Source organism: Cyclopterus lumpus, chromosome 5 (genome assembly GCF_009769545.1).
Source record: "Cyclopterus lumpus isolate fCycLum1 chromosome 5, fCycLum1.pri, whole genome shotgun sequence".
Classification (NCBI taxonomy): domain Eukaryota; kingdom Metazoa; phylum Chordata; class Actinopteri; order Perciformes; family Cyclopteridae; genus Cyclopterus; species Cyclopterus lumpus.
This window is the reverse complement of record NC_046970.1, coordinates 18,954,783-19,026,871: the sequence shown is the minus strand read 5'-3', so window position 1 is coordinate 19,026,871 and position 72,089 is coordinate 18,954,783. Positions and strand designations below refer to the sequence as shown.

At 40.4% G+C, this 72,089-nt stretch overlaps 2 protein-coding genes across 3 annotated transcripts in view; both read right to left on the bottom strand.

Annotated features, from left to right (window-relative positions):
- The window catches only part of shmt2 (serine hydroxymethyltransferase 2 (mitochondrial)), a 21,409-nt gene extending 6,362 nt beyond the window's left edge, over window positions 1-15,047 (bottom strand). The window contains exons 1-6 of one of the 2 annotated variants that reach the window (XM_034532432.1): window positions 14,931-15,047; window positions 7,797-7,988; window positions 5,389-5,468; window positions 2,653-2,853; window positions 2,364-2,445; window positions 210-332 (exon numbers count right to left, since the gene is read on the bottom strand). In XM_034532432.1, coding sequence (XP_034388323.1) covers window positions 210-332; window positions 2,364-2,445; window positions 2,653-2,853; window positions 5,389-5,468; window positions 7,797-7,988; window positions 14,931-14,963 — 711 coding nt within the window. In that variant the 5' untranslated portion in view covers window positions 14,964-15,047. Of the gene's footprint in view, window positions 1-209; window positions 333-2,363; window positions 2,446-2,652; window positions 2,854-5,388; window positions 5,469-7,796; window positions 7,989-14,486; window positions 14,605-14,930 lie in introns of those variants that run through there. The other variant, XM_034532433.1, reaches the window with a different exon arrangement.
- A 4,239-nt stretch (window positions 15,048-19,286) lies between these two features.
- On the bottom strand, window positions 19,287-59,791 carry LOC117731155 (neurexophilin-2). The gene is made up of 2 exons (XM_034533320.1): window positions 59,738-59,791; window positions 19,287-20,099 (listed from the first exon to the last, which is right to left on the bottom strand). Exons 1-2 carry the CDS (start codon window positions 59,789-59,791, stop codon window positions 19,287-19,289), a joined length of 867 nt encoding a protein of 288 aa, XP_034389211.1.
- Window positions 59,792-72,089: the final 12,298 nt, after the last annotated feature.

The following is a 72,089-nucleotide window of genomic DNA, read 5'->3' as shown; positions in this document are numbered from 1 at the left end:
GATCCTAGCTATCAGTAAAAGGAGCAGGTCTGTTTGACACTTCAGAGGAAAAGGTTGACTGAGTTTTAGATAAGAGGGATAAGCTGCTCTGACCTTCATATTGAATAATGAAAAAAAACAGGTAGCAAAAGAGGATGAGGTAGAGCAACAACAAAAAACACACACAAAAGCTGGGTGAGTTTGGCATACAGAGAGAGTTCTCCATGCACCTTCTTGATGCGGGCGTAGTCAATGAGGCGGGCATAGGCACTGGTGCCAGCGATGATGAGCTTGGGCCTGAACAGCTTGGCCGTCATTTCCATCTGGTCGTAGTCTATGAGTCCTGTTGCAGTCTGCAGAGAAAGAAAGAGGGAGACAGATTAAGATTGAGAGAAGAAAACAAAAAAAAAGAGGAGGGAGCAAAGAAGTGGAGGATGAATATGAGAATAAGGGTCAGCAGGATAGAAAAAGAAAGGACAAAAGAGGATGAGAAAAAGTTGACAGACGAAGAGCAAACATATCCAGTTTTTTCCCCCCATTTGAAGCAGCTGCATTTGAAGTACTTTGGCTACCTTAAAAAAAAAAGGGAAGGAATTTATCGAAGGGAGACATTTCAACCCATCATATCAACGAAGAAGATTGAGCAATTGCAGTAATGCACCCCTACTTATCGTAATTCAGCCTTTGAGGGACCTACTCAACTGGTATGATGAGGCTGAACAGATCAGAGGTTGGTTTGGAGACTATCTGCTCTTTTCATTAAAATAAGAAATTTGAGATATATTAGACAATCCATTATGCGGGGGATGAACATCTGAGTCACACAAAATGGAGTCGGACTGGAACAGTCAAATGACAAGTGTGCCTTGCTCCTGAACCTCCAGTTTCACACGTTTACTCCTCCTTCAAGCATCAGAGAGGAGAGGGGAGAGAAAGACGGCAGGATGGAGCAGAAAAATCTAAGTGGGAGACAGAAAAGATGGAGAATATGGGAGACACGGACAAGAAACCGAAGAGAAAAAGAGGGGGGAAAGCTTTATTTAGACAACCTGATAATCTCCCATCTCCAGAGCACCTCTATGGATGCCCCCTCACTCCATCAAGCAGCTCATTGTGAAGACAGAGCCAGTGGTGCTGGCCAGCCTGTCGATTTCCCATTATCTCTCTCGCAGAGGGGTCTTGCCTGCCCATACATCAGCAGGTGTGGACATGCAGACTCTCATGGCCATCCATCAGCCGCTACCAACACCATCACACAACTATGACCCCAGGAATAAAATACTAATATACGATGCGCCCAGATCTTTGGGACCCTGGTTGTACAGATTTCAATGCTGGTGGAAAACAGCACTTTGAATGTTGTCCATATACTCAACTAAAAGGCTGAAAGGTTGCATTGTGAGTGAAGGGGCCCTACAGTAAATCCACCAAAACACCTGCGTTTATGCTCTTCTTTTGCCAAGCACCTGCCAGCAAGTGCTTGTTGGGCTGACGTTTAGACACCAAGTCCCTACTCACACTGCCTTGTGTTGTCCCTGTGGGGTCACTAAAGCAAAGAGGACGTGTTCTCTTCTTTTCGGTTTATTTAAATAAATATCCTGTTTTTCTTTATTTTTTTCCAAAGACAGCCCAAGACAAAAGATATTTGACATATATTTAGATACTTGTGCTCATTTTAGATTTGTACATTCTTGTTATTTCTTCTTCAGTCATTTATTTTGTATCCATTTAATAACTTTGGATAAAGCCAACAACAATCTGTGTACTATATTGACAATATAATAAAAAGATGTATGGTTTATTGTAAGCAGCACATATGCTTCATGTGTTGCTGGTACAGCTGCACACTGGTCTTTATTCAGTGTAACCGTTTTCTCCAGGGACAGAGCAAAACAACTGATAAACATATTCACTTGCGAATATTCCGTAAAAAAGTACTAGTGCGGTTTGCCTATAAATACCTGCACAAATTCATACCGACTGTAAAATTAAGGGCAGAAACTGACAAAGACAGACAGATGATCAATAATACAGCTGAAAGATTGGAGTGCTGCAGCAGAACAAGCAATGCTTTGCACCGGCAGGTATCGGACGTCTGAAACGCCTGGAGCTTCCGACACATGGGTAGTTCTGACCAACAGTACTGGGTCATGATGAGGTCGGTTCATAAGTCAGTCAACCGATTCTGAAAACCACGCCTACCTTGATTTCGACATAAAATTAAAATGGAACTATTGGAATGAAGAAACGTCTCATCTGACACTGAAAGAGGTATACATACATTAAAACATTTTTTTATATTATGCAACCTGCCTCTTCCTCTGCCTTGTCCCATTCCCCTCACAACATGTTAGGTGATATCAGTAGAAGGGCTCTCGACTTACATTCAGCTTGTATGGCATGGACTCGAAATAGATTGATGTTGCAGAGATCCTCTTCACGTCGGACATGTAGCCATGTGTCAGACTGGGGAGAGAGAGGAACATGTCAACAGATGGAAAGTAAAACACAAAGTTACATAACCTTGAAACCAACTTTTTCCAGGTGCCAGTGTTGCACTAGTGTCGACCAGCAAAAGAAAAACTAGGGCAGCTTAGAAAATTGTGAGGATAAGAGATTATAAGTGACAGGGTGCAGGTGAAGAATACAAGGAACGCTGTGGGGACTACTCACTGTCCTCCGTCAGGCAGGTCCAGGCCCATGATGCGGTCATGGGGTTTGAGCACGGCCGTGTAGACAGCAAAGTTAGCGGGAGAACCAGAGTACGGCTGGACGTTGACACCCCACAGAGCTGGGTCCAGGTCAAAGGAGTCCAAGGCTCGTTTCTGACACAGCAGCTCAATTTGATCGACCACTTCTGCTCCACCATAGTATCTGAGGGAATGAATGGGGGGGTGGAACAAGAGACACCATCAGCCCATTTGATAGGAGACGCATCACTCATGCAAATTACCTGCTTAATTCATAACATTGACATTCCAGCGCTTTTCTGGCAGAAAAAGAAGCAATATAGACACTGCAATCCACCTTCCACCTCCTCTTCCCCTTTCCGTCTCGCTCTCCTCAAACAGTGAACACTGCGTCGAGTCCTCATCTCTGTAATTGTCTCAGTCGTTCAATTTTCAATTCAGTTTATTTTGTATAGCCCAATATCACAAATTTGCCTCAGAGGGCTTTACAATCTGTACACATACGACATCCCTGTCCCAGGACCTCACATCGGATCAGGAAAACTCACCAAAAATAACCTTTCACGGGAAAAAAAGGGAAGAAACCTATATATGACAATGTATGAATGGACCGCCACAATCCATGAAGTCTTCAGTCCAACAGTTAAAATGTATGGAAAAAAAAAAAATTGATGCAATCTTTTCCAAAATTCCCAACATCTTTTTATCTGATTCAATATTCTACTTCACTATTTGTTGTCAAAAACAACATTTCCACTGCGGCCCAAAAAGAAAACGCAATTTCCCGGCATGCAACGCACTAATAATAATAATAATATTATATCCTTTATTGCTCCCCGTGGGTAAACTCTTCTCTGCATTTGACCCATCCTTAGTTATTAAGGAGCAGAGGACTGCAGTGAAGCGCCCCGGGAGCAACTGGGGGTTCAGTGTCTTGCTCAAGGACACTTCAACATGAACTATGGGGAGAGCGGGGATCGAACCGGCTACCTTGTGGTTACGGGACTCTCCCCACTGAACTACAGCAGACTAATGTATGCACAACATTCAGTGGTGAGAAGTATGCTGATGCCATTGTAAAGCTACAGGTGGAATTTGATCACAGGTTTGCAGACTTCAAGACACACAGAGACACTTTTCAGATGTTTGGACCTGCAGTGCAACTCTGAACTCAAAGCCAAGTTCAGGGAGGTGAGTGGACAAGCCCCCACCTTCCCTGAGCTTTCCAAGATGTTCAAGCGGACCATAAGCCTTTCTGGGAGCACATATCTGTGTGAAAAGCTCTTCTCCACCATGAACTTTAATAAGTCAAAGTACAGGTCCAAACTCACTGATGAACTGTTCATGTTTTGAAGAACTTGTTCAACCGTTCATGTTCTGAAGAACCGTTCATGTTCTGAAGAACGTGTTCATGTTCTGCAGAACTCGTTCAACTGTTCATGTTCTGCAGAACTTGTTCAACTGTTCATGTTCTGAAGAACGTGTTCATGTTCTGCAGAACTCGTTCAACCGTTCATGTTCTGAAGAACCATTCATGTTCGTTCATGTTCTGAAGAACCCGTTCAACTGTTCATGTTCTGAAGAACCATTCATGTTCGTTCATGTTCTGAAGAACCCGTTCAACTGTTCATGTTCTGAAGAACCATTCATGTTCTGAAGAACCTGTTGAACCGTTCATGTTCTGAAGAACCGTTCATGCTTGTTCATGTTCTGAAGAACCATTCATGTTCGTTCATGTTCTGAAGAACCCGTTCAACTGTTCATGTTCTGAAGAACCATTCATGTTCGTTCATGTTCTGAAGAACCCGTTCAACTGTTCATGTTCTGAAGAACCATTAATGTTCTGAAGAACCTGTTGAACCGTTCATGCTTGTTCATGTTCTGTAGAACCCGTTCATGTTCTGAAGAGCCGTTCATGTTCGTTCATGTTCTGAAGAACGCGTTCAACCGTTCATGTTCTGAAGAGCCGTTCATGTTCGTTCATGCTCTGAAGAACCCGTTCATGTTCTGAATTGTTATTTATAAAGATTGAATCAGTTGTACTTTTTTTTTTTTTATACTTGATACACCCAGACTCTACCTCCAGCGGCCCCCAGTTAAATTAAGTTTGAGACCCCTGATCTAGACCAAAACTACCACAGAAAATCTGGGTCATCTCAGGTGATAACGCTCATCAAACCTTTTCAGTTACAGATGAAGGAGCAACAGATGGCTACTTTACAAACCACTCATTCAGTGAGATCATCCTTTGGTTTCATTGCATTTAAGTGCAAACAGCAGATGAGTAGGATGTGGGGGGAAGAGCATTAAAAAAAAAGTCAAAAACACATTCAGTGGAAGGGAGATTTATGGTAGGCTTGTAATTCCAGGAATCAATGGCATCAAATAAGAAATTCAAAACAGGTCAGCTCTCTGTTTGCTCCCAAGAAATGTGAATTATCTGAGGGAAATAATAGAAAATAGAAAACGTTCAACTACCAGCCTGGACACTGAATTCTTCCAATGTATCCCCTCAGGAATCTTATTTGGCGAAGCAGAGGCTGTGGATTATTTGCTGTGTGGTTGGCATGTACTACTATAGGGCAAGCTAGAGAACACAGTATGAACCAGCGGATGTCTAATGTGTGTGTTTATGTGGGAAAAAATGTAACAAATATCCTGAAGCAGACAATATAGTAACAGTGTTAGAAAGCTGGGGTGTGGCTCAATAAACACTCACCTTCTCCCTGGGTAGCCTTCAGAGTATTTGTTGTTCAGACAGGAGCCCTGAGCTTCCAGAGCTGCTCGACTGCAGAAATTCTGTGGTGAGAACACACACACACACACAGATCAATGGCTTGAGTGGACAGAAGGGACAAGGACGGCAAATTAAAGACTGTTAAGTGATAGTGAGAAATCCCCCTCCAGCTAAAGGCAATCATTACAGTATTGAACCTCTGGACTTCCATAGACTAACACTCTGCACATCACAATGCTTATCGTCTCGCTGCTGCAGGATACAAGATAATGTAATAAACTTTTCAGCACATGCTGAGATGGAAGAAAAACATCTTTTTTTAAGCATGTTAATTTTAACCTAAAAGTTCTCTTTATATCTTGTCTGTGTGCTGGAAGATGAAGACATGTTAAATATTTCTGTTTATTATGCAATATCAGTAACTTGTATTGGACTCACTGACACATTTTACTAGCCTGATTTCAACAGAATGATTCATTCGATTTATTTTAACGGAACTCTATTAATCAACATTTTTCGAGCTCGAAAATTTTTAACTTTTTTGCTGGTCAACTTGGGCTATAGGAATGTCAGTTTTCTGACATTTCAAGGATCAAATGATTCGTCAAAACAATAAATGGTCATCTTTATTAATAATAAAATAATCTTTAACTGTTACAACTTCCTGTTCATCTTCTACTTGTCATTACCCATCATGAACCTTTACCTCACTAATGCCTCTAATGATATTTCTTTTTTGAGTAGTAAAGTATTGCTGTTAGTTGAAAGCTATATGTATTTTGTGCATGCTGGAGATGCAGAAATGTCATCCAAAATGTATCAACGTCACTTTTCTTCTCTCCTCAAAGTTATTTTACAAATGTGTATAGTATGGCGCATTATGCAAAATACTAAACTTACTGTAAGCAAATATGTTATGTGAAAAAACACATTCAAATATTATATTAAGAAAATAAATGTGACCAATCTACATTTGATACCTTTAGAGTGACTACCTGTTGCATATACTTCACAAATGCAACCCTGACTCTGTACAGTAACTTTTGGTATGGACCCCTGACAACACTTACTGTACATTATCACACTGGCCAGTTATAAAGTCTGACACAAGAACAAATAGTACAGTCTCATCTCCACACTGAGTGTGTGCGTAGGTGTGTATGCATGTTGTGTGTGGTTATGTAAATGCTTCACCTAGAAGCCAAGAGGAGATCAAGGCAGATAACAGCTCCAGGAAAAGCTCTCTGGTGCGTCCGTCTGTCATGCAGACAACTCTGCATTTAATACAAAAGGAAATACATTTGCGTCTCAGCGCCTTGAAGTGTGTGAGAGTGCATGTGTGAATGTGTGTGTGTGTGTGGTAGTCTTTTCATTCAAGGAATGCCTTCCCGAGCTGTTACTGTGATGTGCCTCGCAGAGTGAGGTGGGGAGGAGGCAGAATGAAGATATCAGCTTTATCTCACACTAGAACAGTCAGGCTTTGTGTAGAGAGGGGCCAGTATACGGCACTGAAAAACTACTGTGGCGAAGAAGAAACAGGAGGAGAGAGCAAGAACAATACAAGATAAAAACCTCTTCTGCTCTTTTGAATAGTAATATTATTTATTTGACACCATCCAGCCTCGGAATGGAAACAAAGAGTAACCCACATGTTTTTGTAACGACTGACGATTCTGGCTTACAAAACGTACTGTATCCTATAAGCGTTTTCACCATTTAGGAAGCTACAATGAAATAATATGAATTTATTCTTTTAAACAACACTAGGCAGAGTTCATGATATCTTTAATATCATTTGTGTTTGAGCCAGAAAGTCAGTTTTACTGTCCTAGCAAGTCCCTTAAATATAAAAAAAAAAAACAGAAAATGTACTGCGATAAAATATATATTTACACAACCTAAAAAAAAAACACAACCGCAAGATAAGGTAGGAATAAAAATCAAGAATTAATACATTTGCAGTGTATTAATTTCAAATGAAATACCCATTTCATCTTGTACTGGATGTGCTGTGCATACTGTATTTATCTACAGAATGAGTCCAGATGAACCACTGACAGGCTTTTTTAAATCAATGCTGCCAGCAGTGATATGGATAAAAGAAGAAAAAGAAACAACCAGAATAGATATCCATGAGGCTAGCAAGACTATTCATTTATCCATTCATTTTGACAAAACATTGAATCAGAGGTGATGAGGCCATCTCCATTCCCAACATACGGTGGAGGTGCTGCCGACTGTCTTTCTTTAAAAATGTGTAAACTCAATCAGTACCAAATGGTATAGGATTAGTCTTTATATTGTACTAAAGGCTGATCTAATGAAATAATATTTTACTTTGTAATTAACTGGTCAAATAAAACATTATTGATAAAAGCAAGACGTCTTACCTCAGACGCAATGAGCTCCAATCCGCGGCACTGCCTGTCCTTCTCCTTTAGCAGCAGATCCCACATCTCGGGGTCGTCCTCAGCCAGGCTTTCCTGGCCTGTCCACGGACGATCTTCATCCACTGCACGGGTGGCGGCGTGGGACTGCTGACCGCGTACACTGAGACGAACCGGGGCTCGCTGGCACAGTGGCTGTGAGCACATGAGAAGTTGCACAATTGGAGGATATGATGAGAGCGATAAGGAAAAGGATCAATTGAAAGCATATTAGTTTTAAACAGATTATTGTGAACACATTTTCTAATTCTGGACCAAAATGGGTCTCATTTTGCCATTCATACGAAACCACTGCACTGAAAATGTCCATTGCTTTAATAAAAGTATGAAGTATTGCAGCTACAAAATGAGAAAAATATCAAAAATGTGGGTGTATAACATGCATTTTTGAGCTTTTCATTGCCATTCTGTTGCTAGGGAAACACCTTTTGTCCAGGTTTACTTCCCATCAGCCACTGCATTAACAAACATTGCAACAGGAAATACAAAAAGGGGCCCACAGAGAATGTTTATTATCATCTATAAAGATTAAACTAGCTGGGGCTCCACCCATAAAGAGCAACCAGAACATAAGAGACGTTACACGGAGCAATATTTCTCTACAGAATGTATTTTGATCATTTTACTTATTTGAAGTAACACCCTGACTTGTCGTATATAAATAAGGAGACATTTGAAGTCCCCCCCCCCGCCCTCTGTTCCTACACTCCAATATGTAGCCCGGTATAATTAGAAACTGGTGTGTTTGCATGATATCAATAATCAGCGTGGTTGTTCAATTATGCCTCTATCAGCACTTCTACAAACTGGGGGACTGACTTTTACAGCCCCAGTGTGCCGAAGGAGACATATAGAGAACAGATTCAGCACTTCCCGCTTATCTAATCTAGACTGGGGCTGGCAAGTTCTGCTGCTGCTGCTGCAATGGCTGATCACGTGAGTGTGCAGAGTCCATACAATTTTCTCTGTTTCTTTTTTTAAAGTTAAACACGAATCATATACTGCCTTCAATCCTGGTTCTTCTATGCACTATGCCTGTGATGGATTATTCAAACACTAAATTTCAGGCTTGGTATTGCATACAGTAGATACTTTCCATAGGTATAAAAGCGTTGACAATACAGACATATTGAACTGCATTACAGCTGTGCTTTATGTGTGCACTTATGTGCTTAAGTTCCCTTATCAACAGAGCGGGCACTGTGACTGTGTGGGAGAAAACACAGAAATGGAAAGAAAGAAAACACTCCATGACAGGTTGATAGCATTGACAACGAAGTGACTCAATCCCGTCATTTAATCAACAATATGATGACTCGGTGTTGAGAACACCTATAGTTATCATCTGTACAGGTGTGCTGGGGTGTGAGGGACAAGCTCCCTTTAATAGCTCCATTAAAAAGCAATTAACACAATGCTCAGCACTGGAAGAGGACACCCATATGAAATAAATGTTAAAAAAAAAATATATATATATCACGCTTTTTCAATGTAGTGCAAAAATGTAATGCACTAAATATTTCAGAGAAACCAACTCTAGTTTATCACACAATTCAAGACATTTTGTATTTAATTTTTTTATGTTGCACAGAATAAAAGCTTTCTGGCCAACCTTGGTCTCATAATTCAACACATTCTTTGTAATGAACAGTTAATAAGATCACGTTATCCTTAGGAACAGCTTGCAGATAGTTTATCTACTCCATCGCTGATAGGCCCATCCTCTCTACTCCACCTCTTCATCTGCTCCCTGGGGTGGCGGTGACACCAGGGGCAGCAACTTGCACATTAATGGCCGATATCTAACAGTTTCTACTCTGGCCTTCTGTCACTAGTAGCGGTGGTGGAAAGGGGAGAAGAAGCCCCCCCCCCCCCTCTCTGGGTTCTGGAAGAGATGAAGGCCTGGGGAGACAGGTCGGGCAGCCTCAGAGGACAAGTTTCTCGCTGAGAAATCACACGGGTCATTAAATCTTGACGGGAACTGTCCTTCGCTGTCTGCACTTCTGCTGGGACACACCAAGGCTTGGGAAAGCAGTGGCAGAAAAACCCAACACAAGCCAGCACTGCCATGGCTATAGCGCTACTGACGACTGCAAAACAGACAAGGGTGACTCTCCCTCCTCCTCCTCCTCTATCCCTGCTTTCCTTTCCCCACCCTGATCCTGTCCCTCAAAGCTGCTAAGCACGCTCAGCCAAGTGGCACTCATGTGGCGTTTTTATTAGTTCGCCTTGTCATCACTATCACTTCCATGGCATCCGAATGAGACAGCACTGAGCTTAAACAAACACGCAGGTCAGTCCCTGTGGTCTGTCGCTCCACTTTCCTGCCTCACTTCCCAGCCCTGATCATTACGGAAGATTAATTAATAAACAAGAAACTGATCCAAGAAAAGTGAAAGTCAAGATACAAGCACCGAATATGTCACAGCTGGACTATTTTTAGGCGACAGATGATGCTGTCGTTTGAAGGTGAACTTGATGAAAACTTTGCTGTGAGAAAAGGGGCGGGACCACATCAACCTGGACGCCGAGCACGAGATAATGGCAGAGCCACAGATGCACTGCATACGAGTGACAATGATAAGGTAATTATTGGCAGTTTGCCTTTCCTGCCAAACATCTGTGCCCAAAGACAAATGGCAGAGGAAGTAAAAGGAAGAAAGAAAACTATTTTATTAATCCTAGTTCTGTATTATTTTGCCCATTTCCTGAAGCAGCTCCTGATGAGTCAATTTTACAGATGACTGCTGTCCATCAGTGGCTGCACCAAACAACAATCAGCCAGGTAACAGAAGCAAAAGAGAAAAGACTAAGCAGGAGACACTAAAGAAAGAAAAAAAAGATGATATGTAAGGGTAGAGAGAAGAAGTGTCAACAGGACAGCAGCATCCGTCAGTCCGACACGTAGTTGCCTCTTTCCCTGTCACTGACTAATAGCAGAGCTGTCCGTTACAAATTGCCTCGCGATTCAGTTTAGATAACACTAGACTGAGAAATCTGGATGGGGTGAAGAGGCGTGAAGGGACGGCGGCTGAGTCCAGGGGCGAATCCACTGTATTCGGGTCAAAGGGTTGTCAAGGAGACAATCAGAGACATAAGCGATGCTGGCAACAAAGCCAATTTTCAGGAGGTGTAGGCAGTGGAACGATACATATATGCTGTAGTTGTTCCACAACACTTTTTGTGGTGATGGCGATGATGGTGAAAAAGCTCTACACTGGGCATCTGGTGCGTGCGGTGGACTGTACTGTTGGTATTGTATTGGCATTGAGTGTGCCTGTGCCCACAACCCTCTCATTGTCCCTGTCAAGTGCATAGTTTGTTAAATCAAAAATAGACATACTTAAGAGTAAAAGTGCGTAGGATCTAGTAGGATTCATTGGCAGAATATTCAATATTATGTTTAGATTAGTGTATTGTCACCTTAAACTTAGAAATGGCCATGTATATCTACATAGGGAACAGGTCTTCTACACAGAGTCCGCCATGTTGTACTTCTATCTTGCTTTGCCATGTTTCTACAGTTGCAGACAGGACAGACCAAAAGGACCCATTTTATGTTACCTAATGGGCAAAGTAGTTCTACGGCTCTCTCTCTCAAAGGGAGGGGTATTCAAATGGGCGCCATTTGCAACCTCACCACTAGATGCCACAAATTACTACTCACTGCTCCTTTAACTGGATTTTATTTATTTTATGCATTGTAAAATCTTGTTTGGGCCAACTAAGGGCAATTTTGAGCCACCTAAATCAGGCATAAACATACTTACTTTATTCTCACATCATCAGTAAATGGAGCGGAAATCAGCTTATGTGGGTTTTCAATTCAAAGTAGCATAAATCTCAAGAAAACATTATGGACAGTATGGCAGGTGAAGCAAATGTGACTAAACTAGGGCTGCAACTAACCATTGTTATTTTATTTATCTGCCAATAATTTAATCAATGAATAATTTTGTCAATAACATATCAGAAACACCTGGTATAATTTTCCATTACCCCATGTGATGTTTTTACAGTTAAATATTCAATGTTATGAGACCAATAGAAGCAGCACATTTGAGAAGCCTGAACCAGCACTTCTATTTGGATGCAGAAAACTTTGTGTACCTTTTGTGACTATCAAGATGTGCGCAAACAGGAGCAAAAAAGATTTCATGAAACCTGAACAATGCATTTGTTCTGCTCCTTCTAAATGAATTCAAATAGCAAAAAATAACTCTGCTGTGATAGCGTTACGTTAGTTGTCAAAATAGTATGGGTATGAAAGCATTAAATTGGAATTTTAGTGGTTTCGGTGTGGGAAGTGAGGAAGCCAGACTGGCTGCATTCAGGGTGACACCGACAACTATTTCTGGGTCAATTTATAGTAGTAGATAAAACATTTAAAGAAAAATGTTTTCCTGGTTGTGAGATTAATAGTTGTCTCGAGTCTTTCAGTTTATAGATGCTGGTTACATTAGAGCACGTTGACTTTATTCTTGTCCAGTTGTAGCCAGACAAGACCAAGGTCAAACCAGTAAATTATTGTCAAGCAGGAGCAGAAAGTTAACAAACTGCTTCAGATGTTGGAACATCTTCTTTTAAAGCGTGTTACTTTTCTGCATGTTTAAAAACTGAAAAAGTAAAAAGGGCATATTTATTACCGAGAATTTACTATTTGTAAGGATTCAGCACAGCAGCCCTTAAAGTTAAAAGATGTTTGAGCAGACCTCTGTGTTGCAGTCCTTACGAACACCACCGGTTAAAAAAGAAAGAAAGTAGAGATAGACTGTCAAACTGAATTTTAGCCCATTTTCTTTCTCCAATGTCTCACAAAGCAAAAATAAAAAATTTAAAAGCTACATTCTGTGATATTCACACTCACTTTTCTGTATTTAAGTTTACAATTTAAATGTCATTTTTAACTCAATGTTTCGGCAAATTGTTAAATGCTGGATTGTCTAGGTGCTTTATCCGCCAGTACATATTGAACATGTCTTTATATGGTGAGAAGGGAGAATTCATGTGGAACAAAATCCATGTAATTCAAGCATCATCTGCACAAGAAGCAAGTTATTTCAACAGCCTAAAATTGTTATAAAATGAATGTAGTAGTTGAAAATATATAAAACAGAATCTATAGAGAAATGTTCTCTTTAACTAAATTAATATAATGTAGGCATGGATAGAAAAGTGACAGCTGAGAGCCTTGTTTCTTTGGCCTCTCGTACTGGGAAAAAAGTTTTTCAAAATTGACAAACTAGAATCCATAACCTGAAGCAACTGGCCTATTTAAGAGCAACCACCCCCATAATGACCAGTATCTGTAGAAAACCATCGTTTTCAACAGATACTATCCACAGGTACAATCTCTTTCTCCCTCTCACACACACACACACACACACACACACACACACAGATCATGTGGGGACACTGCATTCCTTAACCAAAAAAGAAACAAGGGTCTTGTGAGTCCTTCTGGACTTCAATTAAGATGCACACTAAACCAATTACCACCAATAGGAAAAGCATGCATGCATGTGAATCAGTTAGTATATTGGGAAACTTCAAACACACAGTGACTTATAAAAACTAGGTCTGAATACATGCCACACAACTTTGGCACAAACGTCTCATAGCCTAGTTGTTTGAGAAAATACATAACATTTGCATCTCCAAAATAGGTCACTCCATAAAGTTCAAAATTAGGATATTAATAGCCCTCAACCAACTTTTTTTCCCTCCCAACACCTCCATCACCCTGATGCCTCAACTCAACAAGCAAAGTATTTAATTAAAAGGGCTGTCAAATTATAAAATCTAATATCTTTGAAATGAGATCACTGGGCAACTAATTGGTCATTAAAAACATGTTTTTATCAAGGGGCCTACATTTACCCTAACATTTTAAAATAATAATAATAATAATAATAATAATAATAATAATAATAGAAAATGCTAATATTTAACCCATTCTACATTGTAATGTAGTTCTGTACTCAAGAACTACTAATAAAAGTTAAATTGTTAACGCCATTTCAAAAGGTTTTCTTTGAAGTATAAGATAATATTTACAAACCGGCAATAAATACTTGGAGGTTGTAATGTTCAGATTGTGATGGATTGGGTTCAGAAAGGGTGGCTGTGGATTGTTGGTGGTTTTGAATTGTCATGAGCTATGCTGAAAGGTATTTCCAAATACTTTCCACAAGTTGTATCATTAATTTGAGCTACCTTATAAAACAGGTAATTGGGGCATACAAGGTAAGTGGAGCTTTGATTCACCAAATATATCAAGACAACTATATTACAATTATATAAATTAGGAAAAGTAGGCTTACATTATTCTTGCAGCGACCCTAAAGTACTGCTTCAGAAGCAACACTCTTTTGATGCAGCTAAAACAATGACTATTGCTTTGACAAAAACAGCCTTATCTGTTACATAATTATCTCAAAGTATAAAGTTAATATTCCTCGGTACTCCTGCAGCATACTTCATTTTGCCCTTTGAACGTTATTATGAGGCCTTCACTGAATACATACTCTTGCATTATTTGCACAGAGTTACCAATTCCCGAGGCTTCTCACTTAACTCCACACAAACATGCGTGTAATTCTGATTAAATATATAATAATTGCATTGAGTTACCGTCTCTAAATAACCCCAAAGAGGTCGTCACATCGCGCCTGGTTGGTGATACAAAGACGCGTGGCGTGTTTTCTTCTTGCAGTTGAACCGCATGATGAAACCGAGCAGTCGCTGTTGCATCATTACGTGGACACAACTGCAGCTGCATAACATGCACGCAGAGCTAGCCTGCTAGCGCATCGGCTAACAAGCGGGCAATATGTCAAATGTGTAATATGAACAGGGCACAAAAGATAGCACGCGGTTAACTGCCCCAAACATTCTTACATGTGGTGACTTGATGAGGTGCAGGTGGACAGTCGACCCACAACTGTCGTAACCGTATTGACGTTAAGCTAGCTCGCGGTTCAACCGTAAAGAAACCCCGGTTAAGTTAACTTACAGAACTCAAACACACCGTCAAAGAAACATTGACACACAACCAGTACCCATTAATCCACGTACCCGCGTGACTCGTCTCAGGGCGAAGGAGAGCATGTTTCCAGTTCTCAAGAAGCAGCACAGCCAGGCGACACACAGCTGACAGGCTCCGAAAGGTCTGTTTGAAGTTATTGGCAACGTGTGGTTACGTTTTACCGGCCGAAAGGGTTGTCGGGAAATGTAGGTCGTTGTGAGGAAATTACGCAAGACCAGCAGTGCACATGTACTGCTACTGTATCTCTCATTCATTGTTTTCAGTGGTAGGAAACAATGAATTATTTTAATTAGCCTAAGTAAAAGTAAAGTTTTAGCTTTAAAATATAGGCTTCTTAAACTTCTTAGTCGATGTACTTAAAGTACCACAAGTAAAAGTTCTCAATTATAAAGAATGGCCCATTTCAGAATAATTAATTTTGTATTATGCGATTCGCCTTGTTGATGTATTAACGTGTAAATAATAATAATAATCACACATTTGATTTGAATAGCGCTTTTAAAGGTACTCAAAGGCACTTTAAATGGTAAAACCCGAAACAATAACATCATACTAATACATAACATAACAGGTTACATAACCTCAATGTTGTAACTGGTGATTCAATTACTTTATATAATGGCATATAATGGCTTGTGACTTTACCCCTGAGTATCATTTAGATCTTATCAATAATACATCATTTATTTGTTGAATGTTTTTGTATGATTAATCTGAATCTGCAATGTAGGCGTAGCTAAAGTTATCAAATACATGTAGTGCAGAAAAATGTACATTTGCTTCTGTGTAGTGGATTAGAAGTACCCTATAAAGTAGCAGAAATAGAACTATTGAAGTAACCTCAAGAACAAGTACCTTGAAATTGTACTTCAGAATGTGAATAAATGTAATAATAATAATGTACACTTTTATTAATCGCACAGTGGGGAAAATATTTTCTGCATTTGAGCCATCCTTAGTTATTAAGGAGCAGTGGGCTGCAGTGAAGCGCCCGGGGAGCAACTGGGGGTTCAGTGTGTTGCTCGAGGACACTTCGACATGCAACTATGTATGTATGTATGTATGTAATGTAGCCTATACTTTATTTAATTTCCACCACTGATTTTACATATTAATCTTCTTTATCATTTAATTTTCATGCTCACAAGGGGACTCACTTATTCATTATTTTTTACTATTTGATACAAATCTACATTTTTATGCAAGCCTCCCTCTGTGACATGTGAATGCACACCACACCTCTGAATGTTGTCAAAGCAAAACGATTTCAAGCTAAACATGTGTCTTGCATGCTGTAAACAATGTTGGTATGGATGCAGCATGCTTAGATAAACATGTTCAACATTTAGATGTTAAATGATTTGTCCGAGGACATAAAGAACTGTACTTGAATAGCCTTGCAGGCTACTGATTAAATAGTTTAGTAGTGATTTTTAACTAGTTTAGACACCTTTGCTGCCGAGCAAGGAAGCTCACGGCTTGAATCTCAGCCCCTAGAGGGGGAGTTTGGATGCTTTCTGTGTTCCTCTGGTGCCCTGTTTGCCTCCCAAAACATCACGAGACAAGTCAGGTTGAGTGTGGTTTTAAATTAAAAAATTAAAAAAAACATCACAAGTCTGAGTCTCTCTCTTCAAACTGTAATGCATGTTGAGAAAGGCACCACGTTCTCGTGCACCACGGTAGATTTAAGTGGAGTACCTTGGTGGCCTCCAGATTAAAGTGCCCACCATGAACGGGGGTTTGAGTCCAGCTGCATGTTCTTCCCCATCTCTCTCCTCCCCTCATTTCCTGTCAGCTATAATCTGTCAATTTAATTAAAAAAGGCATTAAAGCAAACTAAATAAAAATGAATAAATCAAAGCTGCTGTGCAGCAGCGAGTAGACACCGGACATGTTGAGGAAGAGCAAGAAGGAGGAGGAGGCGGAGGAGAAGAGAGAGATGAAATAAGGAAGAGGTTAAAGACAAATATCTTTGAAATCATGGGGCTCTAATCGACACAGGACAACGCCCAAATTGGTATTTTGTGGTCATCGCCAATGTCTTGAAATCATAAACTTTGGCATGAAGAGCAGGTCATGATACTATTGAGTTCTTTCCAAGCAAGGAACAAGAGGTGGTTTCACTCAATGACTTAGGCAATCACTTTATGGGAGATTTAAAACTAGTGTAAACAATTCTGTTATGAAGACCAAGTTCTGAGAATTTGTGATCATCACCAAGACAACATACAGTGTAAACCCTTTCTGTTCTCCTGATGATACATGTTGGTGAAAGTTGCAAAGTGCTGGAACGTACGGCTGATTTGTAATGATTTTCTTTTCACTTTAGACGGTTGCTGTAGCACCACCATCAGGACGACAGGCCCACAAAGCAAGTCGAGGAGCTTCTGGCCAGCCCTTAATAATCTTTCATGGAGAAAAATGGCTGAATTAAAGATAAGAACATTTTGGGAAAACATGAAACATTTGGCAACATAGAAAAAGATGTTCTGAATGCAATATTTTATTTCTGATTGGTGTTGCCTATGTGATTAGACATTTTCCCATAATAGAGGTTAAAAGATGTTACACGTTTTACATGTATCTGTAATCTCAGTGGATTAAAATGTCGGTGTCAAACACACACACACACATACGGCCACACACACACACACACACACACACACACACACACACACACACACACACACACACACACACACACACACACACACAGCTACACACAAAGGAGTATACAGATCTGTCCACAACAACCAGTGCAGTGATTCTTCACAAACCCACTGCAGAGAATCTGTGTCACAAAGAGGGGAACTCTGGAGAATCTGGGTTGCGGCGACTCCATCAATCTGTGTCCCAACTATCTAGAGCAACTTGTGTAATATACATGGACTTCCCTGGACCTCCATTTTAATGTAATTGATCAAAAGCATAAAAGGCTATCGAGTCTGAGTGAGATAAAGATTAAATTATCATCGACTGTATGTCTTCTAATGAAATTTTGAGCACCATTATAGTCGGATCAAAAGTGTGGAGAGCAAAGACCCAACGAGTCTGTGTTAAGAGAGAAAAAAGGGAGTTGGTGAACAACGAAAAGGAGAGACAGTCTGAGAGAGTTGCAAGGTGGAGGTGCTAAATCCTCTAATCTCGATGTATGTATTTATATATATATATATATATATATATATATATATATATATAAATGATGAGACGATCCTGATTTCTTTTTCCATAAATTCATATTTTTGTAATAAGGAACAATGATAAAGTAAATATTTCTAAGTATAGCTGAGATTATAACAGTGGCACCAGTAATACAGCAGTCAATACATTGTGACAAAGCCACCTGGAGGTTTTGGTGTAACTGAAAAATGCTTTCTCAAATGTGCAATATTTCCTTAAGCTTGCACAATCAAACAAACACAATATGTCAGTCATATTGCCTACAATACAATAGATATTTCTCTTTTCAGTTTCAGGGTGAATGTAATTAAAATCATATCAGTTACCTCCCTAGGATTCAATTACTGTACACACCAACTCCCTCAAAAGGAGCTATCGTCATTTTAAGAATGTTTCACGGTTGGTTTTCAAGTTATAATTCAATCCTACCCTTTAATATGTTTCAGAAAATTAAAATGACATATCTTCACAGAAAGCTTTGGCAGGAGCTCCCAATCAGAGTGAAATGTGACTTCATTTATAATAGTGTCCTTGCTGAGTTAGATAACATGAATATGCTGCACAGCTTGTATCCTTTTATTGTGCTTGTAGCTCTGAACAAAAACATTCACCCAGTAAAAGAAAGACAGTTTAAGAGATTTTAATGTGCTTTTTCATACAGTATATTGTATGCATATCCAGCATAGCATTTCTCATACATATAACTCTCTTATAATCCAGGGAAACGTAGAGCTGAGAGGATGATTAACAGTCAGTCTACCATAACATTATGTCTGCCATACAGTGATGGCGCAGCACAGCCGCCTCAGAGGCTCCCTTTGTACTCGGAGGGCATAATACTGATTCCAGCTGTTTTCAACTGAATTCTCCAACTGCAAAAAAAGTAATAACACTGAGAAACAAATATCTAAAAACAATAAGTGTGCTGAGGTTGAGTACATTATTTACAGAAAAAAGCAGACGAAAACAGAAGTTAACAAATACAAAGTTGGAAAATAAGTTAGAGAAATCTGCCATATCCTAACCATCCATTACTCGATTATACTTGATTTAAATCCACAATTCACTGCAGTTTAGAGGCAAAAAAATGTCCCCTGCTTCTTCATCGTAATCAATATGACTATGATTTCCATCATTATCATTATAATCATCATCGTCATTAACATTGTCTCTTTTTTCTCTCTTTGCAGTTCAGTCTCACTTACTTATCCCAAGTAAGGGTATTCACTTTGGAAGTTGTAGTCCGGACACACTTTTTGAACCAGCTTGTAATCGATGCTGAAGAAAGAGATGAAGATGCAGATCACCTTGAAGGGTTTGGCACAGAGCCAGGCAGCGTGGGACTGGGTGTGCTCCGTGAAGCAGGTCTGAGAAGGGTCGTACAGGCAGGGTTTGGGCTTCTTGGATCTATTGGTTTTCTCATACTCCACCCGACAGTTAAAGGTCTTTGTCTCTTTTGGGTCAATGGTGGTCTGTCGGCTTTCCTGGATCTGGACGTTCTGCTGAGTGTGGGGGTGCAGATGCTGGAGGACTTCAAACTCCACCACTTTGGTGGGTGGCACGATACTGACCGACACGTTCCCCAGGCTAGACGAGTTGTGGCGGAAGTAAACAGTGAACGTCCCATTGATGTGGTCCACAATCTTCCCTGTCACCAACAAGCTGAACTTCATGGTCTTGACGTTGAAGTAGAAGTCTCCCCAGCCGAAGATCTTCTTGGTCTTATGGGATGTCTTTAGTGAAGGCTTGCGCTTAGAGCGGTATCCTGTCTGGTCAAGGAGCAGGGACTGGTTCCGGGCCGAGTCGTATGGGTTAAAGAAACTGTAGGTTGGTGGCTTGGATTTCATGGGTGTCTGGTCAATTGAAGTGGAGAAGATACGGGTTTGGTACGGAGGCTTAACCACTCCACCTGTGGTTCCTCCCACTGTGCCTCCACCCATGCCATACGGAAGAGTCTTCATCACAGACCCCACTGGGCCCAGTTCTGAGAATTCCACCTGCTTCTCCAACCCTTGGACCTGGAGAAAAGAAAGACACGCAAAAGAAGAAGAAGAAGAAAACATTATTTACAACGGGCCAAAGACTATTCAATTTCAATTTTCACATTCTGCAGGATAAAAAGCATCAGCTGTTTTAGTTTAATCTCTACTTATATGATTGGTCAACACTACAGTTAGCCACAACTTGTAAAATACAACTATAATGATGTTAAAACAAGTAGTTTTATTTATATTATTTATATTAAAAAGCCAGATTGCTGATTGTTTGAGAAATTAAAATGAACATCAAACGACAACCGATCAGGCAGGAAATCGGCCCAGTTGAGGGTAACCAATTCGGGATTCATATCTGTCTTAATCCTGGCAACGTCTGTCACTCATCAGCCCCAGGGCAGCTTCATGGAGCATTTAAAGGGTTCTGAACTTAACATTACATCGTTGGCAATATACGATGTACTACCAGCCCTGACAAAGCCAGAATACACTGCTGCCAGTACTGGAAGTTGAACCAGCAATCTACAACCTCTAAGCCCCGCTGAAGACATCAGTTATTCAGAAATGTACATTCAATTTGATCTTCAAACTGGAGAAAAAAGTAATGTCGCATTTAATTTCACGTACATTATCATAATCTCAAATGTTGTATAGGTCACTCCTCTTTTTACCTCTCATGATTTTTACTTCCCCGAGCATCCAAGTTGTTGGATGTTTTATGTTTCATCACTTGAATTGAAGAAAACAAAAACATCTATTTTTATTAACACACTTTCATTTTGTTGTCAGTGTTGCTCCGGAGAGAAAAACAACTCTGCGTGTAAGTTAATGGATGTGAGCCTTTGTTAGTTCAGACAGCGTTCTGCCTTTAATCCACAGCCGAGGTGGTTATTCACCGGGCTGATTGACTGGAAGTCTTCCTCTGCTCTCTTTCATGTCTCATCAATTACATCACTGCCATGCTACCAACCATATGCATATATGAGCGCACTTTAAAACGCACACACTGGAGCACACGGGCACATTCGCGCACATGCACACTTCAAGCTCAAAGCTGTCATGAAGTGACAGCGAGAAGTATCACAGCTATTCGGAGGGGTTACATGTGCTTCCCTTGAGGATGCATTTGGATAGAGTTATAAACTGTTCTAGTGGATAAACAAACCAAAAAATACAAATGAAAACAGCATTTCAAAACAAGTACAGGATCAGATATTCGTGTCTTCTCATGCAAGGACAGTTTTCGTCTCCCTTCATTCTTATCCAGGGCAGTGGAACCGACAGGTTTGTGCCAAAGCGCTCCTCATCATTCATCAATCACTGAACCTAATAATAACTCCATATTGCTATTCGCAGAGGCAACAGCGCAGCGCTCAATACAGCTCCTAATGTATTCAGTCATTCAATTAATGTATCTATGTCTGTTGGCCATTCATTAACATGCCCGCAGAGCTGATTTCTAAGTAGATTGATTGAGGGGAAAATAACTGAAAGTTTATTGACTACTGGAGGAATGAATTACCAAAAAACGACAGGTGTTGATAAATGACCAGTGACTGGGATAATGACCCACTGAAGTTTTTTAACAGACCTCAACTCCCTTTGGTGTCTTGACAGGAAGCCTTTGCAGTGGTCTTGCAATTTTAAGCTGGTGCATTGGTGATGTGAGCCGACTTTGGCACTGACAGGTAGGAATAAGCCTCAGTTGATGGCATAAAAACACCCAAATATGTACAGCAACAAACTGTGTGTACAGTGCATGCAAGATAGGGACTTCCTGTGAATGCGCTGTCAGCAGTGCTGTCAGCTAGCTCCATGTGTTGCCATCTGTCAGACTAACACTCTGCTGGTGCAGTCATTTCTCTTGCTGATGGTACGGAGCTTGAACTAGCACCATCATCATAATCCTTAACAATCTTCAGCGGCAACATCACGCTAAAAACCTCAACCTAACCTTCTGGGTCAACTGTATGAAGCAAAATGTTTTTTTATCAAGGGATCTGAGGTCGGCATGGGTCTTTTTGAGCAACTGTACAGTCAGCAACTTTAATAAACATCGATTGAGTGGAAAAAGATGAGTATGGAGAGAGGACTTATTCTGTGGCACGAAAGTAATAAAATGCCAACAGAAACCAATGAATAGATGGACTTTCTATTAGCATAAATATGAAATATTTTTTTGTGCTGGACAGTAAATCCATTTAAAGGGTGAGTATTTGTTAGAAAAAATATCAGATATTTTTTTCTTGACATGAAATCCATATGCTATAGACTTTTTGCAAAACAGCGGATGTTTGCTATAAGGTCACATCAGGCTGCTGCAACTGGTACGAGATTGACGGTTTGAAAAATACAGATTCATGCTTTACTTCCTCCTCAGCCTCTATTCAGTTAGGTTACAATAAGCGAGAAGTAATTCTCAGCCAAAGGAATGTTGCTGGGGATGATAAAGAGGCTTGAAAGCCCTGTGGTGCACACAGTAGATACTATATTTACACACCGAGCAACTCAGCGAGAGAGAATATTTTAGTCCCATACATACATGTATTTAATTTATTAGTTACTTTTAGATAAATAAACTACAATTCTTGGGAAAGCATAGATTACAATGTAAATGACCTCAAATGTATGTTTTTTTAATCTGCTATCTTATGTATCAATTTAGTCTTATTTAAGCTTCAAAAAGTCTTCATAAAGTAAATTAGAAGTTAAGTTAAGAATGTAAAGTATCAAAAGTAAGTACAGTTTCAATTGCATAAAAAGGCTGTGTGTACATTTTCTGTGAAATTTAAGCATGCAAACATAATGAATAACAAAACAGGGTACTTGCCATACTATTTAAATTGGCCATTTATGGTCAAGTATATTTTGTAATAACAGTGGGATAAACCAAAGATTTTATGTAAATTAAGCATTCTTCATAGATATTATGTCTCTGATTAGGTCATTCATGTTCACTAGCGCCTTTGTTAGACTGTACTCAGTGACAGTGGTGCTTTGAGTTAATGCTAAAATCTCCATAACATACAAATAAAATGTAATTAGTCTTGCAGGTATTTCATGATTAACACAAGTACTGGAAGAGACGGGTGGATTGATGGACAACCCAAAAACATAATGCCTCCGGCCATATAAGGCTTCTATATAAAATGTTATTACACATGCATGTTTGTACAAAATTGAATGGCAATCCATTCAATTACTCTTGAGGCATCTCACTCAAAAGAGAACCTCATGGTGGTTCTAGAGGAAAAACCAGGAGCTCATGAAGGTCTTTAGGATTTATCCTCCGGGGAATTTCTGTGCAAAGTTTCATGACAATCCATCCAGTCGTTGTTGACACTGCTAGCATGGCTTGTTATCTGAATCCGATGAATCCTTTCCAATTTCCTTTATCACATTCAATATGAAACAGCACCATTAACAGAGACAAACCATCTCAGGGTGTGACTTTTAATCCATTAAAACCACTGCAGTGACTAAATAACAGAAAAAGAAAACTTGACGTGGGGGGATGACTTGGGTTCTTCTTCCAAGCTGCAACGTTGCCTACATAGTCAAGCTTAACACACATCAACATGGCATTAGTCTTTACTCCATTTAGGATTGAGATTCCTGTTTGGTAGCATGAGATGGAATAAGTATAGTGGTGGATTTATACATATGTATGATGTTGGCAACTCAATAACAGCAGAATCATTGAAAGAACAATCAGATTACAGAGTTTAGGAGATAGAGGGAGATAGTGAAGAAAATGTTATTAGCGGAGAAGTGAGATGAGGAGCGGAGAGAGAGTAAGGAGATCTTGTACATTTTCTAGGAACGGGGAACATTAATCATCTGTAACTTTATTTGGAAGTTCATATGAGCAAAACGGCCTCTTTAGTTGCTGCTTAGATGGGACGCCTATAACCTACATGGAAGTGCATGCAAGAAAGAAATCTAAGAGATGTTCAATGAGGAGATTATAAGTGTAGCTCAGAGTGAGTGACATACAAAGTAGACACACATGCTGGCAGATAGAGAAGGGCTTAGAGAGAGAAAGAGAGACTGAGCGAGGAAGGGATTCACACAAGCTTATTAAATAAGAGAAGGTCAGATGAGCTCTAGAATTGACTGCTGAAACTCGACATATCACATTCTACCACAATTAAGATCTCTTTTCATCATTAAGGAAGCTTTGGATCAATGGTAGCACCTCTGCTCTCCCTTTCTTTAACACTCTCTCTGTCTATCGGGTATCTGATCCTCCGTCGGGCAGTTCGCTCTCCCTCCCTATTCCCCCTTCATCCATAACTTCCACACCTCCTTGATAGCGAGAGTAGTCAGAGGGAATGGACTTAGCTTACCGGCTCCCCAACACACATCCGACTTCCTCTCCTGCCTCTCGCCGTCCGACCCCCCCCCCCCCCAACAGGACTGATGAGAAAAGGAAAGCTGCTTGTCTCAGAGCTCTCTCTCCCAGGCTTGTTTCTTTGTTTAATTGGAGTTTTATTGGTGACAATCAATTCATTTCTATCTGTGCTCCAGGCTGCATTGATCTGCTGTCACAGAGAAGAGTCAAATGTACAGTTCCACTCCCACAACGCTACAAACCACCGACTCTGATGCAAGCTCCTGACTTTCACCACTTTACTGCTCGTTGTGATTAGAAGCAGAAATGGATTTAGTTCTTTCACATTTTTCAGGTTTAACCTCATAGTTCCTCGAGAGGAGTAAGAGAGGCTGCACACTATTAATAAGCAGTGGGAGGGCACACGTTCAGGATGAGATGTTGAATGCACATCAGTTGTTACTTTGAAGTCACTGTTTACCTTAAACGCTCCCAAATGCCATTAATCTGTTCAAGCTGACGGTGGAAAAGCCGAACATCTTAAAGTAAGAAAAGGTTACCTTACTGTAGTTCTGAACTTCAAAGATTACTTTTACTTTTAACTACACCCGTGATACTGAGGTATGAGTTGTGTTGTAAGAACCTGAAATCTAAATGACTTTCATTTCAGCTATATCATTTCCATTTAAGATATTTAGTGGTAAGGAGTAACTAAGTAAATCTACGCAAGAAATATTTTGAGGTACTTGTACTGTGCTTGAGTATCTCCATTGTATGATACTCTACCACTATATATTTTACTTCACTACATTTGTTTGGCAACATTAGTTACTGGTTACTTTATAGATGTATAATATTAATATAGAATGTAATCAACTAAATACATAAATTATGTACTATTTAGATTAAAGCAGGATATAAAGTTATTAAATTACCTGCATCGTTATCTGCTGCAACATTAGAGGGGTGGACACATTAATGCATCAATAATGAGAATCCAAATAATATTATTATACAATATTATTTTGAAATGGACTATTCTGTATAATAATTACTTTTTGTACTTTAAGTGTATTTAAAACTGTTTTACTTTTACTTCTAACACTGTGGTATTACTATTTTTGAGTACTTCTTCAACCACTATTGATAATACTGAGATCCAGAACGTTTTACGGTGACTGGGGAAAAGGTGATTATTTAGGTATTATTTAATCTCCACAGGAGTTCTTCTCTTCTTTCCCCCCATGCTGTAGTTCTGTTTGCTTCACTGGGCTGTGACGTCCGGTGCACGCTGGGTCAGTTTTTAGCAGCCAAGTGTGAAGCAGTTGAGACGAGGGTCAGCACCTCTGAGTCAATGTACTACTTACTGCCCCAAGTCAAGGAGTTCAAGTATCACGGAGTCCTGGTGCCAGCTGAAGGTAAGATAGAGTTCAAGGTCAACGGGTGGATTGGTGCACCATCCACAGGAAGCAGCAAGGATGCTAAAACTTTCATCTGACTTGCAGCCCATAAACGTGATCATATGTTGATGGATAACTGTTGCAAAAGCCAACTGATTATTGTTATTGTACGGTTACCTAACAGCTTCAAGTGGATTACCACCTGGAATAGGGCCAACACTGGATTTGCCTGTAGCCTGGGAAAGGCAGACTTGGAGAGCGGAAAGCCTTCAGTCGGCAACAGACAGGCAGGATCAAGCAGCAGGACAGTTAGTCAGAAAACTCATTTGAATGTTGGCAGTTGCCCGAACATTGCAGGATGTCCCGGCTCACTTTTGGGGTGGCGGGTAAAGACCTAAGAACTCCAAAAGAAGCATGGCGTACATGTGCTTTGGGTATTTACAGTAGTTGTGCAATCATAGAGACTTCATTGTAGCACCTCAGGGCAGACCCTAGGTCTCATCCCAGGTACTACTAATCCCATCTGCCTCATGAACACGACAGGAAGTGAATTATAAGAAGAACGTCTGCGGCACCACAACCTGGAGCTGGATGGTTTGTCTTATAGACAGAGAAGTCTACTGTGACTCAGACATGTTCAATTCTACCAGCAGGGACTTGACTCTATTTTGACAACGATCATATTATAATGAAAAATTACTTTTCTTCCTTCCAACTAAAAAAAATCTGAGAACTGAAAATGACATTTAATTACAAAAAGCAAAAATAATGCCAGGAGGAAAAAAGATAAACCAGTAGGGGGAAAATGGAGAGAAAGGGAGACAGACAGAGAAAGAGAGGGAAAAGAAGAAAAAGAAGAAAAAGAAAAAGCAGTAAAAGCGATTTCGCAGTCCAGTGGTGTCGCTGGATTATCATGAAAATGAAAGCTACTGAGTCAGGGAGTATCAGGGAGCAAGGAAATGGAGCCGAGACAGATAACACAGCAAGGGAGAAGAAGAAAACGAATAAGAGGACGAGAGTAGAGAAAGCAGAGAAGTGTGTAAAACAATGTGAGGGGAAAGTGCAAAGAAAGAGAGAAACGGTAAAAAGACAATATATATACGACACACAGTGAGATTATGAGTGCAATAAGACAAAAATGAGAATCACTTCACCCCATAGAGAATAATCAGAGGTTTCTTGAGAAGTAATATCTGTAATATTGTTTCGAGAAGACCAGTTCAGCTCTTAAAGTTTTTCCCATGAATCAGGCAACATGTAAAAAGTATGCTGGTTGATCATGAGCAAAAGTTTCAAGAATATGTACTTTCTGTATAAGTCAACTTCTTGTACAGCATGTACAGCAAATAAAGCTTCATTGGAGATTTGTTTGGAACAAGCATCAACTGGATAAGAGGATTTATGAAGGTATTGTGTGCTAGCTTAAGTGATATATGCTTGCAATATTGCACAATATTGCAGATGTCACTAAGATTGGACTGAGAGGGAACTGTAGAAATCCCCGGTTGGCATGCCTGGGAAAAATTCAACATGTTTCGCAACACAAACCTTCAAGACAATTGTAAGTCTCTGTTACTTTGGCACTTTTAAAGGTTGTATGTATCAATTAGCAGGTCTTAAATTTATCTTAAATAAGCGTTAAAGAGATTTCTTTCAGAAAATATTATACATTTTGCCTATCACCATCTCTTATCAAGCAACAAAAGACAGCCAGAAGAAAGAAAATCTGCAATAGAGATCCAGTGGAGGCAGAGGTTGTACAGGTTGGGACCCAATATACTGCTTTACATGATGTATGTTTACCTTTACTATTACAAAGACAATCCACCTTACTAAGAGTCGCCATAATACACAATTGGCCACATCATGCAAAAAGACTGTTGTGTGTTGAAAGCAATAGCACGCCATTTTGGTAAACACACCATGTTGCTTTCTTGTCAAGAGTGAGATGAGAAGATACTCACAACTCTCTAATCTTTCCAGTTAACAGAAAGCTACATCCAGCAGCTGGTTAGCTTAGCTTAGCACAGTTGCAAGATAGAGTGCTGCATGGAAGACATATTTTTGTAGTTAGCATCACACTCTTTCAACAAAAAGCCAAGAATATTTTTTTCCCATTAAGCCGTAGAACAAAACATTCAAATATCTTAATTGCGTTTTAGCCACAGACCTTATTTTGAAAAAAGCAGTGAATTCAAGACAAAATAATGTAAGTGCAAAAATGCTGTCTCACTCCAATGTTTTAGGACTCATTCCTGCAGCACTCTATTGCAGAAAACATCCCATCAGCACCTTTAAAACCCACAAATCAACAGATTATAGCTTGTTGTTTAATCCATACAAAATCAATAGCATATACAACTACTGTAGGGGTAATGTGTTTGGTCGGGAGCAGAAACTTCTTAAAGGGACAACAAACACTCGGCTAGCTGTTTCGAGTCTTTATGTTTGGATACGATAACTGGCATAAGCGTTTAAGGACAAATATGACAGTGTTTTCAATCTTCCCATCTAAGTCAACACAAAAGCAAATACGTGTATTTCCCAAAATGTCAAACTATTCCTTAAAACTTCCCCTGCTTTGCCACAATCTAACAATCCTTTTTACTTGTACTCATTAAGATCAATGCAGTTACGTTTTAAACTCTCTCCGCATTATAAACTATCAACTATCACACTCAGCTGTAAACCACTTGCCTGATATGAGACATAATTGTCTGTTTCCATCTTCAGTCTCACATTGTGTCCAATCTATTGATTTTTCCTAACTTAACAATCACTAGAGAACTACATATCTGTCATTTTAAGTGGACAACTGTTTAGTAGAGCAGAGAAAAAAAATAAAAACTACGATGGTGGGTAATATTAAGACAACATGCCATCGCCAGCGCACAGCTTGACGACGCCTCACGGCCACTTATTCTGGTGCTTATTAGCTAATTAATAGCCCCACTGCTGCACTAATGGGCTTGATTGCTTTTTAACCGAGAGGCTTTGGTGTATTCATATACGTAAGGTTAATGTTGGTCACTATGAGGGATATTGATAGAATTAAAACAGTAACTGATATCATGTGTCTGAGGATTGGCGTCCTCAGCAAATAGAGTGATGCCTGTAGGCTGTGTCGGTGGTATTGGCCACTCCCATTGAAGGATGACGAATGCACTTTCACTCTATAATCATTGGCATTTATTTCATTTCATTCACAGGTGCAATATACAGGATGAGGTGATTGTTTTCAATGAGAGGGAAGCTTTTTGCATGGTGCTTTTGCGTTGCTGAGCTCTTTGCATTTTTCAGGTCTTGCGTTTCTTTAGCAGCACGCTGAATGCATCGAGTTGTTCTCATTGTGGTGATATTTTTCGGGAACTACATGACCAAAAGTAGTTACCAAGATCTGGCAAATCAGTTTGGTACTTGAGATGTCGGCTTAGCTGTTTTCATTAATGTATACTGTATTGTTAGGTAGCGTGCAGATAATTGTTTGGGTTGAGCTAATGTTAGCACACAGCAAAACGTCAAATGCTCTCTGTCTGATTGGGCCCTAACAATGAGGTCACTTATTTTGTTTAAATATCTGCATTGGTAATTATGTAGAACATAACAGTAATACATAGCAGAATATCATGAACCAATGACAACACTAAGATACACTTAAAATATCTATCTATCAAAACAAAAGAAAAGAAAATATATAAAATAGAAAAGAAAATTACAAATTGTGGCTTGGTGAACATATTTGATTCTTCCCGCACCCTTTAGTCTGTGTTTTATAATCCAAACAGGCAACGCCTCATGGTTTCTCTCACATCGCTCTACTCCGTCTGCTGAAAGGTGGACAAGAGAGGCACTGAATACAAACCACAGTTTCCTTTATCTTTAAAGTCATTAGAAGATTTTGCTCTCAGGAGCCTGACTTTAGTGGCCATAGATCAACTGTGTGCAGGAGTCCTCCCTTGTTCCTCCTATCTTACTGATCACATCAGATCAGCATGCCGGAGTGTTTTTGCCTGGCTGGCTGGGTGGGCAGACTTCCCACAAGTCTCCAGTGATGCCACGGCACCTGATCAATCACCCAAGGCAACTCTTTGGGGACCCGCCGGAGAGGAAGGGAGGGACGACAGAGCGGGGAGGCATTGGTGGATTGAGGGTGTCTCGTTTGCATGCGGGATGGCAGGCAATGCATCAAAAGATGACAGCTATCCCATTCTTCCTTAAACAAGAGTGGTGAGACTCTCGCTGGCTGTGCCTGAACTTTAATCATTCATCTAAATAACTGTTGCAGAAGTCTGAGGGGGCCGCAGCCAGGCAGGCTGCAATGGGCGTGGGGAATATGAAAACTGACGTTGCGCTACTGAATTGCTCATTTGTAAATGGGTAAACATATATTTGACTCAGATTGCAAAAGCACAAAAGCGCTTGTCCTCATCACCCACAACCCCCTCCTCCTTCTTCCCTCCTTTCTCTCTCATAGATTTATGTATTGAACTAGTTTGAAATTCATCAAGGTCAGACTGAGCAGGTTGGGAGGAGGTGCAGGGTTCTCGGGCTCTGGCAGCATGAGCGACGTGTTGATCGGCTAAGTGACAGTGATTGATGCCCTCTGTGTTGAGCAACTTATCAAGCGCATATACACACACACAAACTCCGCACACAGATAAACAGCAGAAACATTTGAGATAAATAAAGAATCAAATAAACACAGGGGAATGGTAAAGAAGAGGAACCCCCCCCCCCCCCCCCCCCCCCCCATCTGCATAATGACTAGACGAGATGGAAAGAAGGAGGGAAGAAAGAGGCAGAGATTCCCAGCGGGTGAAACTGAGCCTGGGAGACGTCAGTTGGTGAGGGATACAGGGACACATGGGCCTGTGACGACTCCGACAACTCACCCAGGCGGCAAAATAAAGCCTGGCTTCCTCACATTTGTTTCCAGTGCTCATCAGTAGGAGAGCTGGATGACGGATGGACTGGCACTGGGCGCAACGCGAGCGTGTCAGAGTTACTCACCATAATAAAGACCTGCTCCTTTTCCTTTGCTTCCCTTTTCTTTCTTTTTTCTTCTTTTTTTTTTTTTTTTACCATGCCTGCAGTTTAACTGCCTACAACCCATTTAATTTAATTTTAATCTGGCTTTGTTTGTCTTCCTTCACCCCTCATTTACTTCATCCTTCCTTTATTCCATCTCTGATCTGTATTCCATCCCTCAGTTCTTTATTTCTTTCATAATTTTCCTCATCCCGCCTCCTTCCACATCTTTATCGTTCCAACCATGTATGACCAACCATCCAGCCTTCTTTTTTACCCTCCTTTTCTCCAACAACTCACTCACAACATCGTCCTCACTCTTGATCCGTTCCTTCCTAAGGTGCATCCTTCCCAGTCTACATCCACATACCCTTCTTTCTACCTTCCATCCCTCCATCCTCCCATTTCTCATCTCATGTCTCCATTACCTGCTTCCATAAACTGTTTAAAGATGCACCTTTAACTCCATCCCACCATTCGACCTTCCTTCCCACTCTTCTTGCTGCCAGGAACCAGGCCTTCCAGTCTGTCTCCCTGATTTGGGAGTCAGCGATGTAAAAGGATGATGATTAGACAAAGATGAAAAGACTAAGCGTTTCCATTTCTGCTGCTTCCCTGCTGTGAGGGATGCTCTCTATGCTTTTGGGAGCTTAGCCAAGTGAGGCCACGTGGGGGGGGTCAAAGCTCAAACCCGCGAGGAGATGCGTGGCTCTCCAGTTTGGGGCACACTGTCTTCACTGGGGCTGATGGCAGAGTTAATTGGAGAGAAAACAGTAGGAGGTGCAAATGAATAAAACCCCTCAGAGGGGCTGGCAGCAGGACACGGTGGCATTCCCCTTTCACGTCAAGGTTATGCACACACACTGAAACACACACCTGCTACTGAGGCTGCAGCGACAACGGTCCTGTAATATCATTTGCATAGAAAGCACGAGATTAGCTCCGCTTTATTCTGTGCAAGTAATTTGATTAAAAGGAGCTGGAAATAACACGATAGATAAGATAGATAAGACAACACATACACATACACATTCGAGCGCACACTATATGGCAAGTTTTCTCCTCTACTGCCTTTTGCATGCCTTTGCCAGTGTATAAATCACCCAGCTTCAAGGACGCAGCACTGGGACCCCTAACTGGGATCTTTCACATCCACCATCTGGACGCAGAGTGCTGACCAGCGGCCCTGCTCTCATTCTGTTCCTCAGTACGAGCCACAAGATGGGGGGCGGGTGTATGCTGGAGCTAGAAACCTAATCAATCCAACGACTGCTTAGTATGTACTGGACTTAATAGAAAACTTCCACTCTGGAGATGAAGAGGAGTCGAATAGAGCAGTAATGATATTTTGAGAGAGAGAGACAGCGGCCGCAACAGACAAAAAGAAAGCGAGAGAGGCCGCCAGCGTCTCTGCTTATCCGGACCTGTCGCACATATTCATTCACACGCTCCCTCCCTCTCTTCTCTCCGCTCGCCCTCCTCCAGAGACGGTGTCTTTCCATCATTCGACTTGGTTTCACACTCTGAGACCCAATATCAGAGTAGATATGAACAGATAAGAGAAACGCATGATTGACTTTCCACAGACAATTGTGTCCACTACGGTTATTTGTGTCATGCTATCCGTTGGTGTAAGTAGGCCTATATCTCTCTGGCCCACCTGTCTGCCTGCCTGCTGTCTTTCCATCAGGCTGAAAACATTACGGAGGACAGCAGTATTCCTCTTTCTCTCCCTCTCCAGCTGATGGGGCAGACGCTTTGTTTCAGCTCAGGTCATCTCACCTGCTGGCTGCTGCCCAGTGGCTCATCACTCGGTCATTGTCAACACCCAGATGTGCACACACACACACACAGACACACACAGACACTCACACACACACACGCAGACACACACAGACACACACGAAAAATCATCCTTGACGACAAATGCCCACATGCATCATACACATTTGTGGTGATAATGCTGAAGCCTATTCTTCAAATGTTGAAATCAATGAATTATATTCTAAAAATGGATTTACTTTAACACAGTGATGAAAACAGGGCTGCAGCCACAACCAAACACTGGAGGTTTGGAGGACAACATTAATACTGCCTTTATCATTTTTATATAACTGATCTTAATCTGCAGATTATTAATTTATTATATTGCTGCATTCACAAATAATTATGCAGACGGGAAAAACAAACAAACATCTAAAGGAACGACAGGACGGCATGTTGCTATGTTGATGGAATAAAGTATTTTAAATACAATTAATTTGTGTCTAATATTTTATGGAATTATTCTAGGAATGTAGCTATAAAATTCAGCTTTCTCTTAATATTCTGTCGCAAACTTAAACCACTTTCTCCGGTCTGAGCAAGCTACGGTTGTAAATTAAAATGTTTAAAATATTTTTGGTTAATCTACCACCATTAACGATACTCTCCCGTCCACTAACATGATCTTGTTTGCCATGTACCTTCTGCCTGATTCCATCTAAATACAGCATTAATCTTTTGGTCTATAAAATGTCACGAAACAATGTTATGATAATTAGACAGTTTAGCTGATGGTAAAAATATCTAAAAGGATGGGTTGAAAAATGTACTTATTGTTTTAGCTTGAGATGCAAACATCCCAAAAATCCAACAATGACATAGAGCCCTCCTGCTAACTGAGATTCAACATTGCCTGTAGGGGGCCAACACAACAATAAATATATCATTTCATTTGTGTTTATTGTTACTCTTTGTATATATATATATATATATATATATATATATATATATATATATATATATATATATATATATATATATATATATATATATATATATATATATAGCTAGTATTGGTTGTTACACTGGCCTGGCTATTGGTCCAGCTCTTCTGCACATATGTAGGAACACATTGGCGGCCAATACATTAACTAGATTATCGAAACCAATTTAATTGGAAGTAAAACTGAAAGTGCCTTCAATTCTAATTAAGATCCCTTATTACAGATACAAGCAGAAAGAAAGGTACGTTGAAGTTCAATTAAGAAGTTGATCTGTGAACTGTGATAGGACTTTACAATAATAAAGTAATATTTTTCCTATTCACCTTCATTTTCATGTGAATATGAGTTCATCTAAATGCAGCCCCTGTGTCCCCAGATCTTAGCAAGAAAATATGTTGTTGCAAATGATGCAAGAATGCAACCTCTGGTTCGGAAAAGTGAAGCCAATGCGGAAGTGTCTTACAATTGCATTTCCGATACTAGCCAGCAGGAGGCGACTCCTTAGGTTGCAAAAAGATGCCTGATTGTATGAACGTCTACGAGAAAAATGACCCAACTTCTCACTTGATTTTTACCTCAGTGAACATTGGAATGGTCTCAATGGCTAGTCTCAATTCTTCGATACAGCATGATGTTCATTGTGTAATTATGGGAAATATTGCATCACGCGTCACACAAGTGTGTGACATCACGGTGACTACATCCACTTCTTTTAAACAGTCTATGTTCAAGACCTTCAAAGATTATATTCATGCATTAAGAAATTTAAACAAATAGGTAAAAACTACTTTTGTCCTCTCATTGATACATTAGCCAAATCTAACATTGTCTGACTTCTGCAAAATGAAAACCTCTCACAGTTGTTTCCCCGATATAAGGAACATGTAGCGGAATATTTGTATAGAAAGTAAAATTGTGGCACTGCTATGATAGTTCCATTACTGACCATTTATTACTGACCTGCTCTCAGTCACACTGTTTGTGTTGATTCAACAGCGATAAAAGGCTCTGGACAGACTCAGACTTGTGACTAATAGTCCAGCAGGATCTGTGGTTCAATTACCGTGTGGGGCAGCGCTCCTCTGTCCCTGGGCTAGATGCTTTACTGCAATAGCTTCAGTAAACACACACACACGCACACACACACACACACACACACACACACACACACACACACACACACTGAAAGCTCACGCACACACACAGCCTTTATAAATGTGATGTCACTGACCAAAGGATATCAACACTGATACATTTCTCTCCCTCGTTTTTTCCTTAAAGATATGTCCAGAAGAAACATATTGGAAGATTGTATATTGGCACTATCTAAATGAATGTTTTCAGACCCTGGGGAGACAAAGGCTCACTGCACCGTCTGGGTCTTTAAAAATCAGGGGACAGCTGACGAAAGGCTTGGCTGGAGCAGCTTATCCACAATGAGTGAGACAACTCAGAATGAATAGGGGCCTATGAAGTCAATTCTTTTGACAGTTAGTGGGTGCAACCAGCTTCAGCTGAATTGGTTGCTTCACTCGGCTGTTACCTGATCTTTTGTAAGTTTGAATCCAAGGACTCGTCCTCTACATCTTAAGTGAACAAACTTGTTTTCCCAAAAGATGTCAGCGACATTGTGTTCCTCGAGGCACACCAAGCCTCCGTTTGGACAATATGTGATGAAACACCTTCTGTCAACAAAAAAAACACAGGAGCAAAAATAGATGAATGCAACAAAAGCATAAGAATAGTTTTCTTGAGGTTCCCCACTGGTCCAACCAGACCTACGGAAAAGACCAAACTGAACTGACTGACAAACGCCCACCCGGTGTAATAACACAAGAAGGGTCTAAGGATCTGGCATGCTTCCAGAGCAGATGGGTGGGTTGAGTAGGGGAGTGGGTTTGGCCTTGTGGATGGCGAGTGCAGGAGAGCACCAATCTGTCATTTCTAACAAGCTAGGAGACTCGCAGCCAGGGCAGGTCACAGACACAGGACACACACACACACACACACACACACACACACACACACTTGTCCGCTGCTCGTCCTTACGCAGGCGTCACATTCCAACTGTGGCATTCCTGCTAATTAGAACACAAATTAATGATCCAAGCAAGTGAGACAGGCTGACTCTCCTTAAGACCAGTCAACATTTATCCTTCCTTCCATTTGCATCTTCCTCTGCCTTGGTTTCACACTCTTATTCCTTATTCCTCCGAATCCCCTTTTGTCCCTTTTTGTGCATTCTTCTCCTCCACGACAGGAGAGAGAAACACTTTTAGGATGATGTTGTTTCTAATTTATAAAGCAAGAAAAAGGAAAAACTTGAAACCAGCTTGAAGTAAACAAACCACCATTACTGTGGCCACACCATTTAAGTGTTATGCATGTAACACTTAAATACATGAATTCACTTTTTTAAGTGCTCTTGTTCAGAAATCTGTCTGTGGGATGTGTAGAACCATTTGATGTTGAAAATATAGTCATCAAATGTCGTTAAAATAAAGGTTGTAATCTAAAAAGTTTCAACACAATGTCGTCCAGTTTCAACAGACAACTCATTATATTTTCTGTTCTGTGCTGCTGTCAGCTGCTCCAGCAAAAAGCTGAGACTTTGGTCAAAAATGGAAATTAAAAGCCACATGCCTCTCCTCCACAAAATCAATCCTACTTTATAAATAAATACTTTATAAGTCTCTAACTCTAATAAATCTTCATTAAATTGTTGGCAAGGTAAGGACGATCTACACAGCACTTTGACATCCATACTGAAGCTTTAATTAATATTATGTTCATTTTATTTTTGTCATAATTAATTGGATTTGCGCTTTGAGTGCTATAGACTGTATGAAATATATAATTTGCCTAACATCAGCCATAGTGTTCGGAAGAGCAGTTGTGAAGCTCAAAGTGGGCTCCAGCCAAAGTCTAAAAAATGGACCGAGAAGTGGATTGTCGTAGGCGGGTCAGACAGCTTGCGGTTAACTTGAGACTCTAACCGCTTGTCAGTAAAAGCAGCGACGGCCTCAATTTTGCATTAACTTTACCCTTTAATATAATTTAATAATAAACGGGTGAGTAACCACAATGTTTTTGTTGTACCAGGATGAACATTTAATTCTGCTGTAAACATGTACGGTGGGGATCGACTCGATTTCAGAGACAGTCTCAAGTGGCCATTTGAGAAACTGCACTTTTATGTCTCTGTGGATTAATTTCTAAGCTCCAGAAGTTGCCGCTTGTTTGAGACTCAATAACTGCCAGATTCACATAGACTACCATCAGCTGTTGACTATGAACAACTCAGACATATGTTATTTCACTTTCAATGTAAATGTGTTCAATTCAGAGCGTAAAACCTAAATTGGCTGCCGGATTTGCCGAAAGATTTGGAGGAAATGCTCATGATGCGACCAGTGAAGTTAGCCATTTAGTTAAGCTCCACATTGCTCTGCCCCTTTTTGTCTCCCTTGCATTATTTTTTCCATTAGCATGAAATTATCAGTACATAACTTGTTAAAAACTGTGAAAAACATGTGTGTGCGACTTGGTGAACAAGTGCTGGTAGTTCCTCCTCAGAGCTGCACTGCTGAGTAAATTGCTTGTTCCGTGATTGTATCTGTTCATCTTTCAAGAAGAACAGTGATAGATTATGTGGCAAAGTCACAGAAAACAACAACAAACTCGATCTGGCAGTACTCAGCGGTCCAGGACACCTTGCCCACAATGCATCAGTGGAAGGCTGACCTTGAGCGCTAGGCATTAAGGTCAGGAAGCATCATTAGTCCTGCTTCTCCACTGCACCGGCTAAGAATAGGAACATGAACACAATTACTCACTCACCATCTTCATATATCTTTCCTTTCTTGCTATTATTTCTTTCAGCAATTCATTATTTTCGCTTAGGGAAAGAATAAAACAATTAAATATCCTACTGTAGTACATGTATGTCTTAAAAGTAGGATTAAATGAGCAGTAGAACGGTTATTTACATCACCTACATCGATAAATCAATGTCACTCTTTTTTCTTTAATACTCTCATAATAATCACTTTCCCTGTTGTGTCTTTCTCAGACTGCCTCCTCTTAATTATATTACATATACAGGAGAACTTTTTTATAACATTGACTGGTTCATGTTGCTACATGCAGCACACACCTATTGTTACAGTTAGATTCCCTCCAAATGCCAAGTCTGACAAAAGAAATGTCCCCATGGTATGTTTTTCAGGGACTGAAGTGCGACTGCTTTGATTTATTCAAATAAAAAAAATGCACCCCCTCCTTTAACTGTAGTACGTTGAAAAGATGTGAGAAAGAACATCTTTTTTTTTTTTAAACAAATCCCCTGCTGGTAACGGCCCACACCCTCCATCTCTGTTTCCTTCTCTTCAGTCCCAGTTGGCGCTCTGGCTCACAATCAATACCTTTCACCACTAAGCTAATCTGCAATAATAAAGGCATTACAGACGTGGAAAAATAACACCAAATCTTATTAAATATGGGAGATGGTCTCTTCTCTTTTATCTCTTCCTGTCTCTTGTTGCCTAGGTGAGCAGGAAACCGCTCCATTGGACAAATCGCAGCGGTTGAATTGATCTTTAAATGTTCTGTGATGAACGGGCTAAGGATCAGCGCCGGTATTGTGGGTTACAGGTAGAGTTTGGAGCTTAGCATTCTACCCGACTCTCCCACCAGCCATGTATATTTCACAGAGTTGTCTTTTATATTCAGTCTGTGGCTCAGTGGAGCACTCATCTTTATTTCATTTTGTGGCATTCTTTTAATTTTAGCAGAGATTTTATTTTTTGTTGCACCCTCCTTCTCTTCCTCCTCCACTCCCTCCATCCTTCCTGACAACCCCCTCTGCTGACTGAATCAGTAATGACATTATGCATCTTCCACTCTGAAGCTTTCAGAAAGCAAACACTAACTTCTAGCAATCGGATTTCTGCCCTTACGGCAGCAAGCCTGGAAAGAGAAATATTCTCAGGCGTAAAACCAGCCATTCTGCAACTTGCTGTTTAGAAATTACACATGAACTGATATATCATATTTTCAAATAACTATAGAAACTTTAGTAAAAAATCTAAACTGAAAAAGCAAAAAGAAACTATTTCCATGACTTGATACCACGAAGAGTAACAGGGAAAATATTTTAGGGGGAAAATTGAGAAAGTGAACTCTAAGGTTATTTCAGATCAGTGGTGTAGGAAATATTCAGATATTTTAAACCTTAGTAAAAGCAGTAGTAACACTCCAGAAAATACTCCATTACAAAAAAATCCTGCATTTAAAACTGTACTATCTGTAATTAAGTAAAAGCAAGATGTACACCATTTAGTACTGAGTGCAGGCAGAATTTCCTTGTTATCAGTGCTAATATCATACATTATAATACTGGATGATTATGTGTGAGGCATTAACATGTGAGTAGGATTTTAATGTTGTTGCCGGACAAGGTGAAGCTAATTGTACTTATCTTAAGCTAGTGGTTACTTAAATTGACTGTATAAGAAGGAAATCACATTTTATATGTTGATTGCAGATTTGAATCTGCACTATAACAAATAAGCTGTAAATGTAGAGAAGTGAAGAGTACAATATGTATTCATATTCTTAATGTGGAGAAAAAGATACAAGAAATAAATTGCAAGTACTTCAGAATTGCACACTTGAGTAAATGTTACGTTCTACTACAGGTTAAGACACAAATAGACATAATTGTGATGAGGTGGGTGATATTGTTCTCTCCATCTGTCATCCCAAACATATGAATGTAAAACTGTCTGTTGTCTCTGACTCCTCACACCTTCTCCACACTGTCTACAGGGACTTTCCTTTCACATCCCTAAGCCACCACCCTTTCCAGAGGCCTCACGAGTGACCAGGAAGGACGACGGAGCTTTTCAGATTGTCTCCTCCCAGTTGGCTCAGTCTCATCGGGCAAATGAACCCTCAAACACAACAATCTAAACACTCTGTTAGCTTTGCCAATACACCCTCAAGTCAATACAACCAGCAGCCGCCCACTCTTTATTTACACTTTTGTTTGTCGTCTTGGTAAAGCTGTTCTCAGGCCCCCTGGACATTCCCAATTAGCTGGTGATTGAAAACTTAACACTTAGTGCAGGAATTATAACAAATTCACTTTAATTTACTAGCTAAATTTAACAGACAGTGTACAAGCTGCTGCTCCAATCAAACCAAAAATAATTCTGTAAAATATAGTGCAGTGTGGATGTTTTTTCTCCACTGACCTCTACTGCTGCTGTTGCACCACCTCGAACCTTTTCCATTAAGAAGAAACTGATACATCTAGGAGTCGTCCATTTTTAAAATACAGAGTTTGGATTTGGATTTGATTCAGCAAACCTTTCCCTAAGCTATTAAAAATAAGACACAGTATATATGCACTATGAACACATGCAATACAAGCTCTTCATTAAGTCAGTGAAGTGGATTTAAAAGTGGAACACAATACAAATAAAGCTGTATTGCTGGGTGGAGGGAACTTTATCCCTACTGGTTATATTTTCCTCCATTTTTTCATGGACAATCAAAAGTTCCTCACCGTAACTTAAATACAACTAACAAAAGAAAGAAAGAAAGAAAGCAGAGGACTGAGTTTAAATGATTGAAACACAGATATGTTAAAACTGTCAGCTGAGCGAGTCGCTGCATAATACTATTTAGTACACTAATTTGAGATAATTTTACACAAACTCACAGAATTCTACAGAACATTTTCTCTCATGTCCCCTTACATTAGAACAAATGGTGAGCTTGTTATGAAACAAAAACTGATGAGTTCAAAAGTATCACTGTGAGTTTACAGAAAAAAGTGTTTTCAACATGAACTATGTTAAGCAAAAATATAATGGGTGAATGAGCACAAATATCAATATTAAATCATTAGCAGTGCTTTGAAATAATCCTTCAAAAATAAAGTAGTTATAAACAAGTTTATTTTATATCTTTGCATAACAATTTTAAACCCTAGATAATAATTGCTGTTGTTCTTTGTTGTTGGTAAGTCTTTTTTTACACATACTGACACTGACTTGTGTCTTGTACTCATCTCAAAAATCCACTTCACTGACTTAATGAAGAGCTTGGATTGCATTTTTTGCATTCCACGATGCATTGTTGAATGTAAGTAATCTCATTTAATTATCTGCCTGCAAAATAATTTTCCTGACTTTTTTCTGATGCCTAAAAAAAAGAGGAAACAACAGTGTCACATATACACTACTGCATATAGTCCTACATTTAGAACACCTTTGCCACTTCAGGGATTGGCACCTCTTTATCTAACATGACATTCACTCTGATCCACAAATCAAGTCTGGAATTATTTGGCAACAGATTGTAATCTCCTTTTATACAATGAAAAGTAGACGTGGGGGTTTGATATCTCAATGACGAACGAGAATGAAACCATTAACTAAAACCATTTGGCGACAGAATCTAATCTTTGCTACATCAGAAGTGGTAAATTAAAATGGGAGGCTGGGTTGATATCTTAACAAAGAAACATTTGTTATCACAGATGAAAATGAAATCTCGCCAAAATAAAATCATTGTCGAGGCAATGTGCATAAAGACACCAGAGGTGTTTGGTGCAGCTGGTTGGGTAAAAAAAAAAAAAAAATGGTTTAAGACCTTAAAAATGATCAGAAACACAAAATGTAAGAACACACATCAAATCCCAAAGCCTTTTGTAATCCATTTCCTGTGAGAGATAATAACTGGAGCAGGAGGTGTATCTGATATAAATATTTAAAAAAATGGTGCGGGAGGAATGTAAATTACAGAATTGATATGGGTGACACACCGGGGGCTTGTGGGAAGCACTGACCTTGTGGATTAAACATCCGAGAAAATTACAAAAAACATTTATCAGCAACATTCATTTGTAAATCTCATTTTAATCTCTATTTAGTAGATGTGGCAATCTCCAAATAATGCACATCCAGTGCATTACAAATAGCTTTGCCTGATGAGATTTTGTAAGATGTGAAGGCACACAATAATGCAGGAGCCAAATTTGTGTAGGCATCATTTTAGACATTACTCTAAGGTTAAGTCCTCAAGTCCATCTCAAGAATAATGTTCAGATAGTAAACTACGTCATAAATATGAGTGTGTGTTGCTCTCCCAAGTGAGCGATTACTCATTCAAGGTCTACAAAGGGATTGTTGGTACCAGACTACTGCACAGGTACGTATACACACTATGCTCTTTTTTTTTTTTAACCTTTTGGCAGTTCTAGTTTACAAGGCAACAGGGTAGTCAATCTCTCACCTATCTTTTTAATCTCTTTCTTTCTGTCCTTGCGTGTGCATGTGTTTGATTTATGTGGCTCAGCAGGCCATCAGGACACGAAGCCGGCCCCTCAATACTCCGCTGTCTGATGTAGCAAGAAGACATGAGCTCACGCTGGCCTGCTTATCTCAACTACAAGAAAACATCCGATCGCAAAGTGTGACGGAGAAACAATATAAAGGAAAAAGAATACCTGGAAAACAAGAGGACTTGGGATTTCACTGACGCGTAGAGGAGGAGGCGGGACAGAAGGGGAGAACGCTAGCGGCTCTGTGAGGCTGAGCTTTGGCGACGCCGTGAATGCCAACGCCAGCATTGCGACATGCTCACATGCAGGTAGTATGTTCACCATTGTCACCATCTTAATTTAGCACGGTAGCATGCTATAATTCGCTTATCAGATGAAACATTAATTGAGGGGGACATGAACCTGCATACTAAAATACATTGCCACACATCCAAGAGTTGACAAAAGATCAATGTAAGAGGAAAAGTCAGGAGATCACCAAATTCATTTGAATGAATCGTCTGGGCATGATGGTTATCTGCACACAGTTGAATGTGATCCATCTAGTTGTTGTTGAGGCATTCAGTGTCAACCAAAGTGGTGGACCCAGCAACATGCCACAGATTGACCTTGCACCCTAAGGTAGTGGACTTCAAAGGAAATCTTTTCATCCACCTCTGTGTCACCACAGTGTGTGCAGATGGCCAACATCCCTCTGCCCATCTGCCTCCAAAAGTCCACCGGCAAAAAGGCGATGGGCCTCATGGAGGGAACCAATCACAATTCATCTGCACACACTGCAATGACACAAAGAAAATTGGCAGAAGTATCCCTTAAAGGCCACATTAAAATCACCAAAATCGTTCCTTTTTGCAGTAAAAAATCGATATCAACGTGATTTTCCAATTGAATGGTTTTACTAGGAAAAAAAATTTATGGACCCCAGCAGGACAAACCAAGTTGTGAAAGCTAATGGGGATCTAAGAAAAGAATAAAGAATAATACAATTAATGGAAAAAATAGCTATTTAAAGAACATCAGATGAGAAAGAGTACATCAGAAATGCTCCTTTAGTCATCAAGCCTTTGAGTGGGTGGGCCCGTGTCCGTGTTTGATTGACAGCTGAGCCAGCAGGGGAATAGAGAGACAATGTAAACAAACAAACAAATGCAAATCATGCCTGTCTATGTAGACAAAGTAGCAACAGTCTGAACAGACTGTCATGAAACCCAAAATATGAAATATAAATTGTTCCCTTTCGGGTATTTTTCTCAAAATAGCAAACAGGACACGTAATTTACTGCGCGGATCTGTACCCTGTAGCAGAAAGATACCCCAAACTATTTAATTTCAGACTTTAAATCCAGTAAACAGAGAAAATCGGTTTACAACTGAAAAGTTTGTTACAAGAAAAGTGAATGAAAGAAATAAAGACTTCTTATATCCTGTAGTTTGTAGAGGATGAGTTGAACGCATCACAGGACTTGCAAATTAACTTGATTCATTCAAGCGTTCACTGCTTTTTCATCCCTAAACTGTCGTTGGTTGAACTTCACGCAGTAACTCATGCAACAAATTTCACTAAAGCAGACATGCACTGACAGTTTAAGGTTATTCTTGTGTCGACTTCTCTGCCCAAAGTCATAAGGAGAAGAAGAAGAGTTTGATCAGCATTGCCCGCTGGGCCCTTCAGGAGGTTACACTGATTCTGCTGATGCCCTCCTTGTTTGTGCTGCATTACATTGTTCACACTCTCCTCAGCTGAACATACAGAAGCACAGCTGTGTGCGGAGAGGCGTCCAGACTCTCAGTGGCGCAGCATATGTGTCCGTTTCTCCGTCTGTCTGTCACTCCGCAGTCCTCATTCTCTGTGTGTTTCTCTAGGTGCCACATTATGTCGCTGTCACTGACTGGTCATGTCGCTACATGCAGGTTGGGGCCTGGTCCAAGTGTCTGCCGAGGGGAGGGTGACATCCGCTGAGTGAAGTGAACTGGGGGTTCAGGAAACTGGTTCCATCTGCGTTTTTTTACGAGGACACAGAGAGAGAAAGCTATCTTTTTTTGTATATGATTGTGTGTGATCCGGCTGTGACTCAGAATGAGGGACGAGGACGACAGTTGCAGCTTGATGCAAAAAAAGCTGAGTTGTTATGAGCTAGCTGGTTCGGGTTTAAAACTCAATTTTAATTAGTAAAACTTTCACAATACAATACAATCCAAACTAATGTGTGACATGAGAGAATGTATGTATGTATGTAGAATTTTAACTTAGCACCGCCCACCCCATACTTCTGAATTTAAACTACAGAAAGCACTGCAGGTCAAAAATATTAACCGCTTTTATTCACAAGACCGTTTTGGTGCCTTTTTTGAAGTAAATGTGACAATATTTTCTGATAAAACAAAACCAACAAAACCAAAAACGATAAACTAGATCTTAAATCATCTGTAGGTGCATTTACAAAATTACCCCTATGATTGTTTCCCCTCACCATAACCTCTTATTTCAAGCTCTTAGTGAAGGTTAAGGAACAACTGTGAACTCGGTCGCCTAGTTGTCATGAACTTAATTCATTTAATTACATTTCCATATCTCTGAGCACTCTAAGAACTCATTGTTAATGTTGACTTAAAAGTTGAAACAGAAAGTGTATTCTTCTCCTTGGAAACAGTTATTGAAAATCTCAGCAGAAGGTCATTATGAGTCAAGGTTAGGGTAAGAAAGTGATCATGGAAGCCTGATGTGAACCAAAGTTTCTATATCTAACTATCCACCCCACCCTTATACATTTACATAAAAGCATTTAATAACAGTAAAAACTAAAATTTGAAATATCTCTAATTACGTTTTGACTAAGAATATACCAGTTAAATGATCTAAATATATACTAGCTACAAATACATTTTTATTTATTAAATGGTCCACAACGCAAATTCAAGAGTGAGTGACATGTTCCTCCATTCAAGTTGTAAATGATCCGTCCATCCTTTAAAATAGATGCAGGGCTGGCTTGGGATAAATAATCTTCTCTGGCATTTTGGTTTAAATCAGTCACACCCCACCCCCATCTTCATTAGATAAAAAAAAATATATCCAACAAAAAAACCCAGCCCAGTGTTGGCAACTCTTTTCCAACAAAAGTAGCGAGCAGCACGAGCTCCAAAAGTCGCTAAATCTAGCGAAGTCATCGCCAAGTCAGCAACACTGACAGCTCGTCCCTTCCAGCCTCTCTCCAAAAACCACACTCCCAAAATGATCATAGCGAACATAAACAACGAATATGGCTATTGTTAGAACTCACAGCCGTCAAACAAGCAGATTGTGGAAGACTCTGACAATGCGCAGGCAGAGTTCAGGTAGACAGGCAGGTAGCCCAATGAAATGATTTAACAGGTTGATTACAGTCCTGCGACAGACACAGATAGCTTTGTTTCTTTTGTCATAAAATAATATTTATTAATTGTTTTTGGGAAATCAAGAGGATTTCAACAAACTAGAATTAATATCTTGGGGTTGTTTGCTTCTGCCAACCAGTCAAGTTGCACTGTGAATCCATGTCTGTCCAAAATGTCATCACTTTTATCCTCTGAGACTTATTGTGAAATTTGTCATAATTAATCATAATAAATTCCCTCCAGGCATTCCTGAGATATGACCCTAACCCACTAGAACGGACAAGACGGATGTACAGACGCACAACCTGAAATAATAATGCCTCCAGCCACTGCAATTGCCGGTGCGGAGGAATACAAATGTTTTTGAAGAACATATGAACCTTAGCTTTAAGCTAAAAACAATGCACAAACTTTTTATTGCTTACTGAACAATCATTAAGTTGCTGCCACCGGTGTTTTTTCGAAGTAGCCCATCTAATGAGGATATCCCCTGTCTGTGCAATCAATGCAGTTTGTAATGTGTTTTGTCATCAATTATTTTGCTCATATTTGTCACTGAAGAGGACTCTCTACTCGGCAGGACACACCTCTAAGCTGAGCACGCACACACACAATTATGTGTGGGCCGATATAGGCAGATAGGCACGTTTCTCTATCATCATCGCCTCCTCACTGTCATTAGTAAACAGTGGGGTGATCTACCTGTTATATGGGCTGGTCAGACAAAAAAAAGGGGGAAGAAAAGCGCTGGTGTCGGCTTAAAAGGCACGTCGGCCCACCCGGAAAGTGCCCAGTCTGCCAGATGGCCAGTACTGCCCTGGGTCGATCCAATCATCAACAAAGAGATTTTGGTCTACACCAGCTGATATTGCCTCTAACCCAAACAAACACATAGTGAGTCTTGTCAGACTGCGGTGAGTGAACAATATTTGTGGATTGTTACCTGAAAGGCGGCTCCCATATTAACTTCCTCACTGACAGCTACAGCCCTTCAATATATAATTCTCTTGTTCAGAATCTGTAATAAGATCAAAAACATGCATGTCAAGGTCCTCTAACACAAGCTGACAGTTAAGCTCTGCATGCGGAGAAACGTGATAGAATTCGCCAATGTGAGGGCAGTTAAGACGTTAAGACAATGTTCTGGTGTTCATCCTTTAGCCCGCACAGCTTCAAGTTCAGTTTGCGCTGCACTCTTCTCCTTCCTTAGTCCTGACCTAGACTCCCTCCCCAGTGACCTCTTTTGGGCCAACTTGGACCGAGTTAAAGGAAGGAAAGTCTACCATCGCCGCCTCCGCATACACCCCTCCTTCCTTCTTCCATCAATCTCCCCATTCCTCCCCCGCTTCTTCGTTGCTTGGGCTAATTAACTAAAAACCAAGCAGAGATTTTATATAATTCAGCAGCGAGAACTGCCATGTCTTGATCCAGAAACACCCAGAGAGAAACATGGTGGCTGGAGCCAGACACCACCAGGAGAGGGGGGAAAAAAGGAAAAAAAATCTCCTCACCACCAGCACAAGCTATCATGAGGAGCTGCAAGCTTAAACTATGAAATTCTCCTCACATATTGTATATCTTTCAGGGTTACATTTAAAAAAAAAGTAGTTGCGGGCCCGGGCATGACCAGTATCAAGGCAGGGTGGAGCGGGAGCGAGGAGGATGTGGAAAAAACATGCGAGAGGAGAAATGGGGCGATGGAGTGAAGGATAGAGGCCCGATTGTGACGGTTGTGACAGGCAGGTGGCAGGTGAGAAAGGTGTAAGATGAAAGACCGTGAGAGAGAAAGACTGAGAAGTACTGTAGACTGAGAGAGGAGCCAGCAATCTGTGACCAAATGGTGCTGCAGAGTGCTCGCTTCTCCCCTGAAATCTCCTGACCGTTCTCCATTAAGCTTGAGACCAGGAAACAATATCTATAAAGAAAGTTTTGACATGTGAAAACAATCCGCAGGAAAACAAATCTGTCTTTCTTTCATCTCAGTAATGGATTCCATGTACAGTAACTCTTAAAATCCTGAAAGGACAAACAACAAAGCAAACAAGAAAACATGAAATCCCTGAGATTATTGTATTGTATCCGCAGGATCTCTTATTTATTAAGATGCTGAGGTTCATCGCATACCGAGGCTTACCAGAGTGGTCACAATCCTAGCTGAGTTACATGTTTTTTTACTCTCACCCTGGCTCAGTTCTCCAATAAATTCAATGCATGTCTGAATGAATGCATTACAAGAAATGCTGGAGATATTAAAAAAGGATTTTTTTTAAACAAAAAAAAGAGAATCCTTCCTCTACAGTCTCATCTGTGGCGGGGTACTCACACTGAGCTGACCCTGAGCGCTCTTTGCCGTCTGCACCATGAGTTATGATATTTGGTGTCATTTGGATTACACTTAATATTTCATTACATGCACATAATCCTTTTCTATATTTCTCCCCTGGGTGTGTCACTATTAATCATTGGACGTTGTGAAAACCCAAGGCTGTTTAATACTATACTGTATGTGCTACACTCATTTACAAATATGGCTTGAATGTGTAGGAAAACAGAGAAATAAATCAAACACCTGCATCTACAGTATATATATATATTTTGGTAAAATTGTGCACGTTAACAACCACACACCAACGCACACACACATTTTATTTTTTCTTCAACAATTCAGCGCTCTGTGTGAGCCCGTGTTCAGTTCTCATGCCTGTCTCTCGCACCAGTAAACACACGTGAACGCATCAGAATACACTTTGCTTTATCAAATAGCAAATGTACGAAGCACAGCGTGTGTTTTCTCCCAGGGGGAGCTGAGACTAGGCAACACATTGACCACGGGCAGCGGCGGGATGCCATAACTGGTGGCCCCCGTCGAGAGCCGAGCTACTCATCATGCATGTACGAAACAAACACGGTGCCCATCATCAGGAGCCAAAAGTCCATTCTGATGTGATTTATCTCTAAAGCTCAACTCTGCTCCTTGCAGCCAGGAAAAACAGAGAGGGAGAGAGAGAGAGAGGGGAGAGAGAGAGAGAGAGAGAGACGAAGAGAGATTAACACACTGCTCACATCACGAAGATGACTGGGGACCTCTCAAAGTGGAGCAACACCAGTAGAGCAATCCAAAGTAGGGCTGACCCCTTTACACCCAGAATCTCCCTCTGCTGCTTTATTTATTAAGTCATGCAAAAGGAGACAACAACAACAACAACAAAACCGCAGTGGAGACTCAGCAAACTAATAGGTAAATACATAACGAGAGAAGAGAAACAAAATACACACAACCTCTCGAAAAAAGCGATTATGATTGACAATAACGTGCAACTTTTCAATGCTAGTGCAAATATAACACCAACACAATACTTATTTTCCATGCCATTTATTGAGAAATATGAACATGTTTTTCTTAACACACCAAAGCTCTCAAATATTAAATATTAAGCAAGACTAAAGTAGGGTGACCATATTTTAAAACCCCAAACCGGGAGCCTTAAGTGTACCACAAGTTCATGCACCAACACATGCAAGCACCATAGGCGCATTAGTGTAGGGAACAATTATTTCAGCTCTTAGTATATTAACACATGTAAAACACTAACCGTAGAGTTTTCGAATACGATGATTGATTCAAAAACATACAGACAAATACAGTTTTTATACTGGGTTTCTTTTATACCAAAACAGTGGTGTTTTGAGCTAAAAGCTAATATTAGCATGCCACCTTTTGGGGGTCGGCTGTAGCTCATGGGGTAGAGTGGTCATCCCTTAACCACAAGGTTACCCCATAGTTACATGTCAAAGTGTCCTTGAGCAAGACACTGATCCCCCAGTTGCTCCCTGGGCGCTTCACTGCAGCCCACTGCTCCTTAATAACTAAATATGGGACGAATGCAGAAAAGAATTTCCCCACAAGGATAAATAAAAGTGTACATTTCTTTTTCTTTCTTTCTTTTCTAACATGATGATATTTAGCAGATAAAATGTTTTCCATGCGCAACGTCTTTGTTTTGCATGATAGTAACATTTCCTGGTTACCACTAAACACAAAGTATGACTGAGGCTGATGGGAATGTCTTTAGTTTAGCTGGTATTAGGTCATAAACCAAACAATTATGACCTGATAATGGCACTAGAAGAAAAGTTAATGGATCACCAAAGTCATAAGGAGTCATACTCTGGAGATCACGAATGCCTTTGCAACATTTTGTGAAGGCATCAGGTTAATCTATCTGTTGTTGAGAAATGTTTGTCTGTATAAAATTGGTGGACCGACCAACATTGCCATAGAGCCATGCCGCCAAGAGTGCGAAAAACAAGCAGTCATACAAGATATTTGATTAAAAAACTACCAGTGAAAGGAAGTACAAATCTGAACAGACATTCACCCTTCAGTAAATTTGAGTCGGTACCAAAAAGTACAAATACCCAACCCTGCTGCCTACAGTAAGTAACTTTTAAAATGTAAAAGTGTTCTCAAACAATTAGTCCTCGCTCTGAGATGAAGTCAACATTTAAAAGGTGAGATGATGGATGAAGTTGTGGAGCTCCCCCTGCCCTTCCCCTCTGTGGACACGGAGCGGTGACGGATGTGTGCCCTCTTAGCAGACAGCGTTACAGGGCCATGACACAACCAGCTGTAATGTCCCTTTATCGGCTGCAGCTAAGTGTTCATTTTCTCCCCTCTGCCAACATGGCTGTATAGTACCTAAATGGTAATTGCTGTGTAATAGATACGCTCTTTGTCTATCACACCTTGGTCATGACAACATGAACAATCGGGTATCGTGTACCCTGCATTCCTGAATTTTACCTCTTGTGTCTGTGTCTTATGACTGTGCTCGGGGATAATTTGTATGTCTGTGCCAAGTATTTTTTCGGCAAACAGATTACGAGTAATATTTTCGAATTGATTCCTTTTCAGACGTTCTCGCCTCCTCGTGCATTCTCTTTCTTGCCCCCCACAACTCCTTTCAGGGAGCAATTTTCCACGTCGCTCCATAAGGCTTGGTGAGTCATATGCAGTACTATTGTAATACTGCTAGCCCATCCATTGAGGCAGGCCAGGATGCATTAACATGCTATGTGAGTGTGTGCTCTGCGGTGTGGGTAGAGCTCAGTTCAAGACAGATCAGGTGTGGTTATCTTGACCTGGACCTCTATATGTGCTTTGCCTGCTCTGCCCTCATCCTCCTTCCCTTCACTCGGGGGAAGAAAGAGGGAGAGAAAGCAAACAGAGGATACAGAGGAAACACAGACGTTGAGTCACGACGAAGGCCTATGAGGAAAGATTATAGAAAAGCATAATGATACATAACCTAGAATATTGAGAAACATGGAGTTTCACAAGCCTCCAGTTTGCTCTCTCCCAATTTCCAACATCACCGATTCGTCCTCCACGGCCCGAGCTGGCAGTTACACAGAGAGCCGTGTTGGAGGCTGGGCGGCTGGTCAGGCCATGAGATGCGAGAGAGAGACCCTCTCGGGGTTGAGGCAGCAGCTGTCCACAGGCCTCCCTCTCCAGATTGTCATGGCGGTGAAGCTGCCTGCCATGGTCTGATGTGGAGCCCGGTGTTTTGCTTCTTTCAAACAGTGTGGCCATTTTTCCACTGGAGGTCAGGGGTATTTTATGTTGTTATGTTCGAGCTTGCGTTGTGCATTGACTGTTGAAACACTATTTCCCCTCAATGTGTTTGTTTACGCTGTGAATGTTTTCCTTTCTCACCTCGAATTTACCTTTTATTTCAGCCTTCCTCTTTAAATATTAACTATATTTTGTTCATTATTAGTTAATTATTCAATAAAATAATCCTTCTCATTATTTATGACCCACCATTAGGGTGAGGGGGTCTCTATATCTGCAGAGATCCTGCATGCTTTCTGCCTTTATTATCTCTTTTCTTATTATTTTGCTGCGTTTTCTGGCCGTCAAAAGAGAGCATTTGGACCCCACAATAAGCGGAGTGTGCAGCCCGTTCTCATTCACAGGTCAAACACCGCAGCTTTGTCACACCCCTTGGTGACAGACAGACAGCCCGCAGCAGGATGGAGTGTGCCTTGGGCTGCATTCATTTTAAATCCAGCACCAGGTGTGCGAGGAGGTGTGGATGCGTTTCTTTGTGCTTTAAGACGTAACCGCTGTGAAACATTTAGAAAATAACATTGAATTCTCCTGAGTCACAGTTTGTTCTCATTAACAACTGGCCCCTCTCTTCGTTCGCTCCACAACCACTGCACTCTCTCACTCTCTCTCTCTCTCTCAGGCAGACATTTTGAATGCTGTGTTAACAAACAGAAGCCGACAATGTTACTACATATTGTACCTTTTTGCACACCTGTATTTGACATATTAAGGGGGGTGGGGGGGGCGGTTTAAAGAACACCACACATACAGTTCAGCCTTACTCCTTGATCAAATAAACATTGTTTTTTAATTCATCAGCTCAAGCATGACTTGTCTTCTGAAAGATACAATCTGTATACCACTCACTTCATGACATCCTTGACAGTGTGTTGCTTTAATGCAAGTTTATTTGGGTACTTGTTGAGCTGGGCTATCGAACCCCTCAAAAATACTGGCATTACCATAAACATTGACTTTGGGATATTCTGATTAGGCTTTGTACACCTGGAATGGTACTAAGAGTAACTACACAACTCTCAACTATGCAAACACAATCTGCGCAGCCATTAAAACGTTCCCTTTTTAAGCATGATTGCATTTCATTTTACATCCCGTCAGAGTTACATGTGACAAGTATTATATGCAGTCAACATGAATAAAGCATTTATCTTCTTTTTTTTCTTCTAATTTGGTTCCTCGGATTTCAAAATGACATAGACCGCACAGACTTAATTCAGCCAGTAAATCACTGAACAGGAACCAAATCAAAATAGGTTTTATTGTATCTGATCATTGCCATCATACCATAAACCTTTTAATATATGAAAGACATTTTGTTTACCAATTTATATTAACTTGAGCTTTCTGTAACTCCACAAGAGCCTAGACGAGACAGGAGGAGGCGTTTTATTCAAGTTGTCAGCTTCTGCTTCTCTGATTTCCATGTTTTTCTTTCCAACATAAAAGCTTCAACCAATTGCCAATGTTATTTGCAGTTATGTGAAAGCCCACCATCTGGCATTCTCAACCAAGTCGACCAAAGCAAGACTCTTACGACAGCTGGAGGCTAGTTTGTCAAATTAAACTGAAAAATGTACTAGATTTTTTTTTTCACTGTGCGTACCTTGTCCTATTTTAAAAAAGCATTAATTTAGAAAGAAACAGTGCAAAACAGATATAGATTAAAGGACATTATAGGACATGGGATAAAAGGAGAGCAAATACCTCACAGCACAAGTGGCACTGTAAAAATCCAGGTAATGTAAAATCAAAATATCAGAAATAAATGTTATGCAGGAAAAATAAGATGAATAACTCTGTTGTTTGTCTGTGCATAACAGGGAGACAGATATTACCACCAGGCTGAAAGGAGGGAACCAACAGATCATTTAACTGTGTTTGTACACAGGGCCTCCTGTGCCACCTTCTGCTCAATGATTTGCAGATTGAGAGCACAACTAACATCCATCCATCAACATTTATCCATCATAGGATGCAAATATTAATTAGGTGACCCCGACCGATGGTCAAAAGCCTTGTATTTTTGCTGGTATTTTAATGTAAACAGCATTGGCTCTAAGGATGGCAATGCCAGTCTGTTGCAATGAAATTGTGAACAGATGTTTATGGGCGACTGTGGGTCAGTGGTTAGCAGGTCCGTCTTTCAATCAGGGGGTTGGTGGTTCAATCCCCGCCCTAGTTGATGTGTCCTTGAGCAAGACACTTAACTCTGAATTGTTCCCTGTAGCTGTTCTACAGTGTATAAATGTAACATGATTGTAAGTCGCTTTGGATAAAAGCGTCAGCTAAATGACATGACATGACATGACATGTAATGTCGCCCGGTGGTTGAATCGTCATGACTTTGGTAATCCCCTGTCTTTCCCTGTGCATTTTAGAAGGAGTCAAAGTGGATTTTTGCGCCAAATTTAAAGACATTTTCTTCAAGCCTTTCTGAGATAATGAGTTCACGAGAATGGACCGGACGGATGGAGAACTTGTGATCTGCACAGCTTCTAAGAAGATTCTGTGGTCGTGTATGAATCCAATGTTTGTAGAAGTAAATCCACCTCAGTCTGGCAGATTGGTATAAGTATATATACATGTATATGATAAATATTATCCAAGATGATACCAATTGTGGGAATAATTCTCCTGATGGTGGCACTACAAAAAACAGCTACATTTGAAATAAATATATATACTCAATTGAGGAACAAAGTCCTTCACATTTAACTCAAGACATGAAAAACATTTCACATATTTCTTTGCCTCATGACTAAGCTAGCATTGTTTCTAGCATTTTATAGCCACAATTATCTCACATGAACAGGAAAAGCTGTAATCAGAACTGATGTAATTTCATAATCAAAGATGATATTATTATAAATATATATAAATATATATATAAATGTATTATTATTATTGGCACTGATGTTATTTGACAACAGCAACTTTACATTTTCAAAAAATTAGGCTAAAAGATGTTTTGTTTTATCTGTAACGTTCAAAATCGTTTTAAAATCAATTAAAATTCAAGATTGAATCTTTGTATTTTATTCACAACGAAATGAAAATCTCTTTAAATTTGTTGGATTTTAATTTGCAAGTCACAAATGAACATGACTGCTTCAATGCAAACGTGTCATGGCCGTGACGAACATCTGCATTTTTGGCTTCTTTCATCAACATTGCTCTAAAAGGTGCAACATGATTGCACTGGAAACTGTTTTAATGTATTACAGGAAACCCTGTCCTCTGAGAGAAACATCTCAAATGTAGCACAGGCATCGTTACTGGCGGGTCAGCAGGACCAGATTGTGACTGAGTTCCAAAACCATGTTGCATGTGTGACAGTGTAAACAACACAACACCTCTTACCAGCTGTTTCCTGTCTGCCCAAAGAAGTGTGATCTGCCTCTGCATTTAAATCTGAGACACATCTGCCGTCCTTCAAAAGGAGCTTTTTGGAGACGTTGAAATGTGAAGAAGCTCTGAACTGAATGAGATAAAAGTGTCCAACACATTTATTTTTCAAGTGTCTGGAAATGAAAAGTCTACTCCCTTATTATCCGCTCATTTGTGTTCTTCTCACATTTATGTTTGAACATCTCTAGAAGCACTTTGAGATATATTTGACATGTACTTTAGACTGACACACAAACTTGATCCTGTACTCTTGATTTACTCTCCTCTTGTTTTTCTTGCAACAACAACCAAAGTAACACAAAGAATAGGATGTATGCAGTAACATGCAGAAGTACTATTAGTATATGAAAAGAAGTGAGAATCAGTAGTGGAACGTAACTAACATTTACAATAGTACTTAAGTACACATTTGAGGTGCTTTAGTATATCCATGTCATGCTGCTTTGTACTTGTTGGAAATGTTGTGTTTTTTAAGCCACAACATTGCAGACTCAGATTTTAAATACAAAATATATGATCAGTTTATAAAATATGATAACATTGTAGCCTGTTGGTTAGCTTTACGCTCCTTACACATGAATGTATCAGTAATGACATCTAATAAAAGAGTAATTGTTACAGTTTGTGAGACAAAGGGTTGCCATCCACAACCTGTTCCAAAGAGTATAGAAGAAGCAAAGAGATGAAACTCTGGTACTTGATTAACAACCACTGCTAGAATCTTTGGACCCCTTTGTATTGAAAACACCTATTTTCCCAATACGAAGAGCAAAGTAGCCCTCATTCAAATCATCATGTTGTGTTGTAAAGTTCACTGGTATCTGAATCCAGAGTTAGTTTCCTCTGCTTATTGAACATGCATCAGACCCATCATATGACAAATCCTAGTCTGCTGTATGCCGCGGTTATAATGGATATACTGGCTGTAACCAGCACTTTATTATCTTAAAGTACACGCATGGACTGTATGCTGTAAAACCGTTGCTGTGGTTGATGTATTAGCATCTCTGTTCCCAAACAACGGTTGTTTAGATGCCTGAAATAAAGTCAGTAGGTAACATAAGCTCAAGAGATTTGAACACCTTGCTCTACAATATTAAATACGTCAGTAAATATCCAACTCGTGAATTGAGAAGCTTTTACGTGTCTTTAAAAAGGCGGTCGCTACAAAGTGGCTAATTGAGACTACTTAAAGTCATCAATCCAGAGTCTTTGCCTTGAGCTTTGTGGTGTTGTTTGACTTAAGCTTAAAGTTAGCTTTTTACATCTGGTGATTGTATTCACACTTAACAAAATGTGGTTATTATCTTGCTGAACAAAACAAATATTTGTTTGCCAGAGAGCTTTTTTTCAGCAATAATCTAAAATCTGTTGGCTTTTTGTCAAGAATACCACTGTGAAAAGTTTGGGAAACACATTTTTTAAAACGCTAATAGCCTTTCAATATAAGTGCTTTGCCTGTTCACCAGACTTCCTCATTCATATGTTCACCTGCTCCCACTTTCCTCGTCAGTCACTCACTACTTAGACCAGCCCACTTCCATTATTCCTTTCTTGCTTTATCATTTCTGCTGTATGGAGTTTTCATTACCTGTTACCTGCCTGCCTCTTGGACACTCAGCCTGAAAGCCATTTTCAATAAATCTCCGCATCCATCCTGCTACCTCATCTGTTTCATCCCCCACCCACCCCCAAGACAATAACACTCAGAGAGGTAATTCTTCAGCATTATGAAGATATATTGTATGTACAATTTGATTATAATACTTGTCTACTTTTAATTAAGTAATAGTTTGAATGCAAGAGTCGAACTTGTGATGGAGTATTTCTTTCATTTTAAGGTGCACTTTGACAACAGGTGAGGATTCTTCCTCAAATCCCTCCTGAGAATATCTAAAACAAAATAGCGATGAAATGCATTTATTATGGATGAATAGTAGCCAAACCCCTTAAAATCCCTCTATCCAGCATGAACTGGTGGCTCCAACGGGAAGAGAACCAAACACCAGCAACAGGCCTTTTCAGCAGCAGCTGTCAGAGCCTGCATATGTTCTGTGTTTTCTATTCCTTTGTGCCTTAAAAATAATACCATTGCCTTATCAATAATTTCAGACATAATGCTCCCTTTCTTGGAAGCTCAGGTGTAGTCGAGCTGTCAGTCAAACAAAGCACACGTTTGTAATTGAATTTTGGCAGCGTAGCACTGCCTGCTGTTTGCCTTCATTATTATTACATACTGGGTCCTCTATAAATTACAGAATAGTAGTGCGGTTGTGATGCAGTTATTATACATACCCAACATTTTTAAAAGTGTTTTAATTAAGTCAACAAAAGTGCATTCATGTTTAAGTTTACAGTCCTACATGAGCCCCTCTACCACACAGTGATGACAGGTTATTGTACAAAGCAGACCTACAGGTCCATAATGATGTTTTATTTTACATTAGTCTAAAATGTATGACATCTTCACATATTTAAATTAAATTCCCCTCTCCTTAAGGCTAATACCAAGCCTAGGGTGGAACTGTTCACTGCACCAAGCAAGTGATAAATCATTTCTAAAAGTAATGGGTTGTCAAAAATGGGGCACAGGGCTGTTGAAAGGGGAGAAAAACAAATTAAATAAAAATGGATTGTTGCTTAACCTTAAGCAAACCATGTTTGAATCCATTAAAACACTGGATGAATCTGTGCCATTTTTGGGGTTAAAGAATGCTTTGATCTCTGGGAACAATTTCAGAGGCAATAGATATAGCAATAATGTGATTGCTTCTATCATCATGTTTCAACAGATTACATATCTAATCGGTTCGTGAATAAAGAATATAATTTACGCAGATTACAGACCAGTGGTGCCTTCTGCTTGTTGAAACTGGGCCGTTTGACAGTTATCATGATCACAGACGGACAGATGGATGGACAAAAAGACATCGAGGGTGTGTGTGCGTGTGTGTGTGTGTGTGTGTGTGTGTGTGTGTGTGTGTGTGTGTGTGTGTGTGTGTGTGCGTGTGCACTGTGGGAGGGAGGGGGTCCAACAACCACCTGGTTTAATCTGTGGTTTCCTATGGCGTGAATATAAATACATAATGTGGGCACGAACATGAGGCGTGGAAACACACTGGGCTGTATTTCTCATACAGATTTCACCGAGACAGAAATGCAAAGCTATGCAGAATATATGAGACACGATTGCAAAGGAAGTAGGATATAGAGTATAATGATATTAAAGTGACTCAGTTGCTGTAATATCCCTGGGGTGTATAGCTAGTTGTTTTATGGGGGGAGATAAGAGGATTTTGTCAGGTTGAGATGCCGGCTAATGCTATTGTTCCTACTGGGAGCATTAAACAGCAAAGAAGCTTTTCACACATCTTTTCTCCTTTTGTAGTGCTGTTACTGTAGATCCGTTCAAAGCAAAAGGTGGAAACGTATTTTGAATATTGCAGCGTTGGACATCATACGCAGGATTTTATTTCTTTTCTTTAATAAAAATATATGAAACCCACTCTTCGCCCAGTATGTTAAAACAAATACATTTTTCAAAACTAATTTCTGAAAATCATCTATAAAAGAAGAAGACATTTTTTAATGCAGTTAGAAAATACAAATGATAGTTTAAAGCCGTCCTGAGAGGATTCTCGTCCTCTCTCACTTTCTCTTCCCGTCTCCTCTTCTTCTTCTTGCAAATGCTCACTTGTGCACTTACACATGTACTTAAACTGGCCTCTAGGTTAAGGGTGGGTTTTGGTCAAAGAGACGGTTTTGGTCAAAGAGAAGTTAGTGAGATGTTTAATGTTACCCGTACTCTTGATTCATCTCGTATCTGTTTACCAAATGTTACACCTGCCTTCACTTCCTCACTGCCTCCTTTACTTCTTCACTTATTAATCCCTCAAGCTAATAGCGCTCCCAAGGATGGAACTTGTCATTTCATGTCAGCCGAATCTCTGCGTCATCTACAACGCATACAAAACAAACAAGACTCTTATTCCCACCCGACTCCTCCAAAAAAAAAAAGAGAGAAGAAAAACGATCTGACACAATTTCAAATGGCACATTACCGAAAGGCATGGCTGATATAATCTAATAGCAAGTCAATCCTAATACTTGAACCACAGTTGCACTCTCATGCAGTGGAGGCAGAGCAGTCCCACTTTGCAGCAGAAATGATTTGCATTCAATCTTCAGAAGAAGCGAACGTGTTATTATTACCTGTCACAATACGACATTGCCCCAATCTGCCAGCAGCCAACAGGGTGTTTTAAAAGAAAATCAGTGTTTGCAGAGAATGCTGGCAACTGTGGGCCACCAAGCAAATCTGTAGGCGGTGAAAGCTCCCCATCCGCCCAGCCCCTCAGCTCTTTAGTCCTAACACTCAAACTAAGTGATGTTCAGTTGCTATTCAGACTTGTTTTTACACTTCTAGGGATGCTTTTTAAATCTTAAGAACTGATTAAGAAAAGAAAAGGAACAGGAGGTGGGAGGGAAAGGAAGGAGTCGGAGGTGTGGAAGAAGAAAAAGAGGAGGATCCTGGTGAAAGGTGATGTTTGTATTCTCTTTCATTTCTTGCCGAGGCCGGAGACATACTGAGTGCAGGCGGTGTGTATCTGCTGGGTCAGACAGCCTCTTCTTCTATTCTGTTGTATTGCATTCTGTTATGTGGGGATATATGTGTATACAATAACTACATTATCGCTGTCTGTGTAAAGCAATCAGAAAAAAAAACGCTCTAATAGAATGCGCACATACACGAACACGCGCACGCGTTTACCCACGCGCCATGAGCAGCATCCCACTAGTCGGGACAAAACTCTTTGCCATTGCGATGCCGAGATAATAAAACAAGCCACGGGCGTGTTTAACTTCTGAAGAAATAAATACAGAGGAAGTTGCTGGGAGCGCAAACCGATAGATAGATAAGGGAGGCTGCTGCACTGGGAATGAAGGGACATCAGAAATATGCGCGCTTGGAGATCCGGCGAAAGTCCCACACCCGTTTATACAAACTAACCAACACAATGTAAAAAAAACCAAAAAAACACTTAACAACTTTAAATCAAGTTCCAGCCAACACAGATGTTATGGAGTTCCCGCAGTTGACATACGGCAAAACAAACCTCCAGTATCCCGAAGTGTCTAATTCCGTGAAATAAAATATTTCAGTGAATCTATTAAAAACCTTATTGCGTATACCTTTCCTCCCCCTTCAACTCCCAGCGGAGTGATTTCTAGGACCCTCTAAAATGAGAACGCAGGTGTGTCTCTCCAAACGCAGCACCTTCCTCTCTTTGGTTGGCTATTCAAAAGAGTATAAGAGAGTATTTAGTTTATTGTTTTCTCTCAGGATAATAATAAAACTCACCTTCCGTAGGATCCACTGGCACAGCAGAACGATGGTCCAACCGAGAACCTGCATGTCAACCTTCCTGAGAGCGGACCACCCCGAACAACTACACGACTCCCCGGCGGAACATATAAAAGAAGAAGCACCGCGGAATCCAAGTGAAAAGTATCAGGAAAGCAAGAAAACACGCGCAAAGTTGTGTGTTTGTTGAGGCGGCGTCACGGTGGTCTCTGTGGGCAAACTTTGAGAAGGTAGCTTCAGTTAGTGTGGTCCGCCTCATGTGGCACATCCATGGCGTCGGTCTCCGCTCATGCTCAACGCTCGCTGGAAGTTTACGCGCAGACGAAGTCAGTTTGGAGGGCGGAAGCAAAGAGGGGATTTCATTGAAGATCGCCAGCGCTTCTTGCGTTATTTGGGATACTGGCTGGTTGGTTTAGATAGATGGTATCTCTCTCACCTTCTCTCTCTCTCTCTCTCTCCCTCCCTCCCCCCGTCTCCCCCTGTCCACGCAAGCTCTCGTTTTCATTCGCAAACACCAACAACTGCATGTTTGATATTGTGTCCTGTCAATGTTTGGAACATGAGTCGCGTATACTCGTCACAGCACTTACATCGAAGAGAGCGTTACAATAATTGTGTTGCAGGCTCATTGGAGTTGGCGTAGTGCATCTAAAGTAAGCAAGAGGTTGGCTTACAATATGACTTTTAGATGCCAACTTTCTCAGATGAATTCTTCCACTCATTGTTTCATACTAACGGTCCATCGATTCAACTGTTGGTGGGTCGACGATTAGTTTGATAATTGTTTGTGTTCAAGTATTTTCTTCAGCTCCACAAATGTGAGGATTCACTGCTTTTCTTTGTCGCCTCTGATAGTAAATTGAAACTATTTTGGTTTGAAAGGATAATTTGACAAACAAGCAATTTGAAGCTTACCCCCATTGTGCTCTGGGGAATCTTTAATATTTTATGATATTTCTTTCAGAAAATCATCGGATTTTTCCACAATGAAAATAATGGTGGTTAGTAACAGCCCTATTATTTTTTTTCCCCAGCTCTCATTCAACACTTCATTATGAATTCTGCTTCAGTCTTTATTTCAGACTTTATTTATACTATACTATTGTTAATACTTTACTTCATCCAAATTACTCATGGTAAGTAAATCAAGTCAACCAGGTCTGTGGCTTTATAACTGACTGCATTCATACACATGAGGAAAACCAACAAAACAGTATGCAGATAGATAGATAGATAGATAGATAGATAGATAGATAGATAGATAGATAGATAGATAGATAGATAGATAGATAGATAGATGGATGGATGGATGGATGGATGGATGGATGGATGGATGGGTGGGTGGATAGATAGATAGATAGATAGATAGATAGATAGATAGATAGATAGATAGATAGATAGATAGATAGATGCACACACTTTCCACCGACTTTCCAAATGGAAAACAATTGTTATCTTAGGCAAAGACACACACTTTAATAATTGCTTCATTTATGTGACCGTGTGTGATAGAGCCCAGCGGCTAGCCATACTATAAATTCCCAGAAAAACAATTTTGAAATATTAATGTTGCATGGATATATTGGGCCAGCGCGGCCCCACATCTTTCCCTGATGGCCAGTCCAGCTGCCGCCTGCCTGATTGTGGACCTTTAAAATGAACTGATCTGGGATGCACAGTGTTTGCTCACCTGTCTTGCGAGTTCATCTGTGCGGAGGTCAGTGTGTCTGTCAGCCGGATTGTTAACAGTGTCTGTCTGTGTAGCGTTACATAATGCTGTCAATCAGTCATACGTATCTGACTGAGTGATTGGCGGATGTCTCTTCTGTAGCATAATGCCTGTCCCGACTTTCTGTCCGTGTATGATGATGTGTGTCACTTCTGGACAACTGTCTAAATGACTGACTGACCAACAAACTGTTTGTGTTTCCCCCCAATGTCGCTTTATCTTCCTGTCCGTCTTATTGGTTTTTCATCTGTTTCTATGTCTGTCTTTTCCAAACATTTACAGCATGTATACACTTTGTATTCAGTATACACCAACATGCCATTTTTACTATTCTTACTTTCACTGTTCACTCTCTCAACACTATTTGGCCACAAACTCAATAATATAAGTCTACCCATCAAACACCGACATTGCAACGCTTCCCTTTTCAGATAACAATAATTCTAGCTCACTTGTGGAGCGTCCTCATGCTTCATCGACAAGGCCAGTTTTTGGGACTGCTGGTCAAAGCTTCCATCATGTTGATGGGCCTGTTCTGTGAGACCCGGTCACAGATGGTGTCAGTGGTAACATGAGCTGCTTTGTGGTTATGTGTGACACTATATATTGTATATTAGCAATCTGTTATCACTCTATGAACTACAGGCTCTTTACAGTGCGTCTGTGGCTCTCTCATCAGTGTGAGCATGACACAGCACTGCCTCCCTGCGAAGCAAAGGGTCATTGCATGCAGAGGCAAACTTCAGTGCTGAGAACATGTGAACACTGGGTTTCCTCGAGGGACGGGATGAGGAAAAAAAGGGTTGGGGATGGATTTCTGATAATTACAGTATGGTGTAAATAACATTTCTTTTTACAATCAACTCTTGAAATGATGAAGGCACTTGCAAATGGTAGTACAACATGTAAACCATACATTTTTAACTCTTTACTTAAGATTTAATTAAACATCTTTTTTTTTTTCTTTACAAAATGTACCAAAACACTGACGACAAGGAAGGATCTTGGGTAGATAATGACAACAATAAATATGAAAGAAATTTAAATCATATGGTCTGCCATTGACTGGATGATTTATGCTGAAGAACATACCTGTCGAATAAAATATGCAACCATCTCGTTGAAAGTATTATTTGGATGTAATCATTTACATAATCTGGGAAGAAACCAAGAGACTAAACTCCAAAGTCAGTTAAAGTACAGTAAGTGACACAATATCATATTTATATCCTTGAAGTCAGAATAAATATTCAGACTAGTGTATAACAGAGAATAAACCAATCCTATCTGATATAAATCACTTTTTTCTTCCCTACAAATGTTCAACAATTGTTTTGTTTTTACATGAGGAAACATTTTAATGAACATATCTGTCAAGCTGTAAAATGGCCATGATGAACGCATCTGCAGACACTCACTGACCACATATTTTCTTTGTTTTCCCTATCAGCAGCTAAAGAATGATTACATTTTTATTGTGTTTGAACTCGTAGCACTTGCTCCTGTTCTGGAAAGATTCTGGTCTTGGTTATATATTATATAAAAAGTCAATTGAGACTTGGAACACAACATGTTTAGCATAAAACCACAATGTATCCTAAACCTTAAGCTTAAGTGATTCAAAACCAATCGAGCATATCAGGATAAAAACCACACCCCGGCCACCTGCATACACCTGTGGTACAAAACCAGAGCAGGTCTTCACACAAGAAACCTTTGCCTCTGAAACATATTCCTGTAGAAGTGACATTTCTCTGAAATCCATTTCTGGCGAAACAGGAATCTGTCAGAATGAACTTATTACAAATTGTCTTGTCGAACATTTCAATGCACACAAAATGTCACTCAGATGACAATAAACTAACACTTATTAAAACATGCAATGGGTAATACCAGGTCACATGCTCCAAAGAAATAGGGGTCAGCATTTTATCTCTCTATACAATTTATATACACAGTCATCAGTTATTTTGAAAAAGCAGGGCAAGAATATGCAAAATTCAACAAAAATACTGAAATTCGGAGATACAGTCAACGCAACACCGCAATGTTATGATCTTCACTTGTGGTGCCGGCTCATATTATGTTTATTGTGCCACTAATCGGGGGCTGTAGGGTCTTTATATGTTTGGATAGTCCTCCCTGCCACCAGAAGATTGAGACGAAGAGAGACGGACCTACAGCCAAAATGTGGCCATGGAAAAAAAAAACGGCACTGGGACGAATAGTGTTTCCGGTGGCCAGCGGCAGGGCTCGGTCTAACCTGTGTACAGCAACAGAAAGTATGCTGATCTGGCTGGGAGTCGGGGTAGTCCTCCGGGATCAGACCCCACCCCCCCCAGCACTTGGATTTGCTCTGTCTGCTAACTGAAGGTCTGCCTCTGCTGGAGCTGCCGACCGCTCTCCTCCCCGTGAAGTAGTCTCCTGACAGCCAGGAGTACTTATTCCAATAAATAGAATACTGTAAATGTACCTTTAATGTGATTGACAAGTCCTCAGGGCAGCTCTACTTCTTCGTACTCTCATGTTGGGCTGAGGAAAGACTGGACGCTATGTGGACGTTGACTCACTATCGCCTCTCGAGAAACAAGTGGTATTACGAGACAGGAGGGGCTAGCTGGTTAGCATGCAACAACGATACCTCTGCACCACAATTCATAGATGTCTTGAAACTGTAACCCCTTCGCATTCTGTTAATAATGTTTCAGAATTTAAGAAAACAATGTTGAAAAAAAATCCGGGCCATATTTAAAAAAAATAAAACACTTCACTGGGGCCGTCAAAGTCTTTCTGTTCCTGCCAATGTTCCGGCTGCTGTAAATCAGTGAGTTACACCCATTGCTTCATCTTCAGTAGACCATGAAACCGTGTCTATCAAACACAGCAGGTCTCAAAGAATGTGACCATTTCCCATTTCTATCACTGCCCTCCATTCAATCTACTGTCCGTGATTTGTATGGCCACAGCACACTCTGTCCTCCTGTTTGCCTTAATTTTTTTCCCACCACTGTTGGAAAGGGGCTGCTGGTGTGAGTGCAATTTCTAATCCATATTGGAAGTGGCAGGTGAATTTCGCCCAGCTGCTCCCCTTCTCTGTTCCACTTAGCAGCAACGCTCCTGTTCCGAGTCACTCGGTCGCCGCATGGTTATAGTAAATGAATGAACACGCTCTGAACACCAGCCGAGTGCATCTACTTTCACAAATATCATCCTCACATCATTATTCCCCTTCTTCCTCCTCAAAATGTCAGGAGAAAGTTTTTAATCGTTTCCAAAACTGCACACTTAAAGGCTGCTCGTATTTATCACCTTCATGTCCGCCAACTAATGAGAAGAGTATGTATCATTGAGGACCATACATTACGGTGCAGAGGTCTACACATGTTTAAGTATTAACCTTAAAGGACTTTCCCCCATTAATGCCTTTTGATGGTGAGGTATATTCTCAGCTGTCTTAAAAGATCGATTTCCAACATACCGATTCACATGTGCTTTTGGTCAGTGGCCCCTCAAAATAATGCCCTTTGACCTGTTGGAGGGGTGGGTCTGTGCCTGTCTGGAACGTGTGTGCTTAGATTAGAGGCCTCTGCATGACAGTATGTTATCTCACTCTTTGATGTATGGTGCTCGCTCTTGGGTCTGAAACATATGTGTTTGGTTTAGAGGCTCCTGTGTGTTACCCCCAGTTTTTGTCACAATATCGCCTCTATATAACTGAGCTGCGGTGCAGTCTCAGTAGATCTTCCATTTGGCTGAGAAGCTTCTCCGAGCGATCTAGACGCTCGTCCTGACCTGTGATTCCTCTCTGTAATAAACTCTATTATAACAGAAACAGTGTCCGTGGAGATTCCTTCATCCTCATTCTTCAACATCACTGCCGCTTGAAAGATACGACAATGGATTCGGAGAAAAGCAGATGTAGGTGGAGGTGGCAACGAAGGATAAGTGAGGACGATAACAATGTGAGTACGGAGGAGGATGAAGCAGGAAAGGGAAACAGGAGAATCAGCAAATGAGGAACAGTAGAAAGGTGATTCTGATGATGATGCTCGTCGCACTGTAGATAATCAATAGTTTGGGTTTTGATTATTAATTCAGCTCACAGCAACATCAGACAGATGTACAAGTACAGTTTGTGATCAGGCTGTTTCATGCTTTAATTGCATGATTGGCCTTTTTAGTGTCTCATATCTGGATAAAATCAAGATGACCCTCAGTTCAGAGAGTGGTGGTAATGTACCTTAAGCTGTTTAGTGGCCAAAAAAGCCAGAAGAGGAATAACGTATGCACTTTGGCAGTTTACACTGATGTTAAAGAAATAAGGATAGCTTGCTAATAACCATCAAAAACTAACACATGGATGGATCACATTTATGGAACTCTTGCTCACTCTGCTCACTCTGCTCACTCTGCTCACTCTGCTCCCTCACTCATACCGATAGATGGCTGATCAGAGATCAGATACATGCATCGGCTTTCTGCATGAGCATGTGTTCAATCACTGAAGCACTTGTTGCTGTAATGAGGCGGGAAGAACAACGGCTAATATCAGTTTAATTTTAGGGCCTGTTTTAGTTGCATTGTACAGGACAGAAACCCTGTGTGGAGGTATATTAATAACATAGTTACATCTGGGAAGAGCACATCATTTTTTATGTTAATCAAAACTAACATTTAAATACAATATTTGTATTGTGTTTTTGTGCAAATAAAAATGTACATAATAATAACAATGTCAAAGGATGCAATTTTAATAAAAATAATTGTAATCTACTAGTATCAGATCGGTACACGTTACCCAATGATGTGCATGTCCAGGTATCCAGGAATTGGTCAGCTCGCCCTCAACGCCCATTATGCATTCACTTAAACATGCAACAGTAGGACGATAGAGGCAAAGCAGAAGAAGTGGAAGGCAGCAGTGAGATGTGGGGAGAGATGGAGGTCCGTCTGTGGAAGTATGCACTTCTCAGGCAGTAGTTACATTCCAATGATTACACAAAAATAGATACACGATTACAGAGGTGGAAAACAGTACATTTGTCCTCTTGAGTCTATAGAATGAAGTATCTTATCTTCTTAATAGGGTAAAACATTAATTAAGGATACGTTTGAGTAATTGCAAGCATGCATAGATGGACAAAGGAAAAATGCCTTTGGCATCTTTTCAAAACAGGAATTTTGAATGATAAAAATAGAGGGCCATGCAGTCAACGCAAACATAACCGCAAAAAGAAACCGAGAAAAAAAGAGTTGATAACATGACAGATTCCTTGCCATTGCATGAAGAGCTCTGGTACATACACAATCACACACACACACACACACACACACACACACACACACATACTGAAGCGCCGATCCTGGGCTGTGCAACTCTGGGGTTAAAGAACAGAATGACAAGAGGTCACCTGGCAGTAATGGAGCCTTTTGTGTGTGGAAATAATCATTTCCCTGTGTAGTCTCAGGGTTTCACAGCAGTGATATGAAACCCTGTCATTTTGTTTTCCTTTCAATCGATTTCAGAAAGGAGAACGTGTGGAAAGAAGAGAGGGCGAGAGAGGCACAGGAGAAGAGCAGGAGCGGCGTGCCTGTTGCGGGTGTTAGGACTGTGCCATTGTCATTCAAATATTTTGTTGCAGGAAGGAAATCTGAGAGGACAATGGGAGATGAGCGCTAATGGGGAGCAAAGGGAGAAGTGGTATAATTGGATTTGATTACATCTGTCTGTCAGAACAGGACAGGACATAATATGCGACTGGAATTATTTTGACAGTGTCACAATGTGGAAGACTCTTTGTGAAGTTCGTCCGATGTGAAGAATGAGAATTGTCTAGTGTGAGATTTGTAGCCTCAGGATGGCAAGTGGCCGATCCACCACTTTGGTCCAGACAGAAATACATCAACTATTGGATTCCCATGAAATGGTGTCATTCATGGCGCCCAGAGGATAAATCCTCTTGTTTCACTAACCCTTCCTCATGTGCTTCCTTCAGGTTGACGTCTCCGCTCTTGAGTACTATCAACAAAGGGAAAAATGGTCATGTATTTTGGTACAGATATTCAAGTTGTCCACGAGAGGAATTGTAATAACTTTGGTGATTTTAATTTGGATAAACTTTAGTCCATGATCAAATACCTTTCAACAATTTCTAGCGCGCTAAACTAAGATGTTGAAGATGGTAAAGATAAAACCTGCGTAACATCGTGAGCATGTTAGCGTTTAGCTTGAAGTTCCTCAGTGCGTATACAGTCAGGACTGCAGACATTCAGATCAAAACAGCTCTAGAATAAAATTGAGAACGTAAAAAACAACTCGTACCAGTTACTGGATCATGAATTGACAATTGGCATGTGTGAATATATTTTACAACTCTTCTTCACGATGGTAAATAATATTTTGTTGAGATGGACGATAGTTGAACAGTAGAAATACAAAAATCCTGTTACAAAGTATTCTCCCAGGAAAGTGAGCTTGCACGTATTCAGTTGGCCGTCCACACCAAAGTTGAGCTTGCTTTAACTTTTTTTCTTCTGAAAAACAGTGTTGCTGCAGCCCCGTGCGAGGACGCCTGCTGCATTACAGGCTTCACTGAAACAAATGAGAGGGTTCATCACATTAAGCTGCTCTGAATGTGGCCTTACAATAGTTCCATTTTAATTGGTGAGAAATGTTTGTGCAGTACATCTGGCTGTGATTAAAAATTTAAATTTAAATCTTTGCATCTTGTGTCAGTTTCTTTTAATGCTGCTTTGATCCACTACCATTTTTGTTCTGATGCTAGCAGTATTGGTTTTTTGAATCTACCTTATTTACCACTGATGACATCAGAGGTTATAAAAAAAAAGGCCTCAGGATGGCCATGAATAATGAAGACTAATGCGTGGACCACAAAACTTGGATAGGAGCTGCGAACTGATCGATACATGCCTGGAGGCATGGCTGAGTGTGTCTAATGTAGAAAGACCCTAAACACTTTGTGACCTCAGGTTACATCGCTGATGTGTCCAAATGCATCAGATGATGTACAACATCAAACTCACCTGACAACATGCACGTAATCCATCTAATCACACTGAGGCTGTAGACAAAACATCTTAAATAGATACATCTAAAAGCCACTTTGATCAAATATAATCAGATTCCCCTGTCTGACTCTGCCATACACTCCAGTTTTCACAAATCCTGTATTTGATTTCTACAGTTTTAGGTGCATGTTGTATTTTTGCCAAGTATAAAACGGTGACTCATTGACAAAGTGACAGTTTGAGCATCAGGTGCTACAGGAACTTTTTTCTTCCTACACATTTAACACATAGATATAGATCTATACACTAAGTATAATTAATATTGTGGCCCAGTTACCACATTGCATAACATGCAAGCTCCAATTTGCAACATTGTGTGGGACTCAAATTTGTTTACAATTTCCTAGCATCAGTCACACGTCAATGTGACGCTGCCTGTTAGCACAAATTCCTTTTGCAAAACACTCTATTGATGACAATTGATGAATTTGTTCTAGACTTTAAAGGGGCTGAAACAATTTTTCCGGGAAAGTGCTGAAAAAATGTAGTCTGGTGTCTTGCTGTCAATCATAGTTCTTAAAAGGAAAATTGGAATCAGGCTTTAAAAATGTTTTAATCGGCCAAGACAACTGAAATCTAAACAGCACCTCTTCCCTCAGTGCTCTACCACGTAGAAATACAAATACACAACCAAACAAATGCATAAACAAGAGAAGCCATAAACACACATATATAGAGATGCAGTATAACCAGTTGCATCGCTGTGGTTGGAGAGTGTTGTTACATCAGTAACCGTTAGAGATAAAAAAAAAACTTTTCGCAACAATAGTTATAAATGACCAAAAATAATCTGGCACCCAAGAAGCAGAGAGGGCCTGTCAGCACTCCGCAACTCCCCATCTGTCACACCCACACACACACACACACACACACACACACACTGTAACAGCAGCAGCATGCATCTGCTCCCACCTCTTCCACACCACCCCATCACCCCCACCATATTAAGATTCATATCCCCGAAAGGTGACTTCTCAGTCGGGCACAGTGACAACCCCCACCCCCCTCACCACCCTGCCCCACAAGCTGCCTGGAGCTATAAGCACAGTGACAGGTAACTCTTCACTCCCCGGGGCCCTGGGCAGGGGTGCAGTGGTGTGTGTGTGTGTGTGTGTGTGTGTGTGTGTGTGTGTGTGTGTGTGTGTGTGTGTCTGGAGTTCATGGCGGTAAAAGTGACGAGGAGCAGGATTATCAAGTCAAAGATGCCCCCTGTAGATAAGAATCTCTGGGGAAGAATGCCTATCTGAGAGCGCTGGGTACTGAAGTCTCTCTCGTCCTCTCACTACCTGTGTTGCTCCTGCTCTCTTTGTGTCTTTCTGTCTCTTTTCTCACCTCCTATGGCTTGCCATTCTCTTTATCCTCTAACACTGATTCCCCCTCCTCTCCTTTCTGTGCCACTCCTAACTCTGAGCACTCCCTCTGCACTCCAACAAATAAATCCAGCCACTTGACTCCTGATCCGACGTGTTGTTATTAAAGCACAGCTCCTCACAGCAGCCATATGGGGAGGAGGGGGCAAGGTTTGCTTACTCTTGTTCCCCTTAGATTGGACCATTTGTAAGAGGTTGAAAGTTTCCTCTTTGTTTGTCTCGCAAAGGAGGCTGCCATTGTGTTTGCTATATTCAACCTCAGCTTAATTACTGTGAAGCCTTTAATCATTTTCTGCTGGTTATAATATTATTGAACTCTGAAAATTAACACTTTCAAGATGTCTTCCACAGTTGTGCTCATGGTACACTCGGTCAAAGCAGAACCAGGAAGTTCATCTGTAAACTGTGGACAATGTTTGGTTACATTAATGTTACTTTTGTTCCCTTCTAATAAGTTAGAGTTGTCTGATCATCTCACTTCTTCTCCTGACGCTGTCTGCATGTCTTTGAGTTTCATACCTCCTTGATTATTATCATGTTATTATTACCCTCGATCAGGATGACCAAGGCTGACATCTTAGTCATCGTGATTGAGGTGGAAACATTGCACCGAATAGAAGTTAGTGCCTCACAGTAAGAGATCATTAGTGGTGTTCTGAAGAAGTGCACATTTGTCTGCATGAGGGTCAGACGCAAGGATTTAAAGTTACTGAGCTTTGACGAGATGGTCACACACTGGATTTATGGCTGTGCTTTTGACTTTCTCTTACAGTTAATTAAAACCCAACCCATATAGTGTAATAAATGAAACAGGTCATTACAGTTTGAATGTTTTAAAACAAAAGTGACAACCATAAGAATGATTCATTTCTCTGCATGGAAATATTCAGTCACTGCAAAGCAATGTAGTAACACATACATTTATGCCGATTCCGGGCTACACAATATTTGGATGCGTTAAAATGGACACTGTGTCAGATAGAGTAATACATTATTGTTGTAAGACAAGCTACAAAACAGTGACCTTTCTTCTGTTTCACAGTTCCACGTAGCAGCACCAAACATGTCATTCCTCTTTCACTTTGCCATGTTTACAGATGTGTGTTGAAGAGCAACGTGACAGAACACACCATTTTAGAGTTTTGTCTTAATCTGCAAGAGAAAAGTTGTCCTTTTGTTGGGACATCGTGATGCCCGTTTTCGTTCCCAAATCCCTTCGTCTTTTGGGTCGGGCTAATGTCGGGTTTAAACCCGGCTTTAAACCCTTGCTTTAAAACTGGGCTGTATTTGAAGTTATGGATATGTTGCAAATGAAAACCGGCCAAAAAGAAGTGAACTATATAGCACTGCACAACGAATATTGCAGGCCGCCGATTCAGAGAAGGAGAGGTCCAAGTTGAGGGACTTCAGGTGAGGATCTGGTTGGTGGCACCCATCCGGTGAGGTGTTTAATAAGGCAGTTCAAGCAGACAGCCAAGGCCAATACCTTCACACCAGGCTGATTAGTGTGAACCTACGCTATAGGCTTCCAGCTAGAAGCAGGTAGGTGCCAACCTGGCCCTCATTATTACTCTTCAAGCTGGGAGGAAAGAAACTGTGTTGATTTAACCTTTTCATTTTTCACAATCTAAATGCACTACTTATAGACTGCAGAGCTCCGGGCATTCCAGTACGCTTTTGTAAGGTTGAACAGATTTTTTTTGGGCTGAGATTTTAAAATACATACTGTACTTTATTATTGTAACACATAGAGATGATTAAATATTTTATTCAGCATTATTTCTATCCTTACAAAAGCACAGTACTCAAAACCAACACGATAATGTCTCTTTCTTTTCATATTTTTGTATGCGTTTTCTACCTAAAGATTAGCAAGATTCTTTGAGCAGTAGAGCATATTATTCCCATGAAATTACACAGTCAAAGGTCAACTTTTGATAGTCCAATTTGAACCATCTGAAATGGTATTCACAACCAACATTGACCACATCATCGTCACTAATAATAAGACAATAATAGAAAGGTACATTTTTAAAACACTAGATGACTCCACTATCTTCTGGTAGAACTAATCAACAGCTTCAGAACAGCAGCTTTGACTCTGCATGAGAGCGCACTCCAGCTGAAGCTAACGACCTCGGTACAACACGGCCTTTGGCTG

Coding starts and splice junctions, on each gene's coding strand:
- LOC117731155 (XM_034533320.1), bottom strand. CDS start 59,791: ATGCAGGTTCTCGGTTGGACCATCGTTCTGCTGTGCCAGTGGATCCTA. Junction 20,100..59,737: donor GCCAGTGGATCCTACGGAAG/GTGAGTTTTATT, acceptor TCTTTTCTCCAG/GTCCAAGGGTTGGAGAAGCA.